The sequence below is a fragment of the Drosophila miranda genome, chromosome XR (genome assembly GCF_003369915.1).
Source record: "Drosophila miranda strain MSH22 chromosome XR, D.miranda_PacBio2.1, whole genome shotgun sequence".
In the NCBI taxonomy this organism is placed as follows: domain Eukaryota; kingdom Metazoa; phylum Arthropoda; class Insecta; order Diptera; family Drosophilidae; genus Drosophila; species Drosophila miranda.
The window spans coordinates 29,240,704-29,312,792 of record NC_046674.1 but is presented as its reverse complement, the minus strand read 5'-3'; the positions used below and the strand labels follow the sequence as shown (position 1 = coordinate 29,312,792).

At 44.5% G+C, this 72,089-nt stretch overlaps 5 protein-coding genes and 1 pseudogene across 5 annotated transcripts in view; 1 reads left to right on the top strand and 5 right to left on the bottom strand.

Annotated features, from left to right (window-relative positions):
• LOC117186507 overlaps window positions 1–132 on the top strand; it is a 1,088-nt gene extending 956 nt beyond the window's left edge. Inside the window, exon 2 of the mRNA XM_033387390.1 lies at window positions 1–132. This exon is cut by the window's left edge and continues 745 nt beyond it. The gene's annotated coding sequence lies outside the window, so the exon portion shown is untranslated.
• Window positions 133–6,774: 6,642 nt separating this feature from the next.
• On the bottom strand, window positions 6,775–7,745 carry LOC117186508 (annotated as a pseudogene).
• An 8,970-nt stretch (window positions 7,746–16,715) lies between these two features.
• On the bottom strand, window positions 16,716–17,710 carry LOC117186797 (ERI1 exoribonuclease 2-like). Its single transcript, XM_033388078.1, has one exon. It carries the CDS (start codon window positions 17,546–17,548, stop codon window positions 16,877–16,879), a length of 672 nt encoding a protein of 223 aa, XP_033243969.1. The 5' UTR covers window positions 17,549–17,710; the 3' UTR covers window positions 16,716–16,876.
• A 15,188-nt stretch (window positions 17,711–32,898) lies between these two features.
• On the bottom strand, window positions 32,899–33,850 carry LOC117186825 (ERI1 exoribonuclease 2-like). Its single transcript, XM_033388115.1, has one exon. The coding sequence runs from the start codon at window positions 33,729–33,731 to the stop codon at window positions 33,060–33,062; it is 672 nt and encodes a 223-aa protein (XP_033244006.1). The 5' UTR covers window positions 33,732–33,850; the 3' UTR covers window positions 32,899–33,059.
• A 5,167-nt stretch (window positions 33,851–39,017) lies between these two features.
• Window positions 39,018–39,979, bottom strand: LOC117186073 (ERI1 exoribonuclease 2-like). Its single transcript, XM_033386141.1, has one exon. The coding sequence runs from the start codon at window positions 39,841–39,843 to the stop codon at window positions 39,193–39,195; it is 651 nt and encodes a 216-aa protein (XP_033242032.1). The 5' UTR covers window positions 39,844–39,979; the 3' UTR covers window positions 39,018–39,192.
• Window positions 39,980–51,312: 11,333 nt separating this feature from the next.
• LOC108158259 (ERI1 exoribonuclease 2-like) lies at window positions 51,313–52,353 on the bottom strand. The gene has a single exon (XM_017290496.2). It carries the CDS (start codon window positions 52,143–52,145, stop codon window positions 51,474–51,476), a length of 672 nt encoding a protein of 223 aa, XP_017145985.2. The 5' UTR covers window positions 52,146–52,353; the 3' UTR covers window positions 51,313–51,473.
• Window positions 52,354–72,089: the final 19,736 nt, after the last annotated feature.

Here is a 72,089-nt window from a genome sequence, read left to right as displayed (position 1 = left end):
GGCCAGGTGCTGGGCACCCCCCTCCTATCGCCCATCAAAGAGCCCCAGGTGTCTGCGAGAGATGGCTCCCGAATGTAAATACCACCTCTTAAGACAGACATAATAAATCTAATGAATAATGTAATATTTACTTTAAAACTGTTTTGATTTCATTGAAATGTTAGTTCAAAACTTAAACATGATAGAATTTTTTTTTCTCATTTTCTCTATTGGACTATTTCCTATTTCCTGTCTATACTCCATCCGGTTTTCGATATTAAATCAGTCATTAATTTGTATGCAAAAGATGTCAAATCTTTGGATTTCCATTCCATATCGATTGTCGACATCTATCGGTATCGTGGAGGGAACGTGTGCTTGAGGGAACAGCTTAGGTCTCTTAGTTTGTTCGTCAATTTAGTAAGAAATAAAACCTAGAAACCCCTAACCTAGTGGCACGGGATTATTTGTAGATTCCTTCGAGCGTTTGCTCGCAGTTTATTCGCAATTTGTTCGCTATCGCTTAACTATCGAGAAGTGCTCGTGCTTCTAGAACCAGTTCCAGATTGAACGTACTCTTTTTTATACCCGATACTCAAAATGAGTATTGGGGTATATTAGATTTGTGGTAAAAGTGGATGTGTGTAACGTCCAGAAGGAATCGTTTCCGACCCTTTTTTTGTATGGTAATGGACGAAAGATTTTGCATTGTATGGTGGGGTTCCCCCGAACGGAAAGCAAAAGAGCAATGGGCTCTCCCCCCGTGTTGCACTGGAGGGGATTGGATATTGTTGAGCTTTTGGAAAGAGTTTTTGCTGGAGAAGTAGCTAAGTTTGTGAGGCGTTTAGTGCGAGAGAAAGTAGTAGAGTTGTTTTGGGAGTATCTGCCATAAATACTTACATATATTCATGCTATATCCATATCATTATTATTCTGCCTTATGCGCTATTGCCACAGCATCCTTTATAATATATTATTTCCATTAGCCATTCCATCTATTCTATACTTGTTTTTTCTCTAACTTTATAAGTCTGTAGTTTATATGTATTGTGGTCGAAGAGTGGATAGTTCTATATGCCACCTATAGTTACAGTAATCTGCATCTTCCATTATATTCTTTCTATTAATTCCATCATAATCATAAGAGGGGCGAGAGGACTCCGCTCTGTGGTCTTCACCTGCTGAAAAATCTGGTAGTTGTTGACGTCCTCAGTGATGCCTCAACAGTCTTGCTTTGTAGCATCTGATCGATTAGGATGGACGATCACCGTCCAGGAGTCAACCCCCAGGGCTGCCAGTGCGCCCGTGATGGAGGTCGGAAGGATGTTATTAAAGGGGCCTTCTATGTCGAGGAAGGCTAACAGGGTGTACTCCATAAAGTTAAGGGGCGCTTCGATTATCGAGTCTAGGGCCGGTTCGGTGGATCTTTCTTCCGAAAGGCATGCCAGGATGCACCCGTGGGAGAATACTCCCTCGTTAATTTTTAGCCAATTAATGGTTTTTGGTCCTACGTGAATCAGTTGGGCAGGGATAATGCCATCTGTCCCCGCAGACTTGTATGGTTGGAAGCTTTTGATCGCCCAGAAAATGTTCTCCTCGCCTAGCAGGTTCAGGATAGCATTTGAGCCGACAGTATATGGGTCTGTTTTTATCGTAGCCAGGGTAGTGAGTATTAAGAAGCAGATTTAGCGACTCATCGCTGGACGTGGTCCAAGACTGGTCGACATTCTTCAAGTAGGGTGGGTGTAGTCTTCGAAAGAATTTACGCCAAGAGGCGCGTTTGGCTTTCCTAAGTTCTTTGTTGTAGGTTGACAGACTGGCCTTGTAATCGGCCCAGTTTTGCTCAACGTTTTCAGCCTTAGCTTTATTGAAGAGTCTCCGGGAGGCTTTCCGGAGTTCGCCCAGTTTCGGAGTCTACCCTTCAGGTTTCTTCCGGCCTCTGTTCTTGCCAGAGGGGCAGGATTTATCGAGCGCTTTAATGCAGGCGTCGGTGAAGCTCTCCTCCTCAGGTGGGGACTCAGGGAGAACACGACAAAGGCAGTCAGAGTACCGAGTCCAATTTGTCCGCCTGCGGGTCCGGCATTGAACTGGCTTCGTAAATGAAAAGGAGAATACAGTTTCCATGTTACTGTGGTCCGAGAAGGAGTGTTTTTCCAGGACCCTCCAGGTTACAATGTTCCTCTGTATCTCATGAGAGGCAAGCGTGTGGTCCAGGACCTCCTTGTGGTTTTTAATAATAGAGGTGGGATAACTTCCGGTTTAATGAGAACATCTGAGTGGTCAGTAAGTAATTAAAAAGAGGTACTCACCCCCTTCGTTTGCGTCTGTGCTTAACCACTGGCAGTGGCTGGGTCAGGTTGGTTATGACCCATGTATACGGAGCAGATCCTCAGTGAGCGCTCCTAGCCTTCGAGGCTCACTTCGGCGTGGTCTTCATTGCTGAAATTTGGGAGCAAAAATAAGTGCCACTCTCTTTTTGCAAGAATGCAGGTACGAATTTAACCTGCGGTTTCAGCTACGTATAGCTTATAGTTTGGAGTCTTCAGACCGAAGACCCTGTTTCCGAGGATCCTAAATGAGGACTTTTTAGTAGAGCAGCGCATGCTGCCTTACAATGGTGGAGGTTTATCTGCAGGAGCGTCAGTGACATTCCTGAGGCTCACCTCCACCATTGTTGTTTCCAGGTCGCTGTCGGGGGACTCCAGCTCCTCCCCGACATCGATGTGGCTAAGACCCTTGGCTAGGTCGCTCTCGTCGGACACGTAGCCGTCCAAGGCAGTTGGCAAGATGTAACATGGCAATCTATATCCAAACTAACAAAAACTTTTTACTTTGGTTAAGCCCATACTAAAAAAATCATCTAGCAAGAGAATCTCGTGCGGCAAATGTACATTGCTTGGTATCATAGCCGACGACTGCGGATCGCCGGACCATATCAACGAACCCAAATTGAAGTCGCCAGCAACGCAGGGGTGCTGACGGTCTCGCAGAATACCATAACATATATTTTAGCAATGTTTTGAGTGTGTGACAGCTATTCGGTGGAATGTACGATGCGCTAATAGCGTCTCCGACTGGCCAGCCACCGCCACACCAATCTGATCCAGAACAGAGCCACCATCCAGTAGGGTGTGTCTGACGGCCACAATGACCCCACCTTCTCTGCAGCGCTTCGTCTTGGCACAATCTCTGTCCTTACGAAACGAATTACGTTTGAATTGAGCCAGGTTTCAAACAAAATGACAGCGTCGAAGTCACACGAAGAGGTAGCCAAGCTGACAGCCTGAGTCTTGGCACCGTCCATCGGCACGGTCCCAGAAAGTGGCGGTGCCGTCGTGTTAGCGGCCACGGAAGATGGATCCAGAGGAGGTTCAGGCATATCCCACTGAACCAAAGGGCCGAGACCCATGCTCGAAACCTGCTTATGTGCCGGAGTCCGAAATAGCAGCACACCATCCTCGTCTAGAAGATTGGGCAGGGAGAGCCAATCTAGGTGATGATGCTGAAGAGTGTTCCACATAAGAGTGCACGACGAGCTGCTGACTCTTCGTCAAAAAAGTGCAAGCAGAATATTTTGTGGAGAAGCGGCGATCATAAAACCAATGGGGTTTCACTGGGGTTTTTTTTGAAGTGGATGAACCTGGAGCTTTCTGAGTCAGCGTGGACGTCCGCTGTGGCACAGCTGCACACAGATTAACTGCCGTCAAATCAGCTTCCGGCCTCTGTCTATGCGCGAAACCCTTACCGATACTGGCCAGAATCTATCATCAAAGACCACGGGGAACACCAGATAACGCAGATAGATCAGCATCTCGCTTAACCAATTTCACGCAAGAAATTTCCCCCTCCGGCACCTTGAGTTTATTGGCAACAAATTTCACCACCGCTTCTGGCCCCGTCGCGGTAGCAAATTTACCAATATGCAGGTATGCCATAACAAATTAGCAGATTTCTCAAGAGTTTAACTGCACTTGCATGCCAATCGATGCACGTCAGATGAAACGCTCGGCGGCATAAAGAAGAACAGCGGACAGCCTCAAGGTGACGAATTGCATTCTGAGCAGTAATAAAGCGACATAGCGAAAACACAACCGAACGCAGTGAGAGCTGACTAATGACTACTTAATTTAAACTAAATTTTTTTTTTATACTGGAGGTCGGCAGTTATCCAGAGTCCGTATATTAGCAACCGAGCAACCCCTCGGCCATGCATCCCTCGGCATGTAACAGTGTCACTATAGATTGGGGTAATTTCATTGAGAGTTTTCTTTACTCCGCCCGACTACCATTAGCCAGCATCCATGGCAGAGATATGACCGTGGCAGGACTGTCTCAGCTTTCTTTCGGCTGGACACCAACACTGCCTCGGTCTTGTGGGGAGCGAGTTCGAGCCCGACCCTCTCCAGCCACTGTTGAATACGCGCTATTGTCTGGTTGCAGGTCTTCTCCAAGTCTCCGGCCAAGAGTTTTCCCACCACTAGAACAGCCACATCGTCTGAAAAACCCACCATATGCACTACGTGGGGGAGGCTGAGTCGCAATATGCCGTCGTTCATTGCGTTCCACAGTGTGAGGCCCAGCACCGCCCCCTGCGGGACGCCTGCAAATACCTCCTATTGCTCCGTGCCGGCCTCGGTACCTGGGTGTGTCGAAAGTCTCTAGCGCCCTTAGGATGCAGCTCCACATCGCCGTGTTAAACACGTTCTTAATGTCCAGCGTGACCATTATGCAGTGCTCCTTACCGCCACGTTTCCATCTAGTGCTGGCTATTCCACCACTCTACCAACGGAATCAATCGTCGATCTGGCCGCAGTGATAGGGCGTGTATGAGGGCTATGCTTATGCTTATGGTTAAGTATGCGTCGCTTACATATATAATGATAAATACTAAAGGGCTCATTTAAATGAAATAGCTGCAAATGCATTAGACTTATTGACCTCCAGCCATAGCTTATAGAAGTCAATTGGTGAACAATTGCAACTTTTCTGTGGCAAGGTACGTCGGTTCCAGGGTATTAACAAGCCTATTCAAATCACCCCACTCAGCTGCACTTAATTTCATGTATCTTTTGAGGCGCCTTTCGCAAGAGTCTTCAAATGGTTGCTGCTTGCTCAACATAGTGTACGTTGGGTTCCAACGGTCACTAGGTCATTACAGGCATTCTTCTCATCATCTTTACCATTTACCACCGAAAAATTCTTTTTCTTTTCAGGCACTTCGGATTCTTTGGAATATGAATACTCGTAGAAGCCTACAGGAACCGCAGGAGTCGGTCACAAACCGAACAGAGGCCACATGGTATGGCCCAGGGTATGGAGCAAGTCTGTCTGTTTCCCACACTTCCTCTAAGTGACACTTCACAACTTGGCTAAGGGATGCAAGCAAATTCCATCTTGAATCCGCATTCTTCTGTAGATGCTCCGACTTGAATAGGGGATTAGATTCAAGGCCAGACTGGAAATTGCGGCACAGAACATTTCGAAGGAGATAAGTCAAGTCTCTCAATTGTTTCCACTAAAAACTCCACTAAGATTATCCTACTGAGATATATGTACATATATTCAATATTCGCATTGGGCTATATCTAAACTCCAATTCTATGACAATTTGGATGTTTCGTTTTTCTTAATTTCTCTAATTTAGTTTCGACAAAATATCGAGCTATTCTAGCTTTCCCATTTGGGAATTCGACTACTTAAGTGCTTGGAGGGGTCCCAGAGGAAAGTGATCATCAAATATACATACATTGTGCCAAAACGTTGGGCGGTAGGATCTTCCCAACCTCCTGTTCCTGGATTTTTTAATCTTATTTTTATACCGTATCACCTAGTGTAGGCGATGAAAATCGATGAAAAAATAAGTCCATATTGAAGACTATGGCTAATCATTACCAAGTAAGTATGAATAGTAGCAAAATGTATTTGCTATAAGGCCATATTTATTGCTATGATTAGATGTACTCGTACGTAGGTGTTTAGATTGTAGATGTGGTAGCTGCGATTGCGATGCACATCAAACTTAAATTCATATCAATTGCTGTCAAAAGAAATTAGATAAAATACATAAAAAAAAAAGAACATTTTGTATACCCCCCCTTTCATAAGGAATCTATAAAGTATATATGTATGTATATTCTTGATCAGCATCTACATATAGTTGAGGGTCGATAGAGCCATGTCTGTCTGTCCGCCCGTCCGTTTGTCCGTCCCTATGAGCGCCTAGTGATATGTATTTCAAAATTTCACCCCACCCTCTTTCGCCATCACAAAGGACGAAGATCAATTTTGAACAATCATAGAGAATAACCATATCTACCAGATTGCCGAATCTGAATCGGATCGGATCATTATTATAATCGAACAAATCAATTTGCAGTGGCTACGCAGCGTATTAAGTGTATTAAATATAATCAAATAAATAAATGGCTTTTTTTGTGTTCTGGCTCATTCTGCTTTGGTGGGATGGCTAATGGCTTCTGGCAGGCGATCGGCTGTCATTGCGATGCACATCAATTTAATTTATGTTAGATAAAATATAAAAAGAAAACAAGATAATTATTTTGCTATTACATTTGTGTTCAGATTATGCAAAACTCATAATCATTCTCTACACCCAATAGGATAAATGAGTGGATTTTTAGTGTTGTGGTTTTCTTGCTGGCTTTTGATATCCAGATGCAGGTGCTGGGGCTTTGCTGCGATGGCGACGCACTTCAAATGTCAAGTCGTTATTTCTGTCAAAAGAAATTATGTAGATAATAAAAAAACAATAATCTTATTTGGCGTTTACATTTGTGTTTAAATTGGGCCCATCTCTTAGTCAGCATTAGTGTCCTTGGGTTACTGTGGCGTTGAATATTAAACATAATCCAACAAACAAATGGATTATTATGCTCTGGCTGGGGGGCTCTGGCTCTGGCTGGGATGGCTAATGGCTGATGGCTGACCGCTTAAGCTCAGAAGCCACGGTTCTCGTTGAAGTCCTTATGTGGTGTCAGATCCTTGGTGATCGAAAAGGGGGCTCCATCACGAAACATCTTGCAAATGAGACTGCCCAGATGCTTGGCATCATCGATGCCGGAGTGAGCACGTCCCTGGAAGGTCAGCCTCACATGGGCCAGGGCATTGTCGAAGCTGAAGGGACGATACTTGTACCACTTCTTGTAGATGGCCCTCGCGTCTATCCACTGATTGAAGCAGGTTGGTTTACGTATATTCTTGCGTGCGCACTCCTTGGCAAGACAGATTCCAAAGTCCCAGTTCGTCCAGGTGACGAAGAAACAGTTTCCCTGTGGATTGGTCATACTCATCTTTGGTAGCACCAGGTTGCGGGCGCTCAATTCCTTCTTCAGCCACTCGATAAAGGAATTGAGTGCCGTCTGCAGTGGCACTCCCGCCTCCAGTCTTCTGCTGAATGCCCGTCAGACTGGTACAGTATTCGCTCAGTTGCGGCGACTCCACGGGCATCACGTACTTGTGAAACTCCGCCTCGACCATACCCGTTTTCAGATTGACCAAAATGGCTGGGAACTCAATTATCTCCGACAATCTAAATTGTTGAGCCGGTTGATTTTCCCAGCAGGTGGCCACGAAGTTCACGGATATGGCATAAGTAAAAGGATGCATTGTCAACTGCTTGGATTTGCGTGAATTCTGTTTCGTTAACTGGATCTGGACGAGCTCCTTTCAGGAATATTCTCTGATGTATTAGCCCAGTTGCTTTGTACACTTTTGTGAAGGCCGACTGTGTTTGTGCAATTCCAATTGAATTCTTTTTCTTTGTAATGTAATTTGCTGTCGCTTTTTTGCCAGTGCTTGCAGTTTTTGCTGAGTAACGATAACATTTGACCTATCATTGGAATTTGTGGATTTATTCGATATCTATCGATTTTTAATAAAATGCGACTTTGTAGTACAATTGTCAGTCGGTAAATAAAGCGCAGTGAAAAGCAAAGTTTAGTGCCTTTTACGAAAAGGAACGTTGTGAGTCGCAGCTACGGCCGCGATTTTAAATTTATACCCTAGCAATTAGTGCGAGTGAAAAGCACATAGTATAGTAAGTGTGAGTGAGACGACATATGTTGATGTTGATTAACCCTCAACAGGCTCGTGGGGCTTAAAATTTTAAAATAAAATGATTTTACTGATACAGTAATATTTAAATTTTGTGCAGCCATTAATAATTTTGCTTCAAAATTTTTAGTAATATTAAAATGTTCTTTTACATAATATATAAATATTACTTATAATTCTTTGAGTTTTGTTGTATATGCTATTTATGTAATCTAATATGCAATATGTCATTTTTTTGAGGTTGGAACAAAAGGGTTAAGCACATATCAAACGAGGGGGAACGTTGTGAGTTGCTGCGGACACCGCAACTCTACAGTTATACCCGATACTTAGTCAGTATGGCTCTCCTCCGACAGACGCCGCTAATATTAAACGACACGACAAAGAGTGCGTGCGAGAGAGACAGAAAATCGGTCTGAGCGTGACGTCGGGCGCTGCGTAGCCAGTGCAAATTGATTTGTTCCTTTTGGGTATAAAAATGATCCGATCTGATCCAGGTTCAGCAGTCTGATAGATATGGTCATTATCTATGATGGCCACGAAACGGTCAAGGTCCGATATCACAGGAGTGTGGATACAAAATTTGGTTGCTCTGGCTCTTATAGGTTCTGAGATCCTTGAACTCATATTTTGCAATTGACAAAACCGACCATGAAACCTGTGTGTTAGAGAGAGACAGAGCGAGAAAGAATGAAATTGTTTTCTTGATTCTGGCTATAATCATAATTCGATCTGGTTCAGATTTTGCACTGTAGAAGATATGGTCATCCTCACCGATTCTGCGTTTTTGGTTTTATCGTATCTTTAAAAATGTGGATGCCACAGATTTTCGTCCTTTGTGGGGGCGGAAGTGGGCGGGGCGAAGTTTTGAAATATTTTTGTAGCAGTGACATATCACAGAAGTCTGGATCCAAAACATCGTTGCTCTAGCTCTTATAGTCTTTGAGCACTAGGCGCTGAAGGGGACGGACGGACGGACGGACGGACGGACGGACGGACGGACGGACGGACGGACGGACGGACAGACGGACAGGGCTCAATCGACTCGGCTATTAATGCTGATCAAGAATATATATACTTTATGGGGTCGGAAACGATTCCTTCTGGATGTTACACACATCCACTTTTACCACAAATCTAATATACCCCAATACTCATTTTGAGTATCGGGTATAAAAATTCGTCCGTGAATAGTGTTGTGTTGCTCATGAGTAATGTTTACCCAACAACAACAATCCGCATCAACAAGCAAGCATGCACTGACGATAAGGGACAACACGAACGAGCTTCGGCTCTTGACGAGACCGCCGTGTATAATTTCATCATGCCCTACAATAAGTCAGTGCATACTGCACGATGAAGAGTGTGTGTGAGAGTGAGATAGATAGAGAGAGATAATGAAAATGAGTAAGCGCGTGAACGGCGTTGCGTAGCCATTGAAAATTAATATTTTCATTCCGGCGTTATAATAATCATTATCCGATTTGATCCAGACTTCCAGATTATTCTGGCTAGTTAGTTTTCTCATATCTTCTGTTTAAGCTCCAAACCTCAATTGTAACGAACCTAAACGGGTCTACAACACCGACCCCAACGCGAATTCCGACTAACAACATTTAAGACACCTCATCCACTTTTTCACTCGCCGCCAAGAGAATACCCCATAAAGTGACGACTAATCATACCCGGTCACGCGGATCCTCCACTTCGGTCCGAGCAACCGATCAGGTGCAGTCTTCCAGGTTCATCAACCGCGAAAACGATGACACACCAAGGAAGACCACGACGAGCACCAATGGCAAACCCGCCGAGTTGCTAAAATACGGACCCCAAGTCGGAGAGGAATAAGCCAGGTCAACCCACAACTGCCAAATTGGCGAAATGCGAGCCCGGCGCCGAGTCTAGACGTTACCCCGCAGAGTAACTCGGACTCACCAAAAACATAATAAGAAACGAAGAAACGAATAAAAGCCAAACCAAGTATTTAAATAATATGAACAGCGTAGGTCATTACAAAGGGTCGAGGCTCTGGCACTATCCCACTCTGCGTCCCTAAGCACCGTTCGACGCACACCACAAGTGACTCTCGACCAGGCTCCGCTCCATCCTCTCTGCCACAGGCCAAGCACAACACCTCCGTTAAGGTTCCATCCATCTATAAAATTCTTGTGGATTGACCTTGGACGTAACTGAGCTTACCTCAGCCGGAAATAGGTCCATCACACAATTATATTTCAAACGACGAGATTCTAAAAGAACTTTAAGCCCAAAGAGCAGTCGAGATTTTCAAATACACTCGCCAAGTCGATGGCAAAGCTACACCCACTGGAGAAATCCAGCTTATTTTTTACCTCTATAACTTACCAGGAAAAATTCAAATTACATGGCACACCGCTTGTGTCAAATAATGTATCCATTACCCTACGAGATGCAAAAATTTCAAAAATATTGGTCATACTGCAAAATACTGTAAAGGTAAAACAATATGCGACTCGAGTGGCCTTCCTCCCCATGACACAACCCCTTGCTCTCGCATACAGTGCGCTACTAGTGCTACCAGTAGTAAAGACTGCCCAAAATATATTTTAGGTTAGGTTAAGGCGGTAGCCGGGGAGGGGGTATAAAAACAGCTCGTTATAGTAGCTCCAGTATCCAGGGCTTCCCCTGGAGTAGTGCGTAGCCCGCCAGTTATGCATAGCTCTGCCATGCGTTGAACTATACTGAGTCTGTTGAGACAAGTTCTTTTGTCTAGGGCTGGCCACCATACTACCACTCCATAGAGCATGATTGGTCGTATGATGGCGGTGTATAGATTCCGAACTATATACGGGGCCATTCCCCATTGTAGTCCGATTGCTTTCCTGCATGTATAGAGGTCCACTGTGCACTGTGCATTCTTTACTCTATCCTCTATCCGTTTTAGACGGGTTGACATTTGACGGCCTGCATTTGTCTGCCCATCTCGACATCGTCGTGCGATTACTTGTCATGCACTCACAGTTCGTTCACTGCCACGTTCCATAAGAGGGGCGAGAGGACTCCGCTCTGTGGTCTTCACCTGCTGAAAAATCTGGTAGTTGTTAACGTCCTCAGTGATGCCTCAACCGTCTTGCTTCGTAGCATCTGATCGATTAGGATGGACGACCACCGTCCAGGAGTCAACCCCCAGGGCTGCCAGTGCGCCCGTGATGGAGGTCGGAGGGATGTTATTAAAGGCGCCTTCTATGTCGAGGAAGGCTAACAGGGTGTACTCCATAAAGTTCAGGGGCGCTTCGACTAACGAATGTAGGGCCGTTTCGGTGGATCTTCCCTTCCAAAAGGCATGCCGGGATGCACCCGTGGAAGAATACTCCCTCGTTTATTATTTTGAGCCAATTAATGGTTTTTAGTACCACGTGAATCAGTTGGGCAGGGATAATGCCATCTGTCCCCGCAGACTTGTATGGTTGGAAGTTTTTGATCGCCCAGAAAATGTTCTCCTCGCCTAGCAGGTTCAGGATAGCATTTGAGCCGACAGTATATGGGTCTGTTTTTATCGTAGCCAGGGTAGTGAGTATTAAGAAGCAGATTTAGCGACTCATCGCTGGACGTGGTCCAAGACTGGTCGACATTCTTCAAGTAGGGTGGGTGTAGTCTTCGAAAGAATTTACGCCAAGAGGCGCGTTTGGCTTTCCTAAGTTCTTTGTTGTAGGTTGACAGACTGGCCTTGTAATCGGCCCAGTTTTGCTCAACGTTTTCAGCCTTAGCTTTATTGAAGAGTCTCCGGGAGGCTTTCCAGAGTTCGCCCAGTTTCGGAGTCTACCATTCAGGTTTCTTCCGGCCTCTGTTCTTGCCTGGTGGGCAGGATTTATCGAGCGCTTTAATGCAGGCGTCGGTGAAGCTCTCCTCCTCAGGTGGGGACTCAGGGAGAACACGACAAAGGCAGTCAGAGTACCGAGTCCAATTTGTCCGCCTGCGGGTCCGGAATTGAACTGGTTTCGGTAATGAAAAAGAGAATACAGTTTCCATGTTACTGTGGTCCGAGAAGGAGTGTTTTTCCAGGACCCTCCAGGTTACAATGTTCCTCTGTATCTCATGAGAGGCATGGTTTTTAATAATAGAGGTGGGATAACTTCCGGTTTAATAAGAACATCTGAGTGGTCAGTAAGTAATTAAAAAGAGGTACTCACCCCCTTCGTTTGCGTCAGTGCTTAACCACTGGCAGTGGTTGGGTCAGGTTGGTTATGACCCATGTATACGGAGCAGATCCTCAGTGAGCGCTCCTAGCCTTCGAGGCTCACTTCGGTGTGGTCTTCATTGCTGAAATTTGGGAGCAAAAATAAGTGCCACTCTCTTTTTGCAAGAATGCAGGTACGAATTTAACCTGCGGTTTCAGCTACGTATAGCTTATAGTTTGGAGTCCTCAGACCGAGGACCCTGTTTCCGAGGATCCTAAATGAGGACTTTTTAGGCTCCACCCTTGGCTAGATGGAGCAGTAGAGCAGCGGATGCTGCCTTACAATGGTGGAGGTTTATCTGCAGGAGCGTCAGTGACATTCCTGAGGCTCACCTCCACCATTGTTGTTTCCAGGTCGCTGTCGGGGGACTCCAGCTCCTCCCCGACATCGATGTGGCTAAGACCCTTGGCTAGGTCGCTCTCGTCGGACACGTAGCCGTCCAAGGCAGTTCGCAAGATGTAACATGGCAATCTATATCCAAACTAACAAAAACTATTTACTTTGGTTAAGCCCATACTAAAAAAATCATCTAGCAAGAGAATCTCGTGCGGCAAATGTACATTGCTTGGTATCATAGCCGACGACTGCGGATCGCCGGACCATATCAACGAACCCAAATTGAAGTCGCCAGCAACGCAGGGGTGCTGACGGTCTCGCAGAATACCATACCATATATTTTAGCAATGTTTTGAGTGTGTGACAGCTATTCGGTGGAATGTACGATGCGCTAATAGCGTCTCCGACTGGCCAGCCACCGCCACACCAATCTGATCCAGAACAGAGCCACCATCCAGTAGGGTGTGTCTGACGGCCACAATGACCCCACCTTCTCTGCAGCGCTTCGTCTTGGCACAATCTCTGTCCTTACGAAACACCTGGAAAAGGTTAGGATCGAAGTATTCGTTGTCGAAAAAGTTTGAATTGAGCCAGGTTTCAAACAAAATGACAGCGTCGAAGTCACACGAAGAGGTAGCCAAGCTGACAGCCTGAGTCTTGGCACCGTCCATCGGCACGGTCCCAGAAAGTGGCGGTGCCGTCGTGTTAGCGGCCACGGAAGATGGATCCAGAGGAGGTTCAGGCATATCCCACTGAACCAAAGGGCCGAGACCCATGCTCGAAACCTGCTTATGTGCCGGAGTCCGAAATAGCAGCACACCATCCTCGTCTAGAAGATTGGGCAGGGAGAGCCAATCTAGGTGATGATGCTGAAGAGTGTTCCACATAAGAGTGCACGACGAGCTGCTGACTCTTCGTCAAAAAAGTGCAAGCAGAATATTTTGTGGAGAAGCGGCGATCATAAAACCAATGGGGTTTCACTGGGGTTTTTTTTGAAGTGGATGAACCTGGAGCTTTCTGAGTCAGCGTGGACGTCCGCAGTGGCACAGCTGCACACAGATTAACTGCCGTCAAATCAGCTTCCGGCCTCTGTCTATGCGCGAAACCCTTACCGATACTGGCCAGAATCTATCATCAAAGATCACGCGGAGCACCAGATAACGCAGATAGATCAGCATCTCGCTTAACCAATTTCACGCAAGAAATTTCCCCCTCCGGCACCTTGAGTTTATCGGCAACAAATTTCACCACCGCTTCTGGCCCCGTCGCGGTAGCAAATTTACCAATATGCAGGTTTGCCATAACAAATTAGGCAGATTTCTCAAGAGTTTAACTGCACTTGCATGCAAATTGATGCACGTCAGATGAAACGCTCGGCGGCATAAAGAAGAACAGCGGACAGCCTCAAGGTGACGAATTGCATTCTGAGCAGTAATAAAGCGACATAGCGAAAACACAACCAAACGCAGTGAGAGCTGACTAATGACTACTTAATTTAAATTTAATTTAATTTAAACTGGAGGTCGGCATAGATTGGGGTAATTTCATTGAGAGTTTTCTTTACTCCGCCCGACTACCATTAGCCAGCATCCATGGCAGAGATATGACTGTCTCAGCTTTCTTTCGGCTGGACACCAACACTGCCTCGGTCTTGTGGGGAGCGAGTTCGAGCCCGACCCTCTCCAGCCACTGTTGAATACGCGCTATTGTCTGGTTGCAGGTCTTCTCCAAGTCTCCGGCCAAGAGTTTTCCCACCACTAGAACAGCCACATCGTCTGAAAAACCCACCATATGCGCTACGTGGGGGAGGCTGAGTCGCAATATGCCGTCGTTCATTGCGTTCCACAGTGTGGGGCCCAGCACCGACCCCTGCGGGACGCCTGCAAATACCTCCTATTGCTCCGTGCCGGCCTCGGTACCTGGGTGTGTCGAAAGTCTCTAGCGCCCTTAGGATGCAGCTCCACATCGCCGTGTTAAACACGTTCTTAATGTCCAGCGTGACCATTATGCAGTGCTCCTTACCGCCACGTTTCCATCTAGTGCTGGCTATTTCACCACTCTACCAACGGAATCAATCGTCGATCTGGCCGCAGTGATAGGGCGTGTATGAGGGCTATGCTTATGCTTATGGTTAAGTATGCGTCGCTTACATATATAATGATAAATACTAAAGGGCTCATTTAAATTAAATAGCTGCAAATGCATTAGACTTATTGACCTCCAGCCATAGCTTATAGAAGTCAATTGATGAACAATTGCAACTTTTCTGTGGCAAGGTACATCGGTTCCAGGGTATTAACAAGCCTATTCAAATCACCCCACTCAGCTGCACTTAATTTCATGTATCTTTTGAGGCGCCTTTCGCAAGAGTCTTCAAATGGTTGCTGCTTGCTCAACATAGTGTACGTTGGGTTCCAACGAGCCTATTGAGTCCTGTACAGCCGACAGAACTTTTGCGGCGGTCACTAGGTCATTACAGGCATTCTTCTCATCATCTTTACCATTTACCACCGAAAAATTCTTTTTCTTTTCAGGCACTTCGTATTCTTTGGAATATGAATACTCGTAGAAGCCTACAGGAACCGCAGGAGTCGGTCACAAACCGAACAGAGGCCACATGGTATGGCCCAGGGTATGGAGCAAGTCTGTCTGTTTCCAACACTTCCTCTAAGTGACACTTCACAACTTGGCTAAGGGATGCAAGCAAATTCCATCTTGAATCCGCATTCTTCTGTAGATGCTCCGACTTGAATAGGGGATTAGATTCAAGGCCAGACTGGAAATTGCGGCACAGAACATTTCGAAGGAGATAAGTCAAGTCTCTCAATTGTTCCCACTAAAAACTCCACTAAGATTATCCTACTGAGATATATGTACATATATTCAATATTCGCATTGGGCTTTATCTAAACTCCAATTCTATGACAATTTGGATGCCTCGTTTTTCTTAATTTCTCTAATTTAGTTTCGACAAAATATCGAGCTATTCTTGCTTTCCCATTTGGGAATTCGACTACTTGAGTGCTTGGAGGGGTCCCAGAGGAAAGTGATCAGCAAATATACAAACATTGTGCCAAAACGTTGGGCGGTAGGATCTTCTCAACCTCCTGTTCCTGGATGTTTTAATCTTATTTTTATACCGTATCACCTAGTGTAGGCGATGAAAATCGATGAAAAAATAAGTCCATATTGAAGACTATGGCTAATCATTACCAAGTAAGTATGAATAGTAGCAAAATGTATTTGCTATAAGGCCATATTTATTGCTATGATTAGATGTACTCGTACGTAGGTGTTTAGATTGTAGATGTGGTAGCTGCGATTGCGATGCACATCAAATTTAAATTCATATCAATTTCTGTCAAAAGAAATTAGATAAAATACATAACAAAAAAAAAAGAACATTTTGCCTATAAAGTATATATGTATGTATATTCCTGATCAGCATCTATAGTCGAGGGTCGATAGAGCCATGTCTGTCTGTCCGCCCGTCCGTTTGTCCGTCCCTATGAGCGCCTAGTGATATGTATTTCAAAATTTCACCCCACCCTCTTCCGCCATCACAAAGGACGAAGATCTGTGGCATCCACAATTCTGAACAATCATAGAGAATAACCATATCTACCAGATTGCCGAATCTGAATCGGATCGGATCATTATTATAACCGAACAAATCAATTTGCAGTGGCTACGCAGCGTATTAAGTGTATTAAATATAATCAAATAAATAAATGGCTTTTTTTGTGTTCTGGCTCATTCTGCTTTGGTGGGATGGCTAATGGCTTCTGGCAGGCGATCGGCTGTCATTGCGATGCACATCAATTTAATTTATGTTAGATAAAATATAAAAAGAAAACAAGATAATTATTTTGCTATTACATTTGTGTTCAGATTATGCAAAACTCATAATCACCCCAATTCTCTACACCCAATAGGATAAATGAGTGGATTTTTAGTGTTGTGGTTTTCTTGCTGGATTTTGATATCCAGATGCAGGTGCTGGGGCTTTGCTGCGATGGCGACGCACTTCAAATGTCAAGTCGTTATTTCTGTCAAAAGAAATTATGTAGATAATAAAAAAACAATAATCTTATTTGGCGTTTACATTTGTGTTTAAATTGGGCCCATCTCTTAGTCAGCATTAGTGTCCTTGGGTTACTGTGGCGTTGAATATTAAACATAATCCAACAAACAAATGGATTATTATGCTCTGGCTGGGGGGCTCTGGCTCTGGCTGGGATGGCTAATGGCTGATGGCTGACTGCTTAAGCTCAGAAGCCACGGTTCTCGTTGAGCTCCTTATGTGGTGTCAGATCCTTGGTGATCGAAAAGGGGGCTCCATCACGAGACATCTTGCAAATGAGATTGCCCAGATTCTTGGCATCATCGATGCCGGAGTGAGCACGTCCCTGGAAGGTCAGCCTCACATGGGCCAGGGCATTGTCGAAGCTGAAGGGACGATACTTGTACCACTTCTTGTAGATGGCCCTCGCGTCTATCCACTGATTGAAGCAGGTTGGTTTACGTATATTCTTGCGTGCGCACTCCTTGGCAAGACAGATTCCAAAGTCCCATTTCGTCCAGGTGACGAAGAAACAGTTTCCCTGTGGATTGGTCATACTCATCTTTGGTAGCACCAGGTTGCGGGCGCTCAATTCCTTCTTCAGCCACTCGATAAAGGAATTGAGTGCCGTCTGCAGTGGCACTCCCGCCTCCACAGTCTTCTGCTGAATGCCCGTCAGACTGGTACAGTATTCGCTCAGTTGCGGCGACTCCACGGGCATCACGTACTTGTGAAACTCCGCCTCGACCATACCCGTTTTCAGATTGACCAAAATGGCTGGGAACTCAATTATCTCCGACAATCTAAATTGTTGAGCCGGTTGATTTTCCCAGCAGGTGGCCACGAAGTTCACGGATATGGCATAAGTAAAAGGATGCATTGTCAACTGCTTGGATTTGCGTGAATTCTGTTTCGTTAACTGGATCTGGACGAGCTCCTTTCAGGAATATTCTCTGATGTATTAGCCCAGTTGCTTTGTACACTTTTATGAAGGCCGACTGTGTTTGTGCAATTCCAATTGAATTCTTTTTCTTTGTAATGTAATATGCTGTCGCTTTTTTGCCAGTGCTTGCAGTTTTTGCTGAGTAACGATAACATTTGACCTATCATTGGAATTTGTGGATTTATTCGATATCTATCGATTTTTAATAAAATGCGAATTTGTAGTACAATTGACAGTCGGTAAATAAAGCGCAGTGAAAAGCAAAGTTTAGTGCCTTTTACGAAAAGGAACGTTGTGAGTCGCAGCTACGGCCGCGATTTTAAATTTATAACCCTCAACAGGCTCGTGGGGTTTAAAATTTTAAAATAAAATGATTTTACTGATACAGTAATATTTAAATTTTGTGCAGCCATTAATAATTTTGCTTCAAAATTTTTAGTAATATTAAAATGTTCTTTTACATAATATATAAATATTACTTATAATTCTTTGAGTTTTGTTGTATATGCTATTTATGTAATCTAATATGCAATATGTCATTTTTTTGAGGTTGGAACAAAAGGGTTAAGCACATATCAAACGAGGGGGAACGTTGTGAGTTGCTGCGGACACCGCAACTCTACAGTTATACCCGATACTTAGTCAGTATGGCTCTCCTCCGACAGACGCCGCTAATATTAAACGACACGACAAAGAGTGCGTGCGAGAGAGACAGAAAATCGGTCTGAGCGTGACGTCGGGCGCTGCGTAGCCAGTGCAAATTGATTTGTTCCTTTTGGGTATAAAAATGATCCGATCTGATCCAGGTTCAGCAGTCTGATAGATATGGTCATTATCTATGATGGCCACGAAACGGTCAAGGTCCGATATCACAGGAGTGTGGATACAAAATTTGGTTGCTCTGGCTCTTATAGGTTCTGAGATCCTTGAACTCATATTTTGCAATTGACAAAACCGACCATGAAACCTGTGTGTTAGAGAGAGACAGAGGGAGAAAGAATGAAATTGTTTTCTTGATTCTGGCTATAATCATAATTCGATCTGGTTCAGATTTTGCACTGTAGAAGATATGGTCATCCTCACCGATTCTGCGTTTTTGGTTTTATCGTATCTTTAAAAATGTGGATGCCACAGATTTTCGTCCTTTGTGGGGGCGGAAGTGGGCGGGGCGAAGTTTTGAAATATTTTTGTAGCAGTGACATATCACAGAAGTCTGGATCCAAAACATCGTTGCTCTAGCTCTTATAGTCTTTGAGCACTAGGCGCTGAAGGGGACGGACGGACGGACGGACGGACGGACGGACGGACGGACAGACGGACAGACAGACAGGGCTCAATCGACTCGGCTATTAATGCTGATCAAGAATATATATACTTTATGGGGTCGGAAACGATTCCTTCTGGATGTTACACACATCCACTTTTACCACAAATCTAATATACCCCAATACTCATTTTGAGTATCGGGTATAAAAATTCATCCGTGAATAGTGTTGTGTTGCTCATGAGTAATGTTTACCCAACAACAACAATCCGCATCAACAAGCAAGCATGCACTGACGATAAGGGACAACACGAACGAGCTTCGGCTCTTGACGAGACCGCCGTGTATAATTTCATCATGCCCTACAATAAGTCAGTGCATACTGCACGATGAAGAGTGTGTGTGAGAGTGAGATAGATAGAGAGAGATAATGAAAATGAGTAAGCGCGTGAACGGCGTTGCGTAGCCATTGAAAATTAATATTTTCATTCCGGCGTTATAATAATCATTATCCGATTTGATCCAGACTTCCAGATTATTCTGGCTAGTTAGTTTTCTCATATCTTCTGTTTAAGCTCCAAACCTCAATTGTAACGAACCTAAACGGGTCTACAACACCGACCCCAACGCGAATTCCGACTAACAACATTTAAGACACCTCATCCACTTTTTCACTAGCCGCCAAGAGAATACCCCATAAAGTGACGACTAATCATACCCGGTCACGCGGATCCTCCACTTCGGTCCGAGCAACCGATCAGGTGCAGTCTTCCAGGTTCATCAACCGCGAAAACGATGACACACCAAGGAAGACCACGACGAGCACCAATGGCAAACCCGCCGAGTTGCCAAAATACGGACCCCAAGTCGGAGAGGAATAAGCCAGGTCAACCCACAACTGCCAAATTGGCGAAATGCGAGCCCGGCTCCGAGTCTAGACGTTACCCCGCAGAGTAACTCGGACTCACCAAAAACATAATAAGAAACGAAGAAACGAATAAAAGCCAAACCAAGTATTTAAATAATATGAACAGCGTAGGTCATTACAAAGGGTCGAGGCTCTGGCACTATTCCCCTCTACGTCCCTAAGCACAGTTCGACGCACACCACAAGTGTCTCTCGACCAGGCTCCGCTCCATCTTCTCTGCCACAGGCCAAGCACAACACCTCCGTTAAGGTTCCATCCATCTATAAAATTCTTGTGGATTGACCTTGGACGTAACTGAGCTTACCTCAGCCGGAAATAGGTCCATCACACAATTATATTTCAAACGACGAGATTCTAAAAGAACTTTAAGCCCAAAGAGCTGTCGAGATTTTCAAATACACTCGCCAAGTCGATGGCAAAGCTACACCCACTGGAGAAATCCAGCTTATTTTTTACCTCTATAACTTACCAGGAAAAATTCAAATTACATGGCACACCGCTTGTTTCAAATAATGTATCCATTACCCTATGAGATGCAAAAATTTCAAAAATATTGGTCATACTGCAAAATACTGTAAAGGTAAAACAATATGCGACTCGAGTGGCCTTCCTCCCCATGACATAACCCCTTGCTCTCGCATACAGTGCGCTACTAGTGCTACCAGTAGTAAAGACTGCCCAAAATATTTTTTAGGTTAGGTTAAGGCGGTAGCCGGGGAGGGGGGATAAAAACAGCTCGTTATAGTAGCTCCAGTATCTAGGGCTTCCCCTGGAGTAGTGCGTAGCCCGCCAGTTATGCATAGCTCTGCCATGCGTTGAACTATACTGAGTCTGTTGAGACAAGTTCTTTTGTCTAGGGCTGGCCACCATACTACCACTCCATAGAGCATGATTGGTCGTATGATGGCGGTGTATAGATTCCGAACTATATACGGGGCCATTCCCCATTGTAGTCCGATTGCTTTCCTGCATGTATAGAGGTCCACTGTGCACTGTGCATTCTTTACTCTATCCTCTATCCGTTTTAGACGGGTTGACATTTGACGGCCTGCATTTGTCTGCCCATCTCGACATCGTCGTGCGATTACTTGTCATGCACTCACAGTTCGTTCACTGCCACGTTCCATAAGAGGGGCGAGAGGACTCCGCTCTGTGGTCTTCACCTGCTGAAAAATCTGGTAGTTGTTAACGTCCTCAGTGATGCCTCAACCGTCTTGCTTCGTAGCATCTGATCGATTAGGATGGACGACCACCGTCCAGGAGTCAACCCCCAGGGCTGCCAGTGCGCCCGTGATGGAGGTCGGAGGGATGTTATTAAAGGCGCCTTCTATGTCGAGGAAGGCTAACAGGGTGTACTCCATAAAGTTAAGGGGCGCTTCGATTATCGAGTGTAGGGCCGTTTCGGTGGATCTTCCCTTCCAAAAGGCATGCCGGGATTCACGCGTTGGAGAATACTCCCTCGTTAATTATTTTGAGCCAATTAATGGTTTTTAGTCCCACGTGAATCAGTTGGGCAGGGATAATGCCATCTGTCCCCGCAGACTTGTATGGTTGGAAGTTTTTGATCGCCCAGAAAATGTTCTCCTCGCCTAGCAGGTTCAGGATAGCATTTGAGCCGACAGTATATGGGTCTGTTTTTATCGTAGCCAGGGTAGTGAGTATTAAGAAGCAGATTTAGCGACTCATCGCTGGACGTGGTCCAAGACTGGTCGACATTCTTCAAGTAGGGTGGGTGTAGTCTTCGAAAGAATTTACGCCAAGAGGCGCGTTTGGCTTTCCTAAGTTCTTTGTTGTAGGTTGACAGACTGGCCTTGTAATCGGCCCAGTTTTGCTCAACGTTTTCAGCCTTAGCTTTATTGAAGAGTCTCCGGGAGGCTTTCCGGAGTTCGCCCAGTTTCGGAGTCTACCATTCAGGTTTCTTCCGGCCTCTGTTCTTGCCAGAGGGGCAGGATTTATCGAGCGCTTTAATGCAGGCGTCGGTGAAGCTCTCCTCCTCAGGTGGGGACTCAGGGAGAACACGACAAAGGCAGTCAGAGTACCGAGTCCAATTTGTCCGCCTGCGGGTCCGGAATTGAGCTGGTTTCGGTAATGAAAAGGAGAATACAGTTTCCATGTTACTGTGGTCCGAGAAGGAGTGTTTTTCCAGGACTCCAGGTTACAATGTTCCTCTGTATCTCATGAGAGGCAAGCGTGTGGTCCAGGACCTCCTTGTGGTTTTTAATAATAGAGGTGGGATAACTTCCGGTTTAATAAGAACATCTGAGTGGTCAGTAAGTAATTAAAAAGAGGTACTCACCCCCTTCGTTTGCGTCAGTGCTTAACCACTGGCAGTGGTTGGGTCAGGTTGGTTATGACCCATGTATACGGAGCAGATCCTCAGTGAGCACTCCTAGCCTTCGAGGCTAGGTCTTCATTGCTGAAATTTGGGAGCAAAAATAAGTGCCAATCTCTTTTTGCAAGAATGCAGGTACGAATTTAACCTGCGGTTTCAGCTACGTATAGCTTATAGTTTGGAGTCTTCAGACCGAAGACCCTGCTTCCGAGGATCCTAAATGAGGACTTTTTAGGCTCCACCCTTGGCTAGATGGAGCAGTAGAGCAGCGCATGCTGCCTTACAATGGTGGAGGTTAATCTGCAGGAGCGTCAGTGATATTCCTGAGGCTCACCTCCACCATTGTTGTTTCGAGGTCGCTTTCGGGGGACTCCAGCTCCTCCCCGACATCGATGTGGCTAAGACCCTTGGCTAGGTCGCTCTCGTCGGACACGTAGCCGTCCAAGGCAGTTCGCAAGATGTAACATGGCAATCTATATCCAAACTAACAAAAACTATTTACTTTGGTTAAGCCCATACTAAAAAAATCATCTAGCAAGAGAATCTCGTGCGGCAAATGTACATTGCTTGGTATCATAGCCGACGACTGCGGATCGCCGGACCATATCAACGAACCCAAATTGAAGTCGCCAGCAACGCAGGGGTGCTGACGGTCTCGCAGAATACCATAACATATATTTTAGCAATGTTTTGAGTGTGTGACAGCTATTCGGTGGAATGTACGATGCGCTAATAGCGTCTCCGACTGGCCAGCCACCGCCACACCAATCTGATCCAGAACAGAGCCACCATCCAGTAGGGTGTGTCTGACGGCCACAATGACCCCACCTTCTCTGCAGCGCTTCGTCTTGGCACAATCTCTGTCCTTACGAAACGAATTACGTTTGAATTGAGCCAGGTTTCAAACAAAATGACAGCGTCGAAGTCACACGAAGAGGTAGCCAAGCTGACAGCCTGAGTCTTGGCACCGTCCATCGGCACGGTCCCAGAAAGTGGCGGTGCCGTCCTGTTAGCGGCCACGGAAGATGGATCCAGAGGAGGTTCAGGCATATCCCACTGAACCAAAGGGCCGAGACCCATGCTTGAAACCTGCTTATGTGCCGGAGTCCGAAATAGCAGCACACCATCCTCGTCTAGAAGATTGGGCAGGGAGAGCCAATCTAGGTGATGATGCTGAAGAGTGTTCCACATAAGAGTGCACGACGGGCTGCTGACTCTTCGTCAAAAAAGTGCAAGCAGAATATTTTGTGGAGAAGCGGCGATCATAAAACCAATGGGGTTTCACTGGGGTTTTTTTTGAAGTGGATGAACCTGGAGCTTTCTGAGTCAGCGTGGACGTCCGCAGTGGCACAGCTGCACACAGATTTACTGCCGTCAAATCAGCTTCCGGCGTCTGTCTATGCGCGAAACCCTTACCGATACTGGCCAGAATCTATCATCAAAGACCACGGGGAACACCAGATAACGCAGATAGATCAGCATCTCGCTTAACCAATTTCACGCAAGAAATTTCCCCCTCCGGCACCTTGAGTTTATCGGCAACAAATTTCACCACCGCTTCTGGCCCCGTCGCGGTAGCAAATTTACCAATATGCAGGTTTGCCATAACAAATTAGGCAGATTTCTCAAGAGTTTAACTGCACTTGCATGCAAATTGATGCACGTCAGATGAAACGCTCGGCGGCATAAAGAAGAACAGCGGACAGCCTCAAGGTGACGAATTGCATTCTGAGCAGTAATAAAGCGACATAGCGAAAACACAACCGAACGCAGTGAGAGCTGACTAATGACTACTTAATTTAAATTAAATTTTTTTTTTATACTGGAGGTCGGCAGGTATCCAGAGTCCGTATATTAGCAACCGAGCAACTCCTCGGCCATGCATCCCTCGGCATGTAACAGTGTCACTGTACGAGCTTAGTCCCTCCAACAGTTTTCCAGTGGAATCCGTCTACACAATTAAGACCTTCCTTAATCCGCTCGATGTAGTTCCTTGCTCGTTCGTTTTATTTCGTATGTCTCTTAAATCTAGTGATCATAATTCAGATCGTTTTGGCTCGATACTATTGATACTATCGATTGCGCTTCTTTATATGTACAGAATGTAACGCGCCAACTTCAAATTAATTCACAATTTTAGTAATATTTACATATTAATTCAAATATTCAAATTGTTAACCTTTATAAAGTAATTTAATCCTATATTCTATTAAGGGGCGTCAACATTCTCCCCACCTTGGAAGCTCCTTCCAACATTAAGTTCATCGGCATCTGTAGGCAGCGGGCAGAGCTTATGTACGTTGCGCTTAAATAATCCAGTCTTGGTCCTGAGTGTTACAACCCGAACTGCACCATCAGCTCCTGGGTGTAACTCTGCAACTCTTCCCAGCAGCCATTGTCCGGGCGGAGCGTTGTCTTCCGCAATAAGGACCAGTGTACCAAGTTGAATGTTGTTGGCTACAGTGCTCCACTTTGTCCGCTTCTGCAGCAACGTCAAATATTCCGACGACCAGCGGTGCCAGAACATGTGGTGTACCATTAGAATGCGTTTCCAATGGTTGCTCATGGACAGTTTCAACAGTGCGTCGTCTACTGGTTCTACTAACGCGTTCAGGGGTCGGCCAACCAAGAAATGACCGGGAGTTAGCGCCTCGAAGTCATTCGGGTCCGATGACAAGGGATGCAGAGGTCTAGAATTCATCACCGCTTCTACTTGTGTGATGGCAGTCGCAAGATCTTCGTAGTTAAGTGCTGTGCTGTTGGTGCATTTCACCAGCAGCTGTTTGGCCACCTTCACGGCGCTCTCCCATAATCCTCCAAAGTGAGGGGAGCGTGGGGGGATGAAGTGAAACCTGACTCCTCGCTGGCTGCATTCGTCGTCAATGAGCTTCTGACTTGGCGAGTCGAAAGCTCTGTTGAGCTCTCGTGACGCACCTACAAAATTGGTGGCGTTGTCGCAATATAGGTCAGAACTCAATCCACGTCTTGCAAAGAACCGTTTTAGCGCCGCGATGAACGCATTTGAGCTTAAGTCCGACACGATCTCTATATGGCAGGCCTTTGTTGCAAAGCATACAAATATGCACAGATACACCTTTACTGGGCGTTTTCCTCGCATGTGAAAGTGCATCCATATTAGTCCAGCAAAGTCCAGTCCAGCGCGCTCGAAGGGGTAGATATTGCCTCGCACTCGGTTAGCTGGCAGCGCTCCCATCAGCTGTGTTGCAGCGAGCGGCCGACGACGAAAGCATGGTATGCAGCCACGGATCACCCTGCGGGCAAGTTTCCTGCAATTGATTACCCAATATCTCTGTCGCAAAAAGGCACATAGCGATTGTGCCCCGGCATGTAAATTCTTTCGATGTGTGAGTTCCACAAGCGCCTCTACCACTTTATGGTTGCTCGGCATTAAGATGGGATGCCTTGTGTCAAATGGCAATTCGGCATTGGACAACCTTCCGCCGACTCGAATAATAGTTATTCCCTCTTCCTCTTGTAAAAACGGGCTTAAACTCTGAATTCTCGCTGATTTGATCACCTTTCCCTCTTTAAGCTTAATGAATTCCTCATGCAAGCTCAACTGCTGCACATTATATACAATATAGCGCAATCCGCCCTCCATTTCAGCTGCAGTAAGGTTGCCTGTTTCATTTGAGTTTGATCTCAACGATATTCTACGCCAGCGAAAAATATAGCTAAAAACTCGCTGCAATTTGAGGAAATCGTTTGCAAATTTGCATCTCCCCACGACATCTAACTTCTCATTACTTTCTACCTTTCCAACTGTCAGCGAGAACTTACATTTCCTCTCCTCCATTAAAAATTCTGGACCGTTCCACCACATCGTTGACTTGCTCAATTCGGTTACCAATAATCCCCTAGATACAATATCTGCAGGGTTTGATTTGGTGTCGACCTTGAACCAATCCTGTACATGTGTGAGCTCTTGTATTTGAGCCACCCTATTGGCAACGAAGGTGGTCCATCGACTAGCATGTGACGACAGCCAATTTAACACAATTGTGGAGTCCGTGAAATAGTTAACCTTCTCTACTGGTATGTGAAGACAGGCGCATACCTTTGCCATTAGCTTGGCCACTAACAATGCCCCTTGTAACTCTAAGCGTGGCAATGATGTTACCCTAACTGGGGCTACTTTGGACTTGGCCGTTACCAGTCGCACCGAAATTCCTCCCCCTTCATCTCTAACACGAGCATAAATTACGCCACCGTAAGCTCTGTTGGATGCGTCAGAGAAACCAAACAGTTGCAAAGTGCATGGGTCGGCCGTAATTGGAATTGAGGATCGCGGAATTGAAAATTTGTCAATTAGTTTCAGTTCTTCTCTATATCGAAGCCATTGAGTTGCGTAGCTTGCTGGTAACTCCTCGTCCCAATCCTGCTTTAGAAGACAAAGTTCCCGAACAAAGATCTTGCCCAAGATCAGCAAGGGACTCAAGAACCCTAACGGATCAAACACCTGAGCCAATTCGGACAGCACTGATCGCTTCGTGGCGATTGCGGAGACCTTTATGTTAAAGCAAAATTGGAATTTGTCCTCTAGACTTGACCAATATATCCCCAAAGTTTTAGCTGCGTCCTCTGTTTTTAGCATCAGGGGCTCTAGGCTGGTGTTGTTGTCCATTCCTTGATAATTGCTGCGCCATTTGTGCAGCTCGAACTTTCCTAGCCCTAATAATTCGGGCACTTGTTCTTTCAACTTTGTCAGTTCCTCTTTTGATTCGGCTCCACACAGCATATCATCCATATAGAAACTTCGCTTTACTGGCTCTCTAGCTAACGGAAATTTTTCCGCGTACCTATCGACCAAGTAATAGAGGCAACGTACTGCCAGGAACGGCGCCGAATTTGTTCCATAAGTGACCGTGTTTAGGCGTAACACCTAATTTAATAAATAAATAAATAAAATAAAAAGTCTCGAACAGATCAGGCTGCAACGTTGGACCAACCAAGGTTTCGTCGTTCAGTGACCTGCCGTTGCTAGATCTACATGAGGCATCAAATACGACTCGTAACTTGGTCGTCAAACTCTCTGGGCGAATAACCGGATGATGTGGCATGAAGTATTCGACCTTTTCTTGTCCGGCGGGCTCTATTGCCTTTAAATGCCCTAACTGGCGATATTCTTCAATAAATTGAACATATTGTTCCTTCAGCGCTTGGCTACGATTTAACCTCTTCTCTAAATTCAAGAACCTGGTAAGTGCGATTTGATAAGTTTCGCCTAACTCAACTTTAGGATTCTTAAAGGGCAGAGCTACCACTAAATGTCCTGAGGCCTCCTGCTTAACATGCGTCACAAAACAATCTTCGCACTGTTTTTCTTCCTCAGTGAACTTATCTACTGTTTCAGGGACTTCTTCACTTTCCAAAACCTTTGTACGAGCTCTTGCAGCTGATCATTTTCGACACCTTTCGTTCAATGGCAGTTGCTAACAGTGCAACTTCAGAAGATTTCGTGAATTCACCTACGACGACCCAGCCTAACAGAGACTTTTGAAGCCTTGGAAGGTGTGCTCCTAGTTTTATTTGCCCTGCTACAATTAGCTTGAAAAACAATGTGACTCCAACTAGCATGTCAATATCTTCCCCGGACTGAAATGTAGGGTCGGCTAGCGTAACTCCCTTGGGTGGAACCCACTCCGAACAAATTCCTGAGCTTGTTGGGTTATACTGAGTTATTTCCTTCAGCACACAGAAGTCCTCGGTAGTCATATATCTGGTGACTCTAGATTTAAAAGTCGCTTGCACCTCTCCCATAACTTGAGATGTTGCATTTCCAATACCACTGAGTTGTATGACTGAGTCGCGCATTTCTAGGCCCAGGGCCGAGACTATCCTAGCCGTCAGAAAATTTAATTGACTACCGGAATCTAACACGCACCTGCAATTGCGATATGCTCCGTCTTTAGCTTTGATTTGAACTACAGTGGTCGCAAGAAAGTTGGTGGATGATCTAGACAATAGGGAGCTATGCAGTGACTTTGGCTCTTGCAACTCCTGCCCTTTGAGCTCCGGCTCATTGGCAACAATAGGTATCTCTCGATGCAGAAGTTCATGATGCGGCTTGCTGCAAATCCTACACCGCGGACCATTACAGTTTCTAGTTGTATGTCGCTTGCTAAAACAAATCAGGCACAGCGAATGCTTCTTCGCCTCATGGTAACGTTGTACTGGTGATAGTTCGTTAAACCTTTGACACCCTTTCAATCCATGGGTCCCAGGACAAACGTAGCAGCCATTGCTGCCTATTGTTGCAGCTAAGGTCGCATTTTTCATCTCACCTTTACCACTGTGTCGGGCTCCATTGCCTCGCCTAACTTCCCTATTTGCCATATTGACTCCTCTGTTTATCAGAAACTGCGATAACAATGACCACGACGGTAACTTTTGGCAATCCCACTCAACTTCCCACCTATCCATTGTATCTTCATCAAGCTTTGTGCGAATCAGATGGAAAATTACTGCATCCAGAATCTCCTTATCGTCGCTTAACGACTTGAGTGCTACTAATTGGGCATTTACATTGTCTACCAGCACTCTCAGTCCCTCTGAGTCGGGTCTTTTTAGCCGCCTTAAGTTGAATAGCTCCTGTACATGTGATTGCAGAATAATTGCCTTATTTTCATAGCGATCTTTCAATAATCGTAGTGCCTTGCGATAATTAGGCCCTGTTTATTCCAAACCCTCAATCGCACTTAACGGTCCAGCTCCTAACGATGATCTCAAATGAATAAATTTAGACAACTCATCCAATTCAGAGTCTGATTCTATTAGAGTAGTAAAGGTGTTGTACCAGCTGGTCCATTCCGTAAACTTTCCAGCGAACTCAGGCAGCTTTAGCTTGGGAAGTCTCGATGAACGAGACACCTGTGTGCTATTTAGACGATCACCTACATTGGACTGCCGCCGTCCCCTATTTCCAAGACAGCTTAGTAACTTGGCCTTTAATTCGCAATAAACCTCCTCAGCTTCATAGCGGCTTTCATATTCGCTGGCGTCCTCGCTATCGTGTTCAATTTTAGCCTGAATGTTGCAGAACTGATTAAAGTTTGTCTCAAATAGACTTAACCTGGCTTCCAGCTCCGCAGCCGTCATGCAGTCGCTATTTTTTTCGATATAGACCTTGTTACGGACAAAGGAATTCATTAACGCCGTTCGAGAAGTGAGCACCTCCGCATCTTTACTCTTTCTAGGTGCCATTTGCACTGACTATTTACACCGGTGTTACCCTTGACAATTTAACAATAAAAAATACTCAATATTGGCATGAGTAAGTAACACGGTACCAAGTTTAGCCACTCTATTCAATAATCGGCTAACTTTAAATTCTCACTACACTGCCCAATTCAATAATTGATCAACAATTGACCACTGTGCGCCACTGTACCAAAATGTGTACTTGCGGCCCAACGAACCGGCAGGCAAAGAAGAAACGACTACAAAGTTAAATCAATGTCAAATAGCAATTACTGTTCTTTAGGTGCCGGCTTGTAACTGCATATATATGAAAGTATGTATGTGCCTTGCTTCAACGTATAGCAGTGCACGCAATAGGCTGTATGTGTGTATGCAGATACCTAAGCGCTCAAGCTAACAGAACAATTAAAGCGCAGAAGTCTCAAAGCCGCGACCACTTGACACTAAAACAATTGTATTGTTTTAAGATTATTCACACACATCGAATTGGAACTAAACATGCCTGCAAGAAATATTAGATGCTCAAAGCAGTTCACACTCACAATTCGATACCGAAGCCGCTGTCGCACTCGCCGTCAGCCAGACTCAGGGTGAAATATTTATTGAGTTCCAGTCGTGAACTCCATCCGGTAATTGAACCTTCTCCAAAGGTCCCTGCTCGGGCGCCAAATGTACGAGCTAAGTCCCTCCAACAGTTTTCCAGTGGAATCCGTCTACACAATTAAGACCTTCCTTAATCCGCTCGATGTAGTTCCTTGCTCGTTCGTTTTATTTCGTATGTCTCTTAAATCTAGTGATCATAATTCAGATCGTTTTGGCTCGATACTATTGATACTATCGATTGCGCTTCTTTATATGTACAGAATGTAACGCGCCAACTTTAAATTAATTCACAATTTTAGTAATATTTACATATTAATTCAAATATTCAAATTGTTAACCTTTATAAAGTAATTTAATCCTATATTCTATTAAGGGGCGTCAACAGTCACCATAGATTGGGGTAATTTCATTGAGAGTTTTCTTTAATCCGCCCGACTACCATTAGCCAGCATCCATGGCAGAGATATGACTGTCTCAGCTTTCTTTCGGCTGGACACCAACACTGCCTCGGTCTTGTGGGGAGCGAGTTCGAGCCCGACCCTCTCCAGCCACTGTTGAATACGCGCTATTGTCTGGTTGCAGGTCTTCTCCAAGTCTCCGGCCAAGAGTTTTCCCACCACTAGAACAGCCACATCGTCTGAAAAACCCACCATATGCGCTACGTGGGGGAGGCTGAGTCGCAATATGCCGTCGTTCATTGCGTTCCACAGTGTGGGGCCCAGCACCGACCCCTGCGGGACGCCTGCAAATACCTCCTATTGCTCCGTGCCGGCCTCGGTACCTGGGTGTGTCGAAAGTCTCTAGCGCCCTTAGGATGCAGCTCCACATCGCCGTGTTAAACACGTTCTTAATGTCCAGCGTGACCATTATGCAGTGCTCCTTACCGCCACGTTTCCATCTAGTGCTGGCTATTTCACCACTCTACCAACGGAATCAATCGTCGATCTGGCCGCAGTGATAGGGCGTGTATGAGGGCTATGCTTATGCTTATGGTTAAGTATGCGTCGCTTACATATATAATGATAAATACTAAAGGGCTCATTTAAATGAAATAGCTGCAAATGCATTAGACTTATTGACCTCCAGCCATAGCTTATAGAAGTCAATTGATGAACAATTGCAACTTTTCTGTGGCAAGGTACGTCGGTTCCAGGGTATTAACAAGCCTATTCAAATCACCCCACTCAGCTGCACTTAATTTCATGTATCTTTTGAGGCGCCTTTCGCAAGAGTCTTCAAATGGTTGCTGCTTGCTCAACATAGTGTACGTTGGGTTCCAACGGTCACTAGGTCATTACAGGCATTCTTCTCATCATCTTTACCATTTACCACCGAAAAATTCTTTTTCTTTTCAGGCACTTCGTAATCTTTGGAATATGAATACTCGTAGAAGCCTACAGGAACCGCAGGAGTCGGTCACAAACCGAACAGAGGCCACATGGTATGGCCCAGGGTATGGAGCAAGTCTGTCTGTTTCCAACACTTCCTCTAAGTGACACTTCACAACTTGGCTAAGGGATGCAAGCAAATTCCATCTTGAATCCGCATTCTTCTGTAGATGCTCCGACTTGAATAGGGGATTAGATTCAAGGCCAGACTGGAAATTGCGGCACAGAACATTTCGAAGGAGATAAGTCAAGTCTCTCAATTGTTCCCACTAAAAACTCCACTAAGATTATCCTACTGAGATATATGTACATATATTCAATATTCGCATTGGGCTATATCTAAACTCCAATTCTATGACAATTTGGATGCCTCGTTTTTCTTAATTTCTCTAATTTAGTTTCGACAAAATATCGAGCTATTCTAGCTTTCCCATTTGGGAATTCGACTACTTAAGTGCTTGGAGGGGTCCCAGAGGAAAGTGATCATCAAATATACAAACATTGTGCCCAAACGTTGGGCGGTAGGATCTTCCCAACCTCCTGTTCCTGGATTTTGTAATCTTATTTTTATACCGTATCACCTAGTGTAGGCGATGAAAATCGATGAAAAAATAAGTCCTTATTGAAGACTATGGCTAATCATTATGAATAGTAGCAAAATGTATTTGCTATAAGGCCATATTTATTGCTATGATTAGATGTACTCGTACGTAGGTGTTTAGATTGTAGATGTGGTAGCTGCGATTGCGATGCACATCAAATTTAAATTCATATCAATTGCTGTCAAAAGAAATTAGTTAAAATACATAAAAAAAAAAAGAACATTTTGTATACCCCCCCTTTCATAAGGAATCTATAAAGTATATATGTGTGTATATTCTTGATCAGCATCTACATATAGTCGAGGGTCGATAGAGCCATGTCTGTCTGTCCGCCCGTCCGTTTGTCCGTCCCTATGAGCGCCTAGTGATATGTATTTCAAAATTTCACCCCACCCTCTTCCGCCATCACAAAGGACGAAGATCTGTGGCATCCACAATTTTGAACAATCATAGAGAATAACCATATCTACCAGATTGCCGAATCTGAATCGGATCGGATCATTATTATAACCGAACAAATCAATTTGCAGTGGCTACGCAGCGTATTAAGTGTATTAAATATAATCAAATAAATAAATGGCTTTTTTTGTGTTCTGGCTCATTCTGCTTTGGTGGGATGGCTAAAGGCTTCTGGCAGGCGATCGGCTGTCATTGCGATGCACATCAATTTAATTTATGTTAGATAAAATATAAAAAGAAAACAAGATAATTATTTTGCTATTACATTTGTGTTCAGATTATGCAAAACTCATAATCATTCTCTACACCCAATAGGATAAATGAGTGGATTTTTAGTGTTGTGGTTTTCTTGCTGGATTTTGATATCCAGATGCAGGTGCTGGGGCTTTGCTGCGATGGCGACGCACTTCAAATGTCAAGTCGTTATTTCTGTCAAAAGAAATTATGTAGATAATAAAAAAACAATAATCTTATTTGGCGTTTACATTTGTGTTTAAATTGGGCCCATCTCTTAGTCAGCATTAGTGTCCTTGGGTTACTGTGGCGTTGAATATTAAACATAATCCAACAAACAAATGGATTATTATGCTCTGGCTGGGGGGCTCTGGCTCTGGCTGGGATGGCTAATGGCTGATGGCTGACCGCTTAAGCTCAGAAGCCACGGTTCTCGTTGAGCTCCTTATGTGGTGTCAGATCCTTGGTGATCGAAAAGGGGGCTGCATCACGAGACATCTTGCAAATGAGATTGCCCAGATTCTTGGCATCATCGATGCCGGAGTGAGCACGTCCCTGGAAGGTCAGCCTCACATGGGCCAGGGCATTGTCGAAGCTGAAGGGACGATACTTGTACCACTTCTTGTAGATGGCCCTCGCGTCTATCCACTGATTGAAGCAGGTTGGTTTACGTATATTCTTGCGTGCGCACTCCTTGGCAAGACAGATTCCAAAGTCCCAGTTCGTCCAGGTGACGAAGAAACAGTTTCCCTGTGGATTGGCCATACTCATCTTTGGTAGCACCAGGTTGCGGGCGCTCAATTCCTTCTTCAGCCACTCGATAAAGGAATTGAGTGCCGTCTGCAGTGGCACTCCCGCCTCCACAGTCTTCTGCTGAATGCCCGTCAGACTGGTACAGTATTCGCTCAGTTGCGGCGACTCCACGGGCATCACGTACTTGTGAAACTCCGCCTCGACCATACCCGTTTTCAGATTGACCAAAATGGCTGGGAACTCAATTATCTCCGACAATCTAAATTGTTGAGCCGGTTGATTTTCCCAGCAGGTGGCCACGAAGTCCACGGATATGGCATAAGTAAAAGGATGCATTGTCACCTGCTTGGATTTGCGTGAATTCTGTTTCGTTAACTGGATCTGGACGAGCTCCTTTCAGGAATATTCTCTGATGTATGTATTAGCCCAGTTGCTTTGTACACTTTTATGAAGGCCGACTGTGTTTGTGCAATTCCAATTGAATTCTTTTTCTTTGTAACGTAATATGCTGTCGCTTTTTTGCCAGTGCTTGCAGTTTTTGCTGAGTAACGATAACATTTGACCTATCATTGGAATTTGTGGATTTATTCGATATCTATCGATTTTTAATAAAATGCGACTTTGTAGTACAATTGTCAGTCGGTAAATAAAGCGCAGTGAAAAGCAAAGTTTAGTGCCTTTTACGAAAAGGAACGTTGTGAGTCGCAGCTACGGCCGCGATTTTAAATTTATACCCTAGCAATTAGTGCGAGTGAAAAGCATATAGTATAGTAAGTGTGAGTGAGACGACATATGTTGATGTTGATTAACCCTCAACAGGCTCGTGGGGTTTAAAATTTTAAAATAAAATGATTTTACTGATACAGTAATATTTAAATTTTGTGCAGCCATTAATAATTTTGCTTCAAAATTTTTAGTAATATTAAAATGTTCTTTAACATAATATATAAAAATTACTTATAATTCTTTGAGTTTTTTTGTATATGCTATTTATATAATCTAATATGCAATATGAAATTTTTTTGAGGTTGGAACTAAAGGGCTAAGCACATATCAAAAAATTCGTCCGTGAATAGTGTTGTGTTGCTCATGAGTAATGTTTACCCTACACTATCCGCATCAAAAAGCAAGCATGCACTGACGATAAGGGACAACACGAACGAGCTTCGGCTTTTGACGAGACCGCCGTGTATAATTTCATCATGCCCTACAATAAGTCAGTGCATACTGCACGATGAAGAGTGTGTGTGAGAGTGAGATAGATAGAGAGAGAGGGAGAGAGATAATGAAAATGAGTAAGCGCGTGAACGGCGTTGCGCAGCCATTGAAAATTAATATTTTCATTCCGGCGTAATAATAATCATTATCCGATCTGATCCCGATTTCCAGATTAGTCTGGATTGTTAGTTTTCTCGTATCTTCAAAATTGTCGATGCCACAGGTTTTCGTTATTTGTAACTCCGTAATTGTGCTTCATTATACCCGATACTCAAAATGAGTATTGGGGTATATTAGATTTGTGGTGAAAATGGATGTGTGTAACGTCCAGAAGGAATCGTTTCCGAACCCATAAAGTATATATATTCTTGATCGGCATCAATAGCCGAGTCGATTGAGCACTGTCTGTCTGTCCGGCTGTCCGTCTGTCCGTCCCTATCAGCGCCTAGTGCTCAAAGACTATAAAAGCTAGAAAAACGACGTTTTATATCCGGACTTCTGTGATATGTCATTGCTACAAGTTTATTTCAAAACTTTGCCCCGCCCCCTTCCACCCACACAAAGGGCGAAAATCTATGGCATCCACAAATTCAAAGATACGAGAAAACAGAAAATGAAGAATCGTAGAGGATGACTATATCTTCTAGAATGCAAAATCTGAACCAGATCGTATAATTATTATAGCCAGAATCAAGAAAACAATTTCATTCTTTCTCGCTCTGTCTCTCTCTAACACACAGGTTTCATGGTCGGTTTTGCCAATTGCAAAATATGAGTTCAAGGATCTCAGAACCTATAAGAGCCAGGGCAACCAAATTTGGTGATATCGGACCTTGACCGTTTTGTGTCAAAATTTCGCCACACCCCCGGGAGGCTTTCCGGAGTTCGCCCAGTTTCGGAGTCTACCATTCAGGTTTCTTCCGGCCTCTGTTCTTGCCAGAGGGGCAGGATTTATCGAGCGCTTTAATTCAGGCGTCGGTGAAGCTCTCCTCCTCAGGTGGGGACTCAGGGAGAACACGACAAAGGCAGTCAGAGTACCGAGTCCAATTTGTCCGCCTGCGGGTCCGGCATTGAACTGGCTTCGTAAATGAAAAGGAGAATACAGTTTCCATGTTACTGTGGTCCGAGAAGGAGTGTTTTTCCAGGACCCTCCAGGTTACAATGTTCCTCTGTATCTCATGAGAGGCAAGCGTGTGGTCCAGGACCTCCTTGTGGATTTTAATAATAGAGGTGGGATAACTTCCGGTTTAATAAGAACATCTGAGTGGTCAGTAAGTAATTAAAAAGAGGTACTCACCCCTTTCGTTTGCGTCAGTGCTTAACCACTGGCAGTGGTTGGGTCAGGTTGGTTATGACCCATGTATACGGAGCAGATCCTCAGTGAGCGCTCCTTGCCTTCGAGGCTAGGTCTTCATTGCTGAAATTTGGGAGCAAAAATAAGTGCCAATCTGGTGCCAATCTCCAAACACCTGGAAAAGGTTAGGATCGAAGTATTCGTTGTCGAAAAAGTTTGAATTGAGCCAGGTTTCAAACAAAATGACAGCGTCGAAGTCACACGAAGAGGTAGCCAAGCTGACAGCCTGAGTCATGGCACCGTCCATCGGCACGGTCCCAGAAAGTGGCGGTGCCGTCCTGTTGGCGGCCACGGAAGATGGATCCAGAGGAGGTTCAGGCATATCCCACTGAACCAAAGGGCCGAGACCCATGCTTGAAACCTGCTTATGTGCCGGAGTCCGAAATAGCAGCACACCATCCCCGTCCAGAAGATTGGGCAGGGAGAGCCAATCTAGGTGATGATGCTGAAGAGTGTTCCACATAAGAGTGCACGACGGGCTGCTGACTCTTCGTCAAAAAAGTGCAAGCAGAATATTTTGTGGAGAAGCGGCGATCATAAAACCAAAGGGGTTTCACTGGGTTTTTTTTTGAAGTGGATGAACCTGGAGCTTTCTGAGTCAGCGTGGACGTCCGCAGTGGCACAGCTGCACACAGATTAACTGCCGTCAAATCAGCTTCCGGCCTCTGTCTATGCGCGAAACCCTTACCGATACTGGACAGAATCTATCATCAAAGACCACGGGGAACACCAGATAACGCAGATAGATCAGCATCTCGCTTAACCAATTTCACGCAAGAAATTTCCCCCTCCGGCACCTTGAGTTTATTGGCAACAAATTTCACCACCGCCTCTGGCCCCGTCGCGGTAGCAAATTTACCAATATGCAGGTATGCCATAACAAATTAGGCAGATTTCTCAAGAGTTTAACTGAACACAGTGAGAGCTCACTAGTGACTACTTAATTTAAATTTAATTTAATTTAAACTGGAGGTCGGCAGGTATCCAGAGTCTGTATATTAGCAACCGAGCAACCCCTCGGCCATGCATCCCTCGGCATGTAACAGTGTCACCATAGATTGGGGTAATTTCATTGAGAGTTTTCGTTACTCTGCCGGACTACCATTAGCCAGCATCCATGGCAGAGATATGACCGTGGCAGGACTGTCTCAGCTTTCTTTCGGCTGGACACCAACACTACATCGGTCTTGTGGGGAGCGAGTTCGAGCCCGACCCTCTCCAGCCACTATTGAATACGCGCTATTGTCTGGTTGCAGGTCTTCTCCAAGTCTCCGGCCAAGAATTTTCCCAGCACTAGAACAGCCACATCGTCTGATAAACCCACCATATGCACTACGTGCATTTTCATGTATCTTTTGAGGCGCCTTTCGCAAGAGTCTTCAAATGGTTGCTGCTTGCTCAACATAGTGTACGTTGGGTTCCAACGAGCCTATTGAGTCCTGTACAGCCGACAGAACTTTTGCGGCGGTCACTAGGTCATTACAGGCATTCTTCTCATCATCTTTACCATTTACCACCGAAAAATTCTTTTTCTTTTCAGGCACTTCGTATTCTTTGGAATATGAATACTCGTAGAAGCCCACAGGAACCGCAGGAGTCGGTCACAAACCGAATAGAGGCCACATGGTATGGCCCAGGGTATGGAGCAAGTCTGTCTGTTTCCAACACTTCCTCTAAGTGACACTTCACAACTTGGCTAAGGGATGCAAGCAAATTCCATCTTGAATCCGCATTCTTCTGTAGATGCTCCGACTTGAAGGCCAGACTGGAAATTGCGGCACAGAACATTTCGAAGGAGATAAGTCAAGTCTCTCAATTGTTCCCACTAAAAACTCCACTAATATTATCCTACTTAGATATACATATGTACATTTATTCAATATTCGCATTGGGCTATATCTAAACTTCAATTCTATTACAATTTGGATGCCTCGTTTTTCTTAATTTCTCTAATTTAGTTTCGACAAAATATCGAGCTTTTCTAGCTTTCCCATTTGGGAATTCGACTACTTGAGTGCTTGGAGGGGTCCCAGAGGAAAGTGATCAGCAAATATACAAACATTGTGCCAAAACGTTGGGCGGTAGGATCTTCCCAACCTCCTGTTCCTGGATGTTTTAATCTTATTTTTATACCGTATCACCTCGTGTAGGCGATGTAAATCGATGAAAAAATAAGTCCATATTGATTCCGCTAATCATTACCAAGTAAGTATGAATAGTAGCAAAATGTATTTGCTATAAGGCCATATTTATTGCTATGATTAGATGTACTCGTACGTAGGTGTTTAGATTGTAGATGTGGTAGCTGCGATTGCGATGCACATCAAATTTAAATTCATATCAATTGCTGTCAAAAGAAATTAGATAAAATACATAAAAAAAAAAAGAACATTTTGTATACCCCCCCTTTCATAAGGAACCTATAAAGTATATATGTATGTATATTCCTGATCAGCATCTATAGTCGAGGGTCGATAGAGCCATGTCTGTCTGTCCGCCCGTCCGTTTGTCCGTCCCTATGAGCGCCTAGTGATATGTATTTCAAAATTTCACCCCACCCTCTTCCGCCATCACAAAGGACGAAGATCTGTGGCATCCACAATTTTGAACAATCATAGAGAATAACCATATCTACCAGATTGCCGAATCAGAATCGGATCGGATCATTATTATTACCGAACAAATCAATTTGCAGTGGCTACGCAGCGTATTAAGTGTATTAAATATAATCAAATAAATAAATGGCTTTTTTTGTGTTCTGGCTCATTCTGCTTTGGTGGGATGGCTAAAGGCTTCTGGCAGGCGATCGGCTGTCATTGCGATGCACATCAATGTGCATTATGCAAAACTCATAATCATTATCTACACCCAATAGAATAAATGAGTGGATTTTTAGTGTTGTGGTTTTCTTGCTGGATTTTGATATCCAGATGCAGGTGCTGGGGCTTTGCTGCGATGGCGACGCACTTCAAATGTCAAGTCGTTATTTCTGTCAAAAGAAATTATGTAGATAATAAAAAAACAATAATCTTATTTGGCGTTTACATTTGTGTTTAAATTGGGCCCATCTCTTAGTCAGCATTAGTGTCCTTGGGTTACTGTGGCGTTGAATATTAAACATAATCCAACAAACAAATGGATTATTATGCTCTGGCTGGGGGGCTCTGGCTCTGGCTGGGATGGCTAATGGCTAATGGCTGATGGCTGATGGCTGACCGCTTAAGCTCAGAAGCCACGGTTCTCGTTGAGCTCCTTATGTGGTGTCAGATCCTTGGTGATCGAAAAGGGGGCTCCATCACGAGACATCTTGCAAATGAGATTGCCCAGATTCTTGGCATCATCGATGCCGGAGTGAGCACGTCCCTGGAAGGTCAGCCTCACATGGGCCAGGGCATTGTCGAAGCTGTAGGGACGATACTTGTACCACTTCGTGTAGATGGCCTTCGCGACTATCCACTGATTGAAGCAGGTTGGTTTACGTATATTCTTGCGTGCGCACTCCTTAGCAAGACAGATTCCAAAGTCCCAGTTCGTCCAGGTGACGAAGAAACAGTTTCCCTGTGGATTGGTCATACTCATCTTTGGTAGCACCAGGTTTCGGGCGCTCAATTCCTTCTTCAGCCATTCGATAAAGGAATTGAGTGCCGTCTGCAGTGGCACTCCCGCCTCCACAGTCTTCTGCTGAATGCCCGTCAGATTGGTACAGTATTCGCTCAGTTGCGGCGACTCCACGGGCATCACGTACTTGTGAAACTCCGCCTCGATCATACCCGTTTTCAGATTGACCAAAATGGCTGGGAACTCAATTATCTCCGGTTGATTTTCCCAGCAGGTGGCCTCGAAGTCCACGGATATGGCATAAGTAAAAGGATGCATTGTCAACTGCTTGGATTTGCGTGAATTCTGTTTCGTTAACTGGATCTGGACGAGCTCCTTTCGGGAATATTCTCTGATGTATTAGCCCAGTTGCTTTTTACACTTTTATGAAGGCCGACTGTGTTTGTGCAATTCCAATTGAATTCTTCTTCTTTGTAATGTAATATGCTGTCGTTTTTTTGCCAGTGCTTGCAGTTTTTGCTGAGTAACGATAACTTTTGACCTATCATTGGGATTTGTGGATTTATTCGATATCTATCGATTTTTAATAAAATGCGACTTTGTAGTACAATTGTCAGTCGGTAAATAAAGCGCAGTGAAAAGCAAAGTTTAGTGCCTTTTACGAAAAGGAACGTTGTGAGTCGCAGCTACGGCCGCGATTTTAAATTTATACCCTAGCAATTAGTGCGAGTGAAAAGCACATAGTATAGTAAGTGTGAGTGAGACGACATATGTTGATGTTGATTAACCCTCAACAGGCTCGTGGGGTTTAAAATTTTAAAATAAAATGATTTTACTGATACAGTAATATTTAAATTTTGTGCAGCCATTAATAATTTTGCTTCAAAATTTTTAGTAATATTAAAATGTTCTTTTACATAATATATAAAAATTACTTATAATTCTTTGAGTTTTGTTGTATATGCTATTTATGTAATCTAATATGCAATATGTCATTTTTTTGAGGTTGGAACAAAAGGGTTAAGCACATATCAAACGAGGGGAACGTTGTGAGTTGCTGCGGACACCGCAACTCTACAGTTATACCCGATACTTAGTCAGTATGGCTCTCCTCCGGCAGACGCCGCTAATATTAAACGACACGACAAAGAGTGCGTGCGAGAGAGACAGAAAATCGGTCTGAGCGTGACGTCGGGCGCTGCGTAGCCAGTGCAAATTGATTTGTTCCTTTTGGGTATAAAAATGATCCGATCTGATCCAGGTTCAGCAGTCTGATAGATATGGTCATTATCTATGATGGCCACGAAACGGTCAAGGTCCGATATCACAGGAGTGTGGATACAAAATTTGGTTGCTCTGGCTCTTATAGGTTCTGAGATCCTTGAACTCATATTTTGCAATTGACAAAACCGACCATGAAACCTGTGTGTTAGAGAGAGACAGAGCGAGAAAGAATGAAATTGTTTTCTTGATTCTGGCTATAATCATAATTCGATCTGGTTCAGATTTTGCACTGTAGAAGATATGGTCATCCTCACCGATTCTGCGTTTTTGGTTTTATCGTATCTTTAAAAATGTGGATGCCACAGATTTTCGTCCTTTGTGGGGGCGGAAGTGGGCGGGGCGAAGTTTTGAAATATTTTTGTAGCAGTGACATATCACAGAAGTCTGGATCCAAAACATCGTTGCTCTAGCTCTTATAGTCTTTGAGCACTAGGCGCTGAAGGGGACGGACGGACGGACGGACGGACGGACGGACGGACGGACGGACGGACGGACGGACGGACGGACAGACGGACAGACAGACAGGGCTCAATCGACTCGGCTATTAATGCTGATCAAGAATATATATACTTTATGGGGTCGGAAACGATTCCTTCTGGATGTTACACACATCCACTTTTACCACAAATCTAATATACCCCAATACTCATTTTGAGTATCGGGTATAAAAATTCGTCCGTGAATAGTGTTGTGTTGCTCATGAGTAATGTTTACCCAACAACAACAATCCGCATCAACAAGCAAGCATGCACTGACGATAAGGGACAACACGAACGAGCTTCGGCTTTTGACGAGACCGCCGTGTATAATTTCATCATGCCCTACAATAAGTCAGTGCATACTGCACGATGAAGAGTGTGTGTGAGAGTGAGATAGATAGAGAGAGAGGGAGAGAGATAATGAAAATGAGTAAGCGCGTGAACGGCGTTGCGCAGCCATTGAAAATTTATATTTTCATTCCGGCGTAATAATAATCATTATCCGATCTGATCCCGATTTCCAGATTAGTCTGGATTGTTAGTTTTCTCGTATCTTCAAAATTGTCGATGCCACAGGTTTTCGTTATTTGTAACTCCGTAATTGTGCTTCATTATACCCGATACTCAAAATGAGTATTGGGGTATATTAGATTTGTGGTGAAAATGGATGTGTGTAACGTCCAGAAGGAATCGTTTCCGAACCCATAAAGTATATATATTCTTGATCAGCATCAATAGCCGAGTCGATTGAGCACTGTCTGTCTGTCCGGCTGTCCGTCTGTCCGTCCGTCTGTCCGTCCCTATCAGCGCCTAGTGCTCAAAGACTATAAAAGCTAGAAAAACGACGTCTTATATCCGGACTTCTGTGATATGTCACTGCTACAAGTTTATTTCAAAACTTTGCCCCTCCCCCTTCCGCCCCCACAAAGAGCGAAAATCTGTGGCATCCACAAATTCAAAGATACGAGAAAACAGAAAATGCAGAATCGTAGAAGATGACTATATCTTCTAGACTGCAAAATCTGAACCAGATCGTATAATTATTATAGCCAGAATCAAGAAAACAATTTCATTCTTTCTCGCTCTGTCTCTCTCTAACACACAGGTTTCATGGTCGGTTTTGCCAATTGCAAAATATGAGTTCAAGGATCTCAGAACCTATAAGAGCCAGGGCAACCAAATTTGGTGATATCGGACCTTGACCGTTTTGTGTCAAAATTTCGCCACACCACCTTCCGACCCCACAAAGGTCGAAAATCTGTTGCATCCACAATGTGGCAGATTCGGGAAAACTAAAAACGCAGAATCATAGAATATGACCATATCTATCCGGTTGCGGAATCTGGATCAGATCGGATCATTTTTATAGCCAAAAGGAACAAATCAATTTGCAGTGGCTAAGCAGCGCCCGACGTCACGCTCAGATTGATTTTCTGTCTCTCTCTCTTTGTCGTGTCGTTTAATATTAGCGGCGTCTGCCGGAGGAGAGCCATACTGACTTACTATCGGGTATAAATGTAGAGTTGCGGTCTCCGCAGCAACTCACAACGTTCCCCCTCGTTTTGAAATTCACTTGTGATATGTTATTACAGGAGTCTGGATACAAAATTTGCTTTTATTCGTTGAAAACGCATAAATTGTCAGAAAATTCCTAGCCGCAGAAGAATTCCACGTCATTTCCAAAATCAACGAGGGGGAACGTTGTGAGTTGCTGCGGAAACCGCAACTCTACAGTTATACCCGATACTTAGTCAGTATGGCTCTCCTCCGGCAGACGCCGCTAATATTAAACGACACGACAAAGAGTGCGTGCGAGAGAGACAGAAAATCAGTCTGAGCGTGACGTCGGGGGCTGCGTAGCCAGTGCAATGTGATTTGTTCCTTTTGGCTATAAAAATGATCTGATCTGATCCAGATTCAGCAATCTGATAGATATGGTCATTTTTAGTTTTCTCGTATCCTCAATATTGTGGATGCAACAGATTTTCGTCCTTTGTGGGTGCGGAAGGGGGTGGGGCGAAATTTTGAGATATACGTTTTAACGTGAGATCTAACAGGAGTGCGGATACCAAATTTGGTTACTCTAGCCTTAATAGTCTCTGAGATTTGTGAATATCCCCAGATTTTTATCCTTTGCGGTGGCGAAAGGGGGTGTGGCGAAATTTTGAAAGAAACTCGGTCTCGGTCCGATATATTAGGAGTGTGGATACCAAATTTGGTTGCTCTAGCTTTTATAGTCTCTGAGATCTAGGCGCTAATGTTTTACTCTAAGCAAAGCCGGCTATGCTACGTGTGTGTTAGAGAGAGACATGGCGAGAAAAAATGAAATTGTTTTCTTGATGCTGGCTATAATAATAATACGATCTTATTCAAATTCTGCAGTCTAAAAGATATGGTCATTCTCTACGATTCTGCGTTTTTGGTTTTATCGTATCTTAAAAAATGTGGATGCCACAGATTTTCGTCCTTTGTGGGGGCGGAAGTGGGCGGGGCGAAGTTTTGAAATATTTTTGTAGCAGTGACATATCACAGAAGTCTGGATCCAAAACATCGTTGCTCTAGCTCTTATAGTCTTTGAGCACTAGGCGCTAATAGGGACGGACAGACGGACAGACGGACGGACGGACAGACGGACAGACGGACAGACAGACATGGCTCAATCGACTCGGCTATTGATGCTGATCAAGAATATATATTCTTTATGGGGTCGGAAACGATTCCTTCTGGACGTTACACACATCCACTTTTAGCACAAATCTAATATACCCCAATACTCATTTTGAGTATCGGGTATAAAAACAAATATGACTAAAATCTCAACAAGTGTAAGGCACCTGTTTATGCTCCAAACCGCAATTGTAACGAACCTAAACGGGTCTACAACACCGACCGCATCGCGAATTCCGACTAAGAACATTTAACAACATTTAAGACACCTCATCCCCCACTTTTTCACTTGCCATAAAGTGACGACTAATAATACCTGGTCACGCGGATCCTCCACTTCGGTCCGAGCAACCGATCAGGTGCAGTCTTCCAGGTTCATCAACCGCGAAAACGATGACACACCAAGGAAGACCACGACGAGCACCAATGGCAAACCCACCGAGTTGCCAAAATACGGACCCCAAGTCGGAGAGGAATAAGCCAGGTCAACCCACAACTGCCAAATTGGCGAAATGCGAGCCCGGCGCCGAGTCTAGACGTTACCCCGCAGAGTAACTCGGACTAACCAAAAACATAATAAGAAACGAAGAAACGAATAAAAGCCAAACCAAGTATTTAAATAATATGAACAGCGTAGGTCATTACAAAGGGTCGAGGCTCTGGCACTATTCCACTCTACGTCCCTAAGCACCGTCCGACGCACACCACAAGTGACTCTCGACCAGGCTCCGCTCCATCTTCTCTGCCACAGGCCAAGCACAACACCTCCGTTAAGGTTCCATCCATCTATAAAATTCTTGTGGATTGACCTTGGACGTAACTGAGCTTACCTCAGCCGGAAATAGGTCCATCACACAATTATATTTCAAACGACGAGATTCTAAAAGAACTTTAAGCCCAAAGAGCAGTCGAGATTTTCTAATACACTCGCCAAGTCGATGGCAAAGCTACACCCACTGGAGAAATCCAGCTTATTTTTTACCTCTATAACTTACCAGGAAAAATTCAAACTACATGGCACACCGCTTGTGTCAAATAATGTATCCATTACCCTACGAGATGCAAAAATTTCAAAAATATTGGTCATACTGCAAAATACTGTAAAGGTAAAACAATATGCGACTCGAGTGGCCTTCCTCCCCATGACACAACCCCTTGCTCTCGCATACAGTGCGCTACTAGTGCTACCAGTAGTAAAGACTGCCCAAAATATTTTTTAGGTTAGGTTAAGGCGGTAGCCGGGGAGGGGGGATAAAAACAGCTCGTTACAGTAGGTCCAGCACGGTATCCAGGGCTTCCCCTGGAGTAGTGCGTAGCCCGCCAGTTATGCATAGCTCTGCCATGCGTGAACTCTACTGAGTCTGTTGAGACAAGTTCTTTTGTCTAGGGCTGGCCACCATACTACCACTCCATAGAGCATGATTGGTCGTATGATGGCGGTGTATAGCTTTCGAACTATATACGGGGCCATTCCCCATTTTAGTCCGATTGCTTTCCTGCATGTATAGAGGTCCACTGTGCACTGTGCATTCTTTACTCTATCCTCTATCCGATTTAGACGGGTTGACATTTGACGGCCTGCATTTGTCTGCCCATCTCGACATCGTCGTGCGATTACTTGTCATGCACTCACAGTTCGTTCACTGCCACGTTCCATAAGAGGGGCGAGAGGACTCCGCTCTGTGGTCTTCACCTGCTGAAAAATCTGGTAGTTGTTGACGTCCTCAGTGATGCCTCAACAGTCTTGCTTTGTAGCATCTGATCGATTAGGATGGACGATCACCGTCCAGGAGTCAACCCCCAGGGCTGCCAGTGCGCCCGTGATGGAGGTCGGAAGGATGTTATTAAAGGGGCCTTCTATGTCGAGGAAGGCTAACAGGGTGTACTCCATAAAGTTAAGGGGCGCTTCGATTTTCGAGTCTAGGGCCGTTTCGGTGGATCTTTCTTCCGAAAGGCATGCCAGGATGCACCCGTGGGAGAATACTCCCTCGTTAATTTTTAGCCAATTAATGGTTTTTGGTCCCACGTGAATCAGTTGGGCAGGGATAATGCCATCTGTCCCCGCAGACTTGTATGGTTTGAAGCTTTTGATCGCCCAGAAAATGTTCTCCTCGCTTAGCAGGTTCAGGATGGCATTTGAGCCGACAGTATATGGGTCTGTTTTTATCATAGCCAGGGTAGTGAGTATTAAGTAGCAGATTTAGCGACTCATCGCTGGACGTGGTCCAAGACTGGTCGACATTCTTCAAGTAGGGTGGGTGTAGTCTTCGAAAGAATTTACGCCAAGAGGCGCGTTTGGCTTTCCTAAGTTCTTTGTTGTAGGTTGACAGACTGGCCTTGTAATCGGCCCAGTTTTGCTCAACGTTTTCAGACTTAGCTTTATTGAAGAGTCTCCGGGAGGCTTTCCGGAGTTCGCCCAGTTTCGGAGTCTACCATTCAGGTTTCTTCCGGCCTCTGTTCTTGCCAGAGAGGCAGGATCTATCGAGCGCCTTAATGCAGGCGTCGGTGAAGCTCTCCTCCTCTGGTGGGAACTCAGGGAGAACACGACAAAGGCAGTCAGAGTACCGAGTCCAATTTGTCCGCCTGCGGGTCCGGCATTGAACTGGCTTCGTAAATGAAAAGGAGAATACAGTTTCCATGTTACTGTGGTCCGAGAAGGAGTGTTTTTCCAGGACCCTCCAGGTTACTATGTTTCTCTGTATCTCATGAGAGGCAAGCGTGTGGTCCAGCACCTCCTTGTGGTTTTTAATAATAGAGGTGGGATAAGTCCCGGTTTAATAAGAACATCTGAGTGGTCAGTAAGTAATTAAAAATAGATACTCACCCCTTTCGTTTGCGTCAGTGCTTAACCACTGGCAGTGGTTGGGTCAGGTTGGTTATGACCCATGTATACGGAGCAGATCCTCAGTGAGCGCTCCTTGCCTTCGAGGCTAGGTCTTCATTGCTGAAATTTGGGAGCAAAAATAAGTGCCAATCTCTTTTTGCAAGAATGCAGGTACGAATTTAACCTGCGGTTTCAGCTACGTATAGCTTATAGTTTGGAGTCTTCAGACCGAAGACCCTGTTTCCGAGGATCCTAAATGAGGACTTTTTAGGCTCCACCCTTGGCTAGATGGAGCAGTAGAGCAGCGCATGCTGCCTTACAATGGTGGAGGCTTATCTGCAGGAGCGTCAGTGATATTCCTGAGGCTCACCTCCACCATTGTTGTTTCGAGGTCGCTGTCGGGGGACTCCAGCTCCTCCCCGATATCGATGTGGCTAAGACCCTTGGCTAGGTCGCTCTCGTCGGACACGTAGCCGTCCAAGGCAGTTCGCAACATGTAACATGGAAATCTATATCCGAACTAACAAAAACTATTTACTTTGGTTAAGCCCATACTAAAAAAATCATCTAGCAAGAGAATCTCGTGCGGCAAATGTACATTGCTTGGTATCATAGCCGACGACTGCGGATCGCCGGACCATATCAACGAGCCCAAATTGAAGTCGCCAGCAACGCAGAGGTGCTGACGGTCTCGCAGAATACCATAACATACATTTTAGCAATGTTTTGAGTGTGTGACAGCTATTCGGTGGAATGTACGATGCGCTAATAGCGTCTCCGACTGGCCAGCCACCGCCACACCAATCTGATCCAGAACAGAGCCACCATCCAGTAGGGTGTGTCTGACGGCCACAATGACCCCACCTTCTCTGCAGCGCTTCGTCTTGGCACAATCTCTGTCCATACGAAACACCTGGAAAAGGTTAGGATCGAAGTATTCGTTGTCGAAAAAGTTTGAATTGAGCCAGGTTTCAAACAAAATGACAGCGTCGAAGTCACACGAAGAGGTAGCCAAGCTGACAGCCTGAGTCTTGGCACCGTCCATCGGCACGGTCCCAGAAAGTGGCGGTGCCGTCCTGTTAGCGGCCACGGAAGATGGATCCAGAGGAGGTTCAGGCATATCCCACTGAACCAAAGGGCCGAGACCCATGCTTGAAACCTGCTTATGTGCCGGAGTCCGAAATAGCAGCACACCATCCTCGTCTAGAAGATTGGGCAGGGAGAGCCAATCTAGGTGATGATGCTGAAGAGTGTTCCACATAAGAGTGCACGACGGGCTGCTGACTCTTCGTCAAAAAAGTGCAAGCAGAATATTTTGTGGAGAAGCGGCGATCATAAAACCAAAGGGGTTTCACTGGGTTTTTTTTTGAAGTGGATGAACCTGGAGCTTTCTGAGTCAGCGTGGACGTCCGCAGTGGCACAGCTGCACACAGATTAACTGCCGTCAAATCAGCTTCCGGCCTCTGTCTATGCGCGAAACCCTTACCGATACTGGACAGAATCTATCATCAAAGACCACGGGGAACACCAGATAACGCAGATAGATCAGCATCTCGCTTAACCAATTTCACGCAAGAAATTTCCCCCTCCGGCACCTTGAGTTTATTGGCAACAAATTTCACCACCGCCTCTGGCCCCGTCGCGGTAGCAAATTTACCAATATGCAGGTATGCCATAACAAATTAGGCAGATTTCTCAAGAGTTTAACGGCACTTGCATGCAAATCGATGCACGTCAGATGAAACGCTCGGCGGCATAAAGAAGAACAGCGGACAGCCTCAAGGTGACGAATTGCATTCTGAGCAGTAATAAAGCGACATAGCGAAAACACAACCGAACGCAGTGAGAGCTGACTATTGACTACTTAATTTAAATTAAATTTTTTTTTTATACTGGAGGTCGGCAGGTATCCAGAGTCCGTATATTAGCAACCGAGCAACCCCTCGGCCATGCATCCCTCGGCATGTAACAGTGTCACCATAGATTGGGGTAATTTCATTGAGAGTTTTCTTTACTCCGCCCGACTACCATTAGCCAGCATCCATGGCAGAGATATGACCGTGGCAGGACTGTCTCAGCTTTCTTTCGGCTGGACACCAACACTGCCTCGGTCTTGTGGGGAGCGAGTTCGAGCCCGACCCTCTCCAGCCACTGTTGAATACGCGCTATTGTCTGGTTGCAGGTCTTCTCCAAGTCTCCGGCCAAGAGTTTTCCCACCACTAGAACAGCCACATCGTCTGAAAAACCCACCATATGCGCTACGTGGGGGAGGCTGAGTCGCAATATGCCGTCGTTCATTGCGTTCCACAGTGTGGGGCCCAGCACCGACCCCTGCGGGACGCCTGAAAATACCTCCTATTGCTCCGTGCCGGCCTCGGTACCTGGGTGTGTCGAAAGTCTCTAGCGCCCTTAGGATGCAGCTCCACATCGCCGTGTTAAGCACGTTCTTAATGTCCAGCGTGACCATTATGCAGTGCTCCTTACCGCCACGTTTCCATCTAGTGCTGGCTATTCCACCACTCTACCAACGGAATCAATCGTCGATCTGGCCGCAGTGATAGGGCGTGTATGAGGGCTATGCTTATGCTTATGGTTAAGTATGCGTCGCTTACATATATGTATAATGATAAATACTAAAGGGCTCATTTAAATGAAATAGCTGCAAATGCATTAGACTTATTGACCTCCAGCCATAGCTTATAGAAGTCAATTGATGAACAATTGCAACTTTTCTGTGGCAAGGTACATCGGTTCCAGGGTATTAACAAGCCTATTCAAATCACCCCACTCAGCTGCACTTAATTTCATGTATCTTTTGAGGCGCCTTTCGCAAGAGTCTTCAAATGGTTGCTGCTTGCTCAACATAGTGTACGTTGGGTTCCAACGAGCCTATTGAGTCCTGTACAGCCGACAGAACTTTTGCGGCGGTCACTAGGTCATTACAGGCATTCTTCTCATCATCTTTACCATTTACCACCGAAAAATTCTTTTTCTTTTCAGGCACTTCGTATTCTTTGGAATATGAATACTCGTAGAAGCCTACAGGAACCGCAGGAGTCGGTCACAAACCGAACAGAGGCCACATGGTATGGCCCAGGGTATGGAGCAAGTCTGTCTGTTTCCAACACTTCCTCTAAGTGACACTTCACAACTTGGCTAAGGGATGCAAGCAAATTCCATCTTGAATCCGCATTCTTCTGTAGATGCTCCGACTTGAATAGGGGATTAGATTCAAGGCCAGACTGGAAATTGCGGCACAGAACATTTCGAAGGAGATAAGTCAAGTCTCTCAATTGTTCCCACTAAAAACTCCACTAAGATTATCCTACTGATATATATGTACATATATTCAATATTCGCATTGGGCTATATCTAAACTCCAATTCTATGACAATTTGGATGTCTCGTTTTTCTTAATTTCTCTAATTTAGTTTCGACAAAATATCGAGCTATTTTAGCTTTCCCATTTGGGAATTCGACTACTTGAGTGCTTGGAGGGGTCCCAGAGGAAAGTGATCAGCAAATATACATACATTGTGCCAAAACGTTGGGCGGTAGGATCTTCCCAACCTCCTGTTCCTGGATGTTTTAATCTTATTTTTATACCGTATCACCTAGTGTAGGCGATGAAAATCGATGAAAAAATAAGTCCATATTGAAGACTATGGCTAATCATTACCAAGTAAGTATGAATAGTAGCAAAATGTATATGCTATAAGGCCATATTTATCGCTATGATTAGATGTACTCGTACATTTGTAGGTGTTTAGATTCCGATGTAGATGTGGTAGCTGCGATTGCGATGCACATCAAATTTAAATTCATATCAATTGCTGTCAAAAGAAATTAGATAAAATACATAAAAAAAAGAACATTTTGTATACCCCCCCTTTCATAAGGAACCTATAAAGTATATATGTATGTATATTCCTGATCAGCATCTATAGTCGAGGGTCGATAGAGCCATGTCTGTCTGTCCGCCCGTCCGTTTGTCCGTCCCTATGAGCGCCTAGTGATATGTATTTCAAAATTTCACCCCACCCTCTTTCGGCATCACAAAGGACGAAGATCTGTGGCATCCACAATTTTGAACAATCATAGAGAATAACCATATCTACCAGATTGCCGAATCTGAATCGGATCGGATCATTATTATAACCGAACAAATCAATTTGCAGTGGCTACGCAGCGTATTAAGTGTATTAAATATAATCAAATAAATAAATGGCTTTTTTTGTGTTCTGGCTCATTCTGCTTTGGTGGGATGGCTAAAGGCTTCTGGCAGGCGATCGGCTGTCATTGCGATGCACATCAATGTGCATTATGCAAAACTCATAATCATTCTCTACACCCAATAGAATAAATGAGTGGATTTTTAGTGTTGTGGTTTTCTTTCTGGCTTTTGATATCCAGATGCAGGTGCTGGGGCTTTGCTGCGATGGCGACGCACTTCAAATGTCAAGTCGTTATTTCTGTCAAAAGAAATTATGTAGATAATAAAAAAACAATAATCTTATTTGGCGTTTACATTTGTGTTTAAATTGGGCCCATCTCTTAGTCAGCATTAGTGTCCTTGGGTTACTGTGGCGTTGAATATTAAACATAATCCAACAAACAAATGGATTATTATGCTCTGGCTGGGGGGCTCTGGCTCTGGCTGTGATGGCTAATGGCTGATGGCTGACCGCTTAAGCTCAGAAGCCACGGTTCTCGTTGAGCTCCTTATGTGGTGTCTGATCCTTGGTGATCTTAAAGGGGGCTCCATCACGAAACATCTTGCAAATGAGACTGCCCAGATTCTTGGCATCATCGATGCCGGAGTGAGCACGACCCTGGAAGGTCAGCCTCACATGGGCCAGGGCATTGTCGAAGCTGTAGGGACGATACTTGTACCACTTCGTGTAGATGGCCTTCGCGACTATCCACTGATTGAAGCAGGTTGGTTTACGTATATTCTTGCGTGCGCACTCCTTAGCAAGACAGATTCCAAAGTCCCAGTTCGTCCAGGTGACGAAGAAACAGTTTCCCTGTGGATTGGTCATACTCATCTTTGGTAGCACCAGGTTTCGGGCGCTCAATTCCTTCTTCAGCCATTCGATAAAGGAATTGAGTGCCGTCTGCAGTGGCACTCCCGCCTCCACAGTCTTCTGCTGAATGCCCGTCAGACTGGTACAGTATTCGCTCAGTTGCGGCGACTCCACGGGCATCACGTACTTGTGAAACTCCGCCTCGACCATACCCGTTTTCAGATTGACCAAAATGGCTGGGAACTCAATTATCTCCGACAATCTAAATTGTTGAGCCGGTTGATTTTCCCAGCAGGTGACCACGAAGTTCACGGATATGGCATAAGTAAAAGGATGCATTGTCAACTGCTTGGATTTGCGTGAATTCTGTTTCGTTAACTGGATCTGGACGAGCTCCTTTCAGGAATATTCTCTGATGTATTAGCCCAGTTGCTTTGTACACTTTTATGAAGGCCGACTGTGTTTGTGCAATTCCAATTGAATTCTTTTTCTTTGTAATGTAATATGCTGCCGTTTTTTTGACAGTGCTTGCAGTTTTTGCTGAGTAACGATAACTTTTGACCTATCATTGGGATTTGTGAATTTATTCGATATCCATCGATTTTTAATAAAATGCGACTTTGTAGTACAATTGTCAGTCGGTAAATAAAGCGCAGTGAAAAGCAAAGATTAGTGCCTTTTACGAAAAGGAACGTTGTGAGTCGCAGCTACGGCCGCGATTTTAAATTTATAACCCTCAACAGGCTCGTGGGGTTTAAAATTTTAAAATAAAATGATTTTACTGATACAGTAATATTTAAATTTTGTGCAGCCATTAATAATTTTGCTTCAAAATTTTTAGTAATATTAAAATGTTCTTTTACATAATATATAAATATTACTTATAATTCTTTGAGTTTTTTTTATATGCTATTTATATAATCTAATATGCAATATGTTATTTTTTTGAGGTTGGAACAAAAGGGTTAAGCACATATCAAAAAATTCGTCCGTGAATAGTGTTGTGTTGCACATGAGTAATGTTTACCCAACACTATCCGCATCAACAAGCAAGCATGCACTGACGATAAGGGACAACACGAACGAGCTTCGGCTCTTGACGAGACCGCCGTGTATAATTTCATCATGCCCTACAATAAGTCAGTGCATACTGCACGATGAAGAGTGTGTGTGAGAGTGAGATAGATAGAGAGAGAGAGAGAGAGAGAGAGGGGTAGAGTGACAATGAAAATTAATAAGCGCGTGGCTGGCTTAGTGAGTAAGAGGAAGGATTTGTAAGAAATAAGAGAGAGAAGGCCAATGAGTAGATAGACCGCCTAAATATGTAAACATATGTAACATATGTAAAATGTGCTAAAGCAGAACCAAGGTTTCGCTCTCTTTTCGGCAGTACATTGGTATGCCCCGTTATCTCGGTTTTCTTTTTATACTCAAAATGAGTATTGGGGTATATTAGATTTGTGGTGAAAGTGGATGTGTGTAACGTCCAGAAGGAATCGTTTCCGACCACAAAAAGTATATATATTCTTGATCAGCATCAATAGCCGAGTCGATTGAGCCCTGTCTGTCTGTCCGGCCGTCCGTCTGTCCGTCCCTATCAGCGCCTAGTGCTCAAAGACTATAAGAGCTAGAGCAACGACGTTTATATCCGGACTTCTGTGATATGTCACTGCTACAAGTATATTTCAAACCTTTGCCCCGCCCACTTCCGCCCCCACAAAGGGCGAAAATCTGTGGCATCCACAAATTGAAATATACGAGAAAACTGAAAGCGCAGAAACGTAGAAGATGACTATATGTTCTAGAGTGTAAAATCTGAACCAGATCGTATAATTAGTATAGCCAGAATCAAGAAAACAATTTCATTCTTTCTCGCTCTGTCTCTCTCTAACACACAGGTTTCATGGTCGGTTTTGCCAATTGAAAAATCTGAGTTCAAGGATCTCAAAACCTATAAGAGCCAGAGCAATCAAATTTGGTATCCACACTCCTGTGATATCGGACCTTGACCATTTTGTCTCAAAATTTCGCTCTACCCCCTTCCACCCCCACAAAGGACGAAAATCTGTTGCATCCACAATATTACAGATTCGAGAAAAATAAAAACGCACAAACATAGAGAATAACCATATCTATCCGGTTGCTGAATCTGGATCAGATCAGATCATTAGCCAAAAGGAACAAATCAATTTTCTTGGACGTTGACATGCAATGACTGCATATTTCAAGAGGCGATGCAGTTACTGCACCGTCAAGTGGCCCGCGTGAAACCAGCAGAAGGCTGTTACGCCCGGATCCCAGGCAAAACGCAGCCCTCCTCCCGCCCAACCGACCGAGGGGCGCTGCCGCATGACGCACGGTGCGTAGCCGAACCGAACGCGAACATGCAAGAAAGATAGCTATTAGACTAACATTCGAGGAAAATTAGCACTAAACTTACTAAGAAACTAAGCATGCAATCAAAATACAAATACCACTAAAATTACTATTTACTAGAAAGGTGTGTAAGGATTAGTAATTTAATAAGAGGAAGAGAATTAGTGGTGGATTTAATATGGTAGAGGGAATTATAGTCCGAGCATAAGACCCTAAACGGTTCATGCAAGGAGTAATTCGATCTACAGAGTGGAAGGAACAACGGTATAAAATTTCTGGTCAGTCTAATAGGAATCGTGAAGTTTATGCGGCTCAACAGATCAGGGCTGTCTATGTCACCCCTGATCAAGTTGTGCATAAATATCACACCAAGCATTTTTCTACGGTTAACTAAGGATGGGAGGTTTACTAATAGTAGTCTACTAGAGTAAGATGGGAGTCTTACACCCGGATCCCAGTTAAGGCCCCGCAGAGCAAAGAGTAAACAGTTTTTCTGTACTGATTCTATACGGTCCTGGTGTACTTTGTACTGAGGGCACCATACACAGGAGCCGTATTCTAAAATCGGACGAGCTAGCGTAGTAAAGACAGTCTTTGTTGTATAGGGGTCGTCAAATTCTTTTGACCATCTCTTTATAAACCCAAGCACGCCCATGGCCTTATTTACCATGGTAGAAATGTGTTCGGAAAACTTTAACTTTGCGTCTAATAAGATACCAAGATCATTCACCAGGGTAATTATCTCAAGAGAACCGCCACATAGGGTATAGGTAGCCAACAAGGGGCTAGAACGATTAAATGTCATTACTTTGCATTTCGAAGCATTAAGGTGTAACAAGTTTGCACAGCACCATCACTGAAAGCTATTGAGATCGGATTGCAAACGAGAATGAAATGAAATGTCCTTATACTGGACACAGAGTTTAACATCATCCGCATACATAAGTACTCGAGAGTATGTTAATACCGAAGGCAAGTTATTAATAAAGAGTGTAAAGAGTATGGGGCCTAGAATCGAAAAGAGCGACAGTAGCTGAACTTGCATCCACGCACCCTCCTAACAGCGAAAGTGAGCCAAACGCCATTTCTCACGAATTAACATTACAGCGGTCTACTCTCTCCACCGATCATGTGCAATAGGATATTCAAAGAATTTTTTTGTTTTTGTCAGTAGTACTTTCTCAATTGCGTTACTTAGTTCAAGCGTCACTACACCACACTCATCAGTAGTCCTCGCCGCCATTGCTTGCTCCGGTGTTCAACATTACCCTTGAGAGGACAAGTGCTCTCGGGAGCAGGATCGTTTCTCTACAAAGACGCCAAGCTACTTAGTTGCCCGCTTTGATGGTGGCTGCCACTGTGGTGTTGGCCGTCTGAACTTTCTTCCGTGTCGTACAAAAGCAGCCTTTTCTCAAAATAGCTTTGTACCATCCGCTGAAGGTACCTGGGTGTGTCGAACCTCTCCAACGATCTTAGGATGCAGCTCCACCTCGCCATTATGCAGTGCTCCTTACCGCCACCTTTCCATCGAGTGCCGGCTATTCCACCACTCTACCAACGGAATCAATCGTGGATCTGGCCATGCGAAATCCGTATTGGTGTGGTGATAGGCCGCCAGGCTCCGCGATGGATCGTTCCAATCGTGAGCATACCACTTTTTCGATCAGTTTGCCCGCTGTATCCATCAGGCAGATTGGCCTATACGACAACGCTGTCCCCGCCGGCTTGCCTGGTTTGTGAATGACCACCAGCTTCTACACTTTCCTCCTTTCAGGACATACTCCTTACCAAAGGCACTGGTTGAACAGCCTCACGAAGATGTCCGGGCGCAGTGATATGGCGTGTATCAGGGCTCTATTCGGGATATGCTTATGGTTATGTATGCGTCGCTTTCTTATATAAATGATATAATAAATGATTAATACTAAAGTGTTCTTTCAAATGAAATAGGTGCAAAAAGAACAGCTTTAATTCTGGTCTGGCGACCATTAGACTTATTGGGCTCTGCACCTGTTGAGAAATCAGCCGCTAAGTTTAGTTCAATTTTCATTTATTTTACAACTGCCCTATTCATATGCCCATGATTGTATTGTCCCGCTTAAGTAACTATTTTTACGCGCATAGCTGTGTTGTTGTTGCTTGTGTCTAAAACGTAGCTGTAAGGTTCTCTCACGTGTAGCCAAAGCCCGCAGTTGCTCACGCATAAATCGATGTGTACCGTTTTGCATTGGACCGTCGCATCGCATGATCTTTCAATTCCCTTTTGATCGACTTCTTTTGTGGAGTCGAAATTAGTAGAAAATTAGACTCAAATTAGGACCGACTGGATGCAGCTTTCAACCGCTTTATGGAGCTCTCTGAGGAGCTGGTCCAATATAATGATGAAGATGAATTCGTGGATCCGGATTTGAATATCCCCGAATATGAGAATAAGTTATTTAACGCGCATAGTCTTTTCACTGAAGCCATACGTGATCGCTCCGATCACATTTACTGTTTTCATTTACTGTTATCAAACACTGTTGTACATTTATTTGAGTGACAAACTCAACATCTGGAGAAGATTCGGGACTTATATTTTATTTTTAACTATATTTTGCTTCAAGAGGGCTGATTTTATCTCTTTGATAGATCTCTTTCTCTGATAGATTGGTCATTCCTCGACGACTTTCGTGAGATCGAGCCCGCCACTAACGCTTTCTATAGCACTGTTTTTTCCATCTTTCCTACCTGTGTTCCATTAGTTTCCCCTCTCAGAAATCTTTCTGTCCCTATTTGGTTCACTCCGCGGCTAGTAAGCCTAAGGAATATAAAATCTCGTTTATATAAGAGGTTTAAACTGTCTGGCTCGCAGTCAGATTTCTCTTAGTATTCAATTGCAAAATCTAAATTTTCCATTTGTAATACCCTATGCTATAATAGTTATTTGGCAAAATGTAAGCTCAACTTTAAACGAGATCCTAAACAATTATTTAAGTTTGTTAACTCTAAACGTAATTCTTCACAATATCCCTCTTCTTTACACTTTAATGGTACTTACGCAGATAACAATTCCGATATCGCTAACCTATTTGCTTCATTTTTTCAACTTTGCTACTCTGCTCCTTCTAATAACATGCCCTCTATTCTCGCCTCACTCCACGACTATCCTGCCGCGCACACATATCCTATCTCTTTTAATAGTTCAAGTTGTATCCACCACCCCCTTTATTGATTATGATGGCCTTCTAACTAATTTAAAATCATGTACATTTTCTTTCTCCACTGGTCCAGATTTGGTTACCAGTGCCGGGCTCAAACTCTGTGCGGATTCTCTTTGCATGCCCCTCTTGAAACTGTTCAACCTCTCTCTCGAGCTTGGTGATTTTCCCACCGTCTGGAAAGAATCCTACATAATTCCTATTCATAAAAAGGGGTCTAAATCAGACGTCTCAAACTACCGTTGTATCTCCAATTTATCTGCCATTCCTAAACTCTTCGAAAAAATTATTACTTCTCAGCTCCAACACTTTTGTAGTTCCCTGTTATCAGAATCACAGCACGGATTTGTAAAACGTCGCTCAGTTTCGTCTAACCTCCTTGAATTTTCCTCCTTTGTAACTGCCGGATTTGCAAAGCAATGTCAAACTGACGTAGTTTATACTGATTTTAGTAAAGCTTTCGATTCAGTTAATCACAATCTCTTCATCCACAAACTATCTCTACTAGGATTTCCTACTAAACTTCTTCACTGGACTAATGCGTACCTTTGCAATCGTTCTCAGCGTGTCTGCTTCCAATCTTCTTTTTCTAAACCAGTTTTTATCTCTTCGGGTGTGCCGCAAGGTAGCCATCTCGGGCCCTTATTATTTAACCTCTTTTTCAATGATCTTCCCCAAGTTTTAACTAATTCACGAGTCCTAATGTATGCTGACGATGTCAAGCTATGTTTTTCCTACAGCGATCCGGTGTCCCCGTTATTTCTTCAATCGGATCTCGACGCTCTCAACAATTGGTGTACTATTAACGCTCTTCCTCTTAACACTTCCAAATGTAACGTCATGACCTTCCATCGCAACAAGCCTTACCTTTTTGACTTCACAATTAATAACATTTCCTTGGAACGCCTGTACAAAGTTAATGACTAAGGCATTATCTTCGCTCCGAACTTATGTTTTAATTCTCATATATCCGCTATTTCGAATAAAGCCAAAGGAGTCCTTGGCTTTATCAAAAGATGGTCGAAGGAATTTTCTGACCCCTATACCACTAAACTACTCTACGTTTCTCTTGTACGGCCTTTCTTGGAATATGGTTCCTGTATCTGGTCTCCCCATTACCAAAAATATCAAGATATGCTTGAGTCCGTTCAAAAACAATTCCTTATCTTTGCCCTGCGCGGACCTAATTGGGACCCCTCTCGTCATCTTCCTTCTTATGAGAGTCGGCTGCGCCTCATTAACTTGCACTCTCTTGAAAGCCGTAGAACTTGTCATGGAATTCTCTTTCTCCACAAACTTCTCCTAGGCGAGGTTGAATCTTCGGCCCTCATTAGCCTTATCAGAATTGCTGTCCCATCCCGCCCGACTAGGCATTACTTTCCTCTCCGTCTTCCTCTCCTTCAAACTACTCTGACCATGAATCTTTCCGTAGCCTTTGCCGCGATTACAATAAATTTTTCCATATTTTTATACCCGATACTCAAAATGAGTATTGGGGTCCGTCCGTCCGTCCGTCCGTCCGTCCCCTTCAGCGCCTAGTGCTCAAAGACTATAAGAGCTAGAGCAACGATGTTTTGGATCCAGACTTCTGTGATATGTCACTGCTACAAAAATATTTCAAAGCTTCGCCCCGCCCACTTCCGCCCCCACAAAGGACGAAAATCTGTGGCATCCACATTTTTTAAGATACGATAAAACCAAAAACGCAGAATCGGTGAGGATGACCATATCTTCTACAGTGCAAAATCTGAACCAGATCGAATAATGATTATAGCCAGAATCAAGAAAACAATTTCATTCTTTCTCGCTCTGTCTCTCTCTAACACACAGGTTTCATGGTCGGTTTTGTCAATTGCAAAATATGAGTTCAAGGATCTCAGAACCTATAAGAGCCAGAGCAACCAAATTTGGTATCCACACTCCTGTGATATCGGACCTTGACCGTTTCGTGGCCAAATTTCGCCACACCCCCTTCCGCCCCCGCAAAGGACGAAAATCTGGGGCATCCACAAATCTCAGAGACTATTAAATCTAGAGTAACCAAATTTGGTATCCGCACTTCTGTTAGATCTCACTATAAAACGTATATCTCAGAATTTCGCCCCACCCCCTTCCGCCCCCACAAAAGACGAAAATCTGTTGCATCCACAATATTGCACATTCGAGAAAACTAAAAACGCAGAATCATAGATAATGACCATATCTATCAGATTGCTGTATCTGGATCAGATCGGATCATTTTTGTAGCCAAAAGCAAGAAATCAATTTTCAGTGGCTACGCAGCGCCCGACGTCACGCTCAGACTGATTTTCTGTCTCTCTCGCACGCACTCTTTGTCGTGTGGTTCAATATTAGCGGCGTCTGCCGGAGGAGAGCCATACTGACTTAGTATCGGGTATAACTGTAGAGTTGCGGTGTCCGCAGCAACTCACAACGTTCCCCCTCGTTTTATGATTAAATTTTAACTGTCCATAGTTGAACTCTAAACATTAAACATTAAACATTATCGGCAACCGCAGAGCTGCATTTCGAAAAATACGCATTCCGACGTTTTCGGGCAGATACGAGGAATGCTTTCAGTTTTAAACAGTTTCATTATTTGAAATCCTATCTGGATGGTGAAGCGCTATCTCTGATAAAACATATTCGAAGTTTCGCTGCAAGAATATTGCTACCATATCGTAGTTACGACGTAACCAATCTCTTGCAACCTAATCCGATTGGTACGCCTGCCTCCCACCTTCATCCATCGGAATCATTTCCGTGTAGTCATGCCACGCCGTTGTCTGTAAATCCGCCAACGGTGGCTCCGGAGTTCTTTACACCGAGCAATGTGCTTCCTTCGAGCACCCAACTCCCCAACAGCATCAATCCCATCCCTGCAGTTTCTGTGGCCGTCACTTCTGACGCGGTGAGTGCTCCTAGTGCGGGTGTGCTTGTTACTGATGACGTCTTGCCAATTCCTGCTCCAATTCCTGCTCCAATTCCTACTCCAATTCCTGCTACAGCCATTGCTGCCAATTCCTCTGCCCTTGCACCGAGATCTCTTTTAGGAGTGGCTCCACCATCTCGATCTCGCTCGGGACTTCAACTTAAAGCAGTGGTCCCTCGGAAAGCAATATTTGTTTCTCGTCTTATTCCTGAGGCTACAACGGAGGATGTTAAACAACATCTTGCCGCTAAACTTAACACTTCGCCTGTTGATATAGTTGTGACTAAATTTACATTTAAACATAAGCGCAACATATCATCCTTTAAAATTCTTCTCCCTGATTCTTTACTATCCTGTTCTCTAGAACCGTCAATATGGCCTGAGCATACAATTGTGCATGAGTTCCTTCTCAAAGATTCGAACTCGAATCCAAGAATTACCGAACATGTACCAAAAAACTGATGTACTATTTTTCCATGCACTATCAGAACGTTCGCAGTTTGCTGGGAAAATTGCGTCAAATTCATACTAATAGCGCGTCCTTTGATTTCGATGCCATCGCGTTTACCGAAACCTGGCTTAACTCCTCTGTCAATGATCACGAAATTTTCATTGATAGTTACACTATTTATAGAATGGACCGCCCATCTTTTGCAGGTGGGGTTCTGATTGCAGTTAAATCTGTTTTCTCTTCTGAGTTAATCCCATTCAATAACATTCATGGAATTGAATTTGTTGCAGTCAAAGTTCGTGTTGGCTCCGCATTTTTATACCCGATACTCAAAATGAGTATTGGGGTATATTAGATTTGTGGTAAAAGTGGATGTGTGTAACGTCCAGAAGGAATCGTTTCCGACCCCATAAAGTATATATATTCTTGATCAGCATCAATAGCCGAGTCGATTGAGCCCTGTCTGTCTGTCCGTCTGTCCGTCCCCTTCAGCGCCTAGTGCTCAAAGACTATAAGAGCTAGAGCAACGATGTTTTGGATCCAGACTTCTGTGATATGTCACTGCTACAAAAATATTTCAAAACTTCGCCCCGCCCACTTCCGCCCCCACAAAGGACGAAAATCTGTGACATCCACATTTTTTAAGATACGATAAAACCAAAAACGCAGAATCGGTGAGGATGACCATATCTTCTACAGTGCAAAATCTGAACCAGATCGAATAATGATTATAGCCAGAATCAAGAAAACAATTTCATTCTTTCTCGCTCTGTCTCTCTCTAACACACAGGTTTCATGGTCGGTTTTGTCAATTGCAAAATATGAGTTCAAGGATCTCAGAACCTATAAGAGCCAGAGCAACCAAATTTGGTATCCACACTCCTGTGATATCGGACCTTGACCGTTTCGTGGCCAAATTTCGCCACACCCCCTTCCGCCCCCGCAAAGGACGAAAATCTGGGGCATCCACAAATCTCAGAGACTATTAAATCTAGAGTAACCAAATTTGGTATCCGCACTTCTGTTAGATCTCACTATAAAACGTATATCTCAGAATTTCGCCCCACCCCCTTCCGCCCCCACAAAAGACGAAAATCTGTTGCATCCACAATATTGCACATTCGAGAAAACTAAAAATCATAGATAATGACCATATCTATCAGATTGCTGAATCTGGATCAGATCGGATCATTTTTGTAGCCAAAAGCAAGAAATCAATTTTCAGTGGCTACGCAGCGCCCGACGTCACGCTCAGACTGATTTTCTGTCTCTCTCGCACGCACTCTTTGTCGTGTCGTTTAATATTAGCGGCGTCTGCCGGAGGAGAGCCATACTGACTTAGTATCGGGTATAACTGTAGAGTTGCGGTGTCCGCAGCAACTCACAACGTTCCCCCTCGTTCTATTTAACCTGCTCTTACATTCCTCCCAGGTCTGATGATGAGCTTTACTTACACCACCTTTCAGCAATTAATAATGTTGTTTCTACATTAGGGTGCAATTATTGTCATGGGGGACTTTAACCTCCCATTTCTTTCTTGGCTGCCTTGTGATGACGCTAACCTGTTGTTTCCCAATTGCCATAATGACTTTATCAATGGGCTAACGGATATTTCCCTTGTCCAAATTAATGCCGTTAAAAACATTAGGGACAGACTTCTTGACCTCGTTTTTGTTAACGATGGTTCTCTTGCTACTGTATCTAGAGCAAGCCCAATATCTCTCCCTGAAGATCCTTACCATCCAACTTTGTTGATATCACTGGAGTGTACACAATCTAGAGGTGCTGACAGTTCCATGGCTCCTTGTCACATAAAGTGTTTTCGCAAAACAAACTTTATTGATTTAGATCTACATCTCTCGCGTGTTGATTGGTCGTTTCTTTATTCATTACCGAACATAGATGCAACTGTTAACTCGTTTTATAGTTCTATTTACTCCGCCCTTAATACGTTTGTTCCAGATATCACTGTACCTGTATCGTCCAAGCCTCCCTGGTTCTCCAAGTATTTGTCATACTTAAAAAATAATAAATCCCGGCTCTATAAAAAGTACCAGAAGTCGGGCTCCACGTTGGCCTTAGCTCTATACTCCTCCGCTCGCTCTCTGTTCCTTGCCGTCAATAGTCAGTGTTATAATCATTACCTTTCACAATGTAGTAGTAACTTTCGTAGTGATCCTAAAAAATTCTATTCGTTCGTTTATTCTAAGCGCAAGTCAAACGTTTTTCCTCCGTCCCTTCATTACCAGAAAAAAACAGAAGCTTCTGCTGTTGGTATTGCAAATTTATTCGCTAACTTTTTCCAAACAACGTACTCGTCTCATATTTACAACGCATCCACTCCGTATCCGTACCAGCTACCTCAAGCTAACAGCATTTTTCTGCCCTTTTTCGAGGAAAGCGTTGTTCTGGAAGGTTTGTCATCTATGGACATATCGTTTTCTGCGGGTCCAGATAAGGTACCAAGTTGCATCTTAAAACACTGTGCCCAGTCCCTTTGCAAGCCCTTGACCTTTCTCTTCAACCTCTCCTTGGAACAGTCTTGTCTCCCAGTAATTTGGAATGAGTCCTACATCATTCCGCTTCACAAAAAAGGTTCAAGATCAAACATTGAAAACTATCGGGGTATCGCAAAGCTTTCCGCCATCCCAAAGCTTCTTGAGTTCCTGGTCACCCGGCAACTGCAACATCTTTGTTGCAGCTTGATATCTCCGTCGCAACACGGTTTTTTCAGACATCGTTCAACATCCACCGGGGTTTTCAAATTGGTTTGCAGACGGATGTAGTTTTTACGGACTTCAGCAAGGCATTCGATTCTGTGAACCATGCTCTGCTTATTGAAAAGCTCTCTTTATTAGGGTTCCCAACGAATCTTCTAGATTGGATTTTGTCCTATCTCTCTAACCGTACTCAACGTGTTTTGTTTTCTAACGTGTTGTCAAATACTGTTAATGTTACTTCAGGTGTGCCACAGGGAAGTCATCTGGGCCCGCTTCTGTTTATTTTATTTGTGAACGACCTTCCTCAAGTTATAACATACTCTACTACACTAATGTATGCTGATGATGTCAAAATCTGTCTTTCTTACTCTGATTGGTATTTGCACACACGCCTTCAACTTGATCTAAGTGAACTACTATTGTGGTGTTCAACTAATCTTCTTTTTCTGAACCTTTCCAAATGCAAACTTATGACATTTTACCGTCGCGCACCTCATTTTGTCTCATATGTTCTAGGAAATCATGTCCTTGAGCGAATTTCGAGTTCAAATGACCTCGGAGTCCTTTTTGATCATAAGATGTGTTTCAACACCCATATAGCTGCAACTGTAAATAAAGCTAAGGGTGTTTTAGCGTTCATCAAGCGTTGGTCCAAGGAGTTTGACGACCCGTACAACTGTACATCTCGTTAGTACGTCCTATATTGGAGTATTGTTCTTGTGTGTGGAGCCCGCAGTATAAAGAGCAGCAGGCTGTTATTGAATCCGTGCAAAAGCAATTTTTGATTTTTGCCCTTCGGAGCTTTAACTGGGACTCGGGTAGAATCTTGCCACCCTACCGGTCTAGGCTAAATCTTATCGACCTGCCGTCGTTGCACCATCGCAGAATATGCAATGGCGTAATGTTCGTGCACAAGCTCCTTCTTGGGACTGTTGACTCCCAAACTCTCTTGGGTCAGATTGACTTGGCCGTTCCATCCAGACCTACCCGTACTTTTAGGCCTATCCGTCTACCCATATGTAGGTCTAATTATGCTGATCATGAACCTTTTAGGGTTTTATGCCATAATTATAACTCCCTCTGTCAAACCCTATCCCCTGAACTGTCTCTTAAACTAATTGCATGCAATATTTATAATCATTTAAATTTAGCTAACTTTTAACTTATCTTTCTCCGCCTTTAATCTAAGTACCATTATTAACAGATAATTTGTTAATTTAATAAATAAATAATTCATGGAACTTTGAAATGGAAACTGCACATGTTTGCACCCGTGCATTGTCCAGGTGGAAATGCCGTCGATTCTTTTTGAAATCCTCATTTAATTGTTTTACCCTTTTGAAGGTGTTCAAAGTAGATAATACCGTGTGAATCCCAAAAAATGTCGAAAAACAGTCCAAGATTCACCGTGGCATTCTTCGTCCCAGATGATTTGACTGCTGTTTGATATGTGTTGCGGTGGATCCACGTTTTATCCACCGCTACGAAACGGCGCAAATAATCGTCCTTATTGTGGTTTAATACCGCCAAATATTCCTGCGAAGTTGTTACACGATTGCGTTTATAGTCGATTGCGAGCAAACAAGGCACCCATGCTGCGGAAAACACTTTTTACCATTTAAATTAATGTTGCAGAGTTCCGATTTCACCTTAGTTTCAGTGTAGGCTATTTCCGCAAAAATAATGCTTAATGACCACACAAACATTTTTCCGAGTGGTGGAGTGGAAGCTGTGTTATTGACGATGGAAATATTGTGAAAAAAGAAGATTTTCCTAAATATAACAATACAAAATACAATACAATACTAGTGTTCGGGCCAGCCGCTGAAGAATAACCGTAACTTTAACATTATTATTGTATGAGCAGAGAGAGCCGCCTATGTTTTAAAACGTTGACGTTCTGCAGAGCTGCTGCGCTCTCCCGCTAAAGGGGCTCTCTGCCGCCGCCACTTCGGCAACTACTTTTATCTGCTGCCGCCACTTCGGCAATCACTTTGATCTAATGCCGTCGTCTATAGTTTAGTTCTATGCTAACCCCTCTGCGCATTGGTTGCATATCGATCTCGCATAAGGTTTATCTGGCAATAGCAAGCAATCGGCTTCCGCTAAGCCACCAAGATTAAATACGAGATATAAAATTTAACCCGAAATCTCTTTTCATTTTTGAAACACATAGGTGCCAAAAAAGCTTGGCATCTCAAACATTGGTGACCCCGACGTGATATAAAACCATTGTTTAATCGCGTTCCGTTAAAACACTTATTATTTATACAATATTTTGCTGTTGGGTAGTTTAACTACCAACAAATACATTTGGGTGCACGTTGAAAAACAGTTTAAAGTGCAAATTCAGTGAGAGTGCGGCTGGAATATTTATAGACAAATTCCGGTACTTTAAGCGTCGAATCTCTCATTCTCTGCGCAGCTGCAGCCGCGGTTCTTGATTTTTCGTGTCTTGCATTCTCGCTCTCGCGTCTATACATCGTCGCTTAAGCGGTATTTCATTTTCCGTTGTTGTGTCGAATTGCACAACGGTTAACATGGACAACGATCCGAATACAGGCGCGGGCGGAAATATTGTGGTGGCTGATTCCAGACTGAGTCTGTATAAGCGTAAAAGTCAGTCATTATATGATCGATTGCACAGGCTTGGCGAATCCTTCGCGGGGAATAAAATCGATAAGCTGACCGCCGCGGAAGTCGAGGTGCGCCTTGATATGTTGGCAGAAATTCGAGAGGAATTTAATAAGGCCCATAATGAGTTGGAGGCTCTCGATCAAAACGAGATTGGGAGTGAGCTGCGCGAAATCTTCGATACTCTTTTCATATCGTTGAAAGCTGAGTTGCTGGCTGCTGTTGAAGTAAGCCAGTCACACGCCGCTGCCCATTCTACGACTCTGCCAAGCCATTCCGGACATAGTACCATCATCATGGCTCACCAGCAGCGACTTCCTGAGCTGAAGGTGCCTAAATTTTCTGGTGGATACGTCGAGTTCTCGGATTTTATGGCAATGTTCAAATCGGTGATTGAAGCGGATGCGGATCTCAGTGACATCGAGAAATTCCAGCACCTTCGCTCTTGCCTCGCTGATGCGGCTTTGGATTCGGTTCGATCGTTAGAGCTCTCCAGTGCCAATTATCGTGCGGCTCTGGATATACTTAATAAACGCTTTAATAACAAAAGACTTGTTTTCCAGGCACACATCAAGAAGATTCTTGGGCTAAAGAGGGTAGACTCGCCTTCTGCTAAAAGGCTTCGGGAGTTTTCGTTTGCTGTCAATTTACACATGCGAGCGTTGCAGACATTGGGAACTGCTGAGGAGATTTCAGGATTCATGGTCATCAACATGCTGCTGCAGAAGTTGGATTCGAAGACGCAAACCAAATGGGAGGAGCACACATCGTCGGATGCTATACCTACCGCAGAGGAATTCTTCGAATTCTTGCAGCAACGCTGCCAGAAAATGGAGCGGTTGGAATATGCTACAGCGACACACGCTAGTAGCGATCAGGTGGGAAAAAACCATTCCTATACGCATGTTAAGAAAACGTTTGTAGCTTCCAACTCTTCCGCCGACCCGTCTGTATGCGTCTTTTGCCACTCAGCGGGCCATGGAATATACTCGTGCAAGATATTCGGAAATCTCTCACCGTTGCTGCGCCACAAAGAAGTGAAGAAGCTTTCCCTATGCTTCAATTGCCTAAAGCCGGGGCACCGGACCCGCGCATGCAATAGTGGAAAATGTCGAGTATGCGGCGGTAGGCATCATAGTTTGTTGCACTTCGATAGTATACAGCCCACAACACAAGGCTGCCCAGGTATTACTCCTCCCGATCTGGCCGTTCAACCGGACACTCTTTCCGTTGCTCAAAATTCTGCTAGCAGCTCGTCTCTACCTTCGTCTACCTCTCTTGCTGCCCAAGGTCTTCACTCTGATGTCGTGCTTCTGGCTACAGCCGTGGTTCTCGTAAAGAATCGGTCTGGCGTTTTAGTTCCTTGTAGTGCCATCTTAGATTCAGGATCGCAGCTGCATCTCGTCACATCCAGGTTCGCCCAGCAGCTTCAGCTTAGGAGAACTCAATCGTCTGCACTTGTGTCTGGGCTGGGCGATACCAGCGTTTCTACTGAGGGATCCACCATAAGCATTTGTATGCATTCTCGCACCTCTGCTTACACAACTACACTTACTGCTCTCATCGCCCCCACGATTACCGATTCTCAACCAAGTATGACAGTAAATGTATCCGATTGGCGTATTCCATCTAACATTCAGCTCGCTGATCTTGCATTTTTCAATCCTCAACGGGTTGATCTTCTCATTGGTGCGAGCGTTTTTTATGATCTCCTCTGCGTAGGGCAAATCAAACTCACCGATGGACTGCCTCTTCTGCAGAAGACCCGGCTTGGGTGGATCGTATCTGGCGGTGGACAGAAGGTATCAAGCTCGGCGTTTTTGGCTACGCACAATTGTCCAGATTCGATAGCTGAGATGGAAGCAAGGTTGGATAAAACTCTTCGTATGTTTTGGGAAGTCGAGAATTGTGTGGAGGCTGGGTTGAATACCAAAGAAGAAGACGATTGTGAAGCACATTTCGTAAGCCACCTTTCACGGTTGCCATCCGGGGAGTATGCAGTTCGTCTGCCGCTAAATAACAATACTGATCGTTTAGGAGAATTTTATGCTCAGGCTTATCGAAAGGCTTCATCAGTCTGGAGCGAAAACTGGAGCGAAATCCTGCACTCAAGGAGCGGTATTCCGCCTTTATGAGGGAGTACATTGATTTGCATCATATGCACCAAGTCAACCCTGATTCCCGTAGTCTCTGCAAATATTTCTTGCCTCATCACTGTGTCCTAAAGGAGGACAGTACGACGACAAAACTCCGTGTCGTTTTCGACGGATCCGCAGCTACATCAACTGGATATTCTCTAAATGATGTGATGATGACAGGCCCTGTTATTCAGCCTGCATTGTTTAACATATTGATTCGCTTTCGAACATATCCAGTCGCTCTCACTGGGGACATTTGTAAAATGTACCGCTGCGTACGAGTGTCTCCACCCGACAATTTGTATCAGTGCATCCTATGGCGAGATTCCATCGAGTCCGAGGTTCAAGTCTACACATTAGACACCGTCACATACGGGACGAGGGCTGCATCATTTTTAGCGGTCCGCGCAATGCCCCAGCTGGCCATCGACGAGGGTGAGTCCTACCCTCTTGGCTCAGCTGCTCTGCGGCAGGAGTTTTACGTGGATGACCTTATTTCGGGCGGTAATTCGGTCGCACAGGTCATGGACAAGATGCACCAAACATCAGCTTTACTGTCCCGTGGTAATTTTAGACTTAGGAAATGGTGCTCCAGTCACCAGGAAGTACTTGAGGGAACCCCTGAAGATGACATAGAGAAGTTCCTAAAGTTTAATGATGGAAGCGACATTGCCAAAACTCTCGGCTTAGCGTGGGACCCTGCTTCGGATCAGCTGCTTTTTGCCTTGTCCGCACTGGACACAAACTCAAAGCCATCAAAGCGGTCGGTTTTATCTACGATTGCGCGGTTCTACGAGCCTCTTGGATTGATAAATCCAGTCATTGTCAGGTGCAAAATCTTCCTTCAGCAGCTTTGGAGAGAAAATTTGGATTGGGATGAAAGCCTACCCTCAGCGTTGCATTCAACTTGGATGGACTTGAGAAATAGTTTGGCAAGCATTTCTCGGATCTCATTTCCTCGTTCTAGTGTGGCTACAGAAGTTCACGGATTCTGTGATGCCAGCTTAGAAGCATATGGCGCTTGCGTGTATGTCGTGTCCAGGGAAGCCCAGTCTTTGAGCCACGTTTTCTGCTCAAAGTCGCGAGTGGCGCCGCTAAAGACTATATCGATTCCTAAGCTGGAATTAAGCGGAGCCCATTTGCTTGCGAAAATCATGCAGAATGTAAAGGACATGGGAATCTTTACAGGTCGGTTCTATTGCTGGTCGGATTCGTCAACAGCATTATCTTGGATTAGGGACGAGCCAGCTAAATTTCAAGTTTTCGTGGCAAATCGAGTGGCATCAATTCAAGAGTTGACGGCAGCCATGGAATGGCGCTATGTTCCCACATCGTTAAATCCTGCTGATATTCTCTCGAGAGGCTCGCTTCCCAACCATCTTATCCAGTCAGAGCTATGGTTTCACGGCCCATCCTTTTTGCTAGGCTCCAAGGATAAGTGGCCTGTATCTCCATCTAACAACATAGCAACTTTGGAGCTTCGCAAGAGAGGATTGCTAATCACGTCTCCACATGCTGATCTCACGTCCGGGTGCAAATTTGCGAATTCATTCTTTCGCATGCAGCTTTCGCCTACATGCATAAATTTATACATCGTCTTAGGCATCCAGGACTCACCGTTTCTGATATTCAGCAAGGAACGCATCTTCTAATTCGACACATTCAGCTGGCAAATTTGTGGATAGACATAAAGGAGATTCGGCGCAATGGTCAAGTCATGAAATCCAGTTCTATTAGTTCGCTACCTGTTCATCGATCATTCTGGACTACTTAGAGTTGGAGGTCGTCTTGGCAACTCATCGCTAGGATTTGACGCTCAGCACCCGCTCATTCTGCCAAAGGGACATTCCATTACCTTTGCGCTGATAAGATATTATCATGAAAGAAACCTCCATGCCGGACCTCGCGCCTTGCTATCCAAAATTCGGCTGGAATATTGGCCCATTGAAGGTGTTAAGGCAGTGTCAAGGGTCGTCAGCAGATGTGTGAGATGCTTCAGGACTAGGCCGGGCATGGTCGAACACATCATGGGAGACCTACCTAAGGAACGTTTGGAAGGATCTCGAGCTTTTGAAGTCACTGGAGTAGATTACTGTGGACCTTTTTTCTACCGATCAGAAATCCGCACGAGGCCTCCGATCAATTGCTACATTAGCGTATTCATCTGTTTCACTTCTAAGGCTATACACATGGAGCTCGTAAAGGATTTGACCACCGCATCGTTTCTAGGCGCACTAAAGCGTTTTACTTCCACTCGAGGAAGGCCAAGTCAAATTTGGTCGGACAATGCGACAAACTTCGTTGGGGCCAAGAACGAGCTTCTGGAGCTAAAGAAGCTTTGTCTGAGCGAACCGCATATGAAGGAGGTCCACGAATCCTGCTTGGCTGACTCGATCGACTGGCGTTTCATCCCACCTCGCTCTCCGCATTTTGGCGGGTTGTGGGAAGCGGCCGTGAAGACCGCAAAATATCACCTGTACCGCTCAGTTGGACCATCTGTGCTTAGCTTCGACGAGCTGCGCACTCTGATCTGTCAGATCACTGCAATTGTTAACTCTCGCCCTTTGCTCTCGCTTTCAGAAAATCCTGATGATTTGGACGTTTTGACTCCTGCTCATCTGCTTTTAGGCGGCCCCCATGAGCAAATCCTCGAGCCTGACCTAACGAAGCTGAACTACAATCGTCTGGATGGCTGGCAGCGGGTCACCCAACTACAGCAAATATTTTGGAGCCGTTGGCGCGAAGAGTATCTCACTCTTTTGCAAGAGCGCGCGAAGTGGCGTACCCCCGCGCAAAACATCTGCAAGAACGACCTCGTTCTGGTGAAGGACGAAAATCTTCCTCCAATGCGTTGGCCACTGGCTAGAGTGGTCGATGTCGTTTTGGGCAAGGACGGAGTGTGTCGCGTCGCTGACCTGAAGACATCCTCAGAAAACATCAGGAGGGCCGTCACTCGGCTATGTTTGCTGCCCCTTAAGGAATCTGTTGAGAGACTAGCTCCCAACGGGGGGAGTATGTTCGGGCCAGCCGCTGAAGAATAACCGTAACTTTAACATTATTATTGTATGAGCAGAGAGAGCCGCCTATGTTGTAAAACGTTGACGTTCTGCAGAGCTGCTGCGCTCTTTTATCTGCTGCCGCCACTTCGGCAATCACTTTGATCTAACGCCGTCGTCTATAGTTTAGTTCTATGCTAACCCCTCTGCGCATTGGTTGCATATCGATCTCGCATAAGGTTTATCTGGCAATAGCAAGCAATCGGCTTCCGCTAAGCCACCAAGATTAAATACGAATTATAAAGTTTAACCCGAAATCTCTTTTCATTTTTGAAACACATAGGTGCCAAAAAAGCTTGGCATCTCAAACAACCAGTTTTTAAAAATTAAAAAAACCTCGAAGTAAAAAAACTACAGTTCATTAAACAATTTTAAAGCCCCTAATCTAAACGACAAATATTTTTTGGTTCGAAGTGTGTTGCTAGGTGTTGTTAGTGCATCAGAAGCTTTTACTTTTCTTTTACGGTTCTTTTTTTTTAAATGGAGATCGGATCTCTGCCATATTTAATACCAGTTTTACTGTCTTTTTACTTAATTGATTCGAGCCATTCTACTTGACTGGTCCAAGTTATGCCATGTCTGTAAAGTTTTAAATGCATAATTAATTTAATATACGGTGTATGAACTCGTAAAGGAATCGAATCTTGAAATTGATCATTTTTGTTCAAATAAATACTTTTTGACTAAGCTCATCTTTATTGGGATTCTCAAGAACTAATTATATAAAAAACTATGTTTTATTGCTGATATGGTATTTGCCCTACTGGTCGATCTAG

Excerpts from the sequence above, each read along its gene's own strand:
- LOC117186797 (XM_033388078.1), bottom strand. The coding sequence starts at position 17,548 with ATGCATCCTTTTACTTATGCCATATCCGTGAACTTCGTGGCCACCTGC.
- LOC117186825 (XM_033388115.1), bottom strand. The coding sequence starts at position 33,731 with ATGCATCCTTTTACTTATGCCATATCCGTGGACTTCGTGGCCACCTGC.
- LOC117186073 (XM_033386141.1), bottom strand. The coding sequence starts at position 39,843 with ATGCATCCTTTTACTTATGCCATATCCGTGGACTTCGAGGCCACCTGC.
- LOC108158259 (XM_017290496.2), bottom strand. The coding sequence starts at position 52,145 with ATGCATCCTTTTACTTATGCCATATCCGTGAACTTCGTGGTCACCTGC.